This window comes from Dipteris shenzhenensis, chromosome 5 (assembly GCF_047967505.1).
Source record: "Dipteris shenzhenensis isolate YYH24624 ecotype China chromosome 5, Dip_SZ_1.0, whole genome shotgun sequence".
In the NCBI taxonomy this organism is placed as follows: domain Eukaryota; kingdom Viridiplantae; phylum Streptophyta; class Polypodiopsida; order Gleicheniales; family Dipteridaceae; genus Dipteris; species Dipteris shenzhenensis.
The window spans coordinates 35,519,930-35,592,018 of NC_141600.1; the positions used below are offsets into that span (position 1 = coordinate 35,519,930).

Sequence of the window (72,089 nt, forward strand, 5' to 3'; positions counted from 1 at the left end):
GAAGACATTGTCTTCCGGTCTGCATCATACATAAGGTTATCACATGCAAGAAAGTGAGAAACTAGGGGAAATCTATTCCCAACTTTGAGAATGTCCAACCCATAATTCATCGACATATTCGAGTAGTCTCTTAAAAGTAACCCCATTTCACCATTCTCAATCATGTTATTGTAGATATCAGCAAGGTACACATGGTGTTGGGTTTGTATACTCTACACCTTCCTTAAATATCTACATCATGAAGTTTGTACCTTCCCATGAGTTGATGTCTGAGTCAAAATTTGAAGAATTTATAATCATTATATTTCTATCATAGCAACCCTTTTGTCTATACAATGCGCAAAAAATCATTTTTGATATTTTTTCTTTGATAATGACAAGTGCTCCCCGTAGACTAGCTTCAAGGGACTCCTCAGCCATCCTCATGGATTGGACTTAAGGAACTGATTATAGGCTAAGGAGGAATCTTGTCAACTAAATGGGATTATTCTCCCATATTTGCAGTCCTAGAGGTCATGTGCATCATTTGGGACTAGGAAGATGAAGCTTTCTCTATTCATTAGTTTGAACAAATTGGACGTTGACCAGACTTGCAACAAGAAACAACCAATCAAGGAGGCAAAGCTTCACACCGTCAAAAACATTAGATTTAGAGAGGATAGTTGGTATATAAATCTTCATCTATGCTTAATTACCTATGGTTGTATGGAAGCTCTAGTTAGATGGTGGCTCTATTTGTCTGATTGGACAGTTACCTTGAGCAAGCATGGACAGATGTAGAATTCCCCTTGAGGACCCTTTTGTTATTTGATTACAATTTAGGAATACTAGAAGATCACAATTCAATAGAATTAAAGTGGATTACTACTAGGAGAGCACATTGGGAGCATTTTGCTTCATCTTTCCCCTATATACTCATTTTTGGTGATAGTTATGGGATAAGAAGAGATAGATCTTTATGTTATTATGGCTCTTTTAGAATGGAGGAATCTTAATCAGCCTTTGGAGGGAGGTACTTGTGATTTCATATTATAGAGTGATTTTAACATTCTCTTACATTCATTGATTTTGGTTATTGTATAATTTATTTCATCGGACTTTTGATGGGTTCCAGACCGACGGAGGAGCAAGGTATAGATGGAGATTGAGGATGGCGATGGGATGGAGAGAGTGGAGCCTATGAGGGTGACGGTCACACAAGTCACGCTCACTTCCCATCATCTCCACATCATGACTCCACTACTTTTTGTATGCATGCTTCGAGTGATCTCTGGACTGTGACAGGGGGTTTTATTACCACACGAGCAAATACGGATCATTTTCCTCTATATTCCTTTGATGAGGTTGATACTCTAGACAAGAGTCTCTTCCCTTCACTAACCTGAACTCCATTGGATATTCGTTTTCTTGCCCCCCTATGAAATGGATCCTTTGCTAGCACCTGAGGAGGAAGAGGAGGAGGAGGGGTTTGACCCTTCTCGGCTCAGAATCCACAGGGGGGGCTTCTTTAACCTCCCCCCAAGAAATGCATTCTACTCGAGGAGAAGGCATTTGAGTAGCTCGGTTATCCAGTAGGTCCTGGTTTGGACACCAGATGGGGGCCATGTGTGGCCTGATGGGGGTGTGATTTTTTTGTGAGCTTTTTGTCATGAGCTTTTTTTCAATTTTCATGAATATTGCGAGCTTTTCATTCACCTGAGAGAGAGAGAGGGGGGGGGGTCATGGAGTGGGGTGGGTTGAAAGTTTGGGTTGTGGTTGCAGTTCAGAGGAGAGAGGGGGGGGAGGGGAGATAAAGGAAAGGGGGAGGGACGGGCGCATGGGTAAGGTGGCATGGAGAAGGGAGGGGAGGGGAGTTGGAACATATATTCATTATCATAGTGGAGAACGTAGAGGGGGAACTTATAAGGTATGCAAAGAGGAGTGCAAGGAGGAGAGAGAGGATGAGGAATGTGAAAGTTATGTTCATCTACTTAATGTAAAGGGGAAGGGAGAGCATGTGGGAAATTTGTTTATTTTCAAAGTGTATAATTTGACAGATTTGACCTCATATTTGGATTCCTCGTCGAATTCCAGTCATTTTGAGTACCAACATGACCATATTCTGATAAAAATTGGAAAAATGGTGTTTTTGTCATTTTGGCCTGTTTGGGGCCTGTTTTGAGTCTGCGCTAGGTCATATAGAAAGGTAGGCAAACAAAAGTGCTGAAAAGTCTTGCAATCCCCTTCCAAAGCCTCAGTGCATCTGGCTCTCCAAATGTGCCATACGATACACACTCTGACTCCATCAGAGTGTGTATCGTATCTGTCCAAGTACTGGCCAAGATCTGAAAAGGCTCTTCACATCCGACGACACCTTGTGGAGTCGTGCTCTCTAGAGGATGTTCGAGCCACTCTTTCAGGGCTGCTCACTCCTCGGTCGACTCTCCATGGGAGATCCTATCTAGCATTGCAGCATGGCACATTTGGAGAGCCAGATGCACTGAGGCTTTGGAAGGGGATTGCAAGACTTTTCAGCACTTTTGTTTGCCTACCTTTCTATATGACCTGGCGCAGACTCAAAACAGGCCCCAAACAGGCCAAAATGACAAAAACACCATTTTTCCAATTTTTATCAGAATATGGTCATGTTGGTACTCAAAATGACCGGAATTCGACGAGGAATCCAAATATGAGGTCAAAAGTTTCAAATTATACACTTTTAAAATGTACATATATCCCATAGTTCCTCCCTTCTACTTTGAATATGGACATATCTTCCATAATTTTTTGCCTCCTACTGCCACTCATATCCTCCTCCCCCTTGTGCATAGTATACACTCTTCCACCCCTCCCACATGCTATGAAAATGAACATATCCTATATTCTCTCCCCCTCTTTCTAACCTCCCCATCTTTCTTATAACAAAAACATATATGGATTTCTAAAAAAAGCTCGCAAAAACAAAGGAAATGGTAAAAAAGCTCACATTAAAAAGCTCGCCAAAAGATTTTCCCCGCCTGATGGCTAGACGGCTTCAGATAGAGTTGGCACACTGCCAACTAGGCTACATACAAGTGCGGGAAGGCATCCCTTGACCGACTGCACTGAGGGTAGACGGAGCATTTCCTGGGGCAGCCAACTCTCAGGTTGCAGGTCCCGTTTGGAGCCTCAGATGATCCCGGATGGCTGTGGGCCGAACGGAAACCGTAGGTGAGTTGCTCTGTTTTGGGCACCGGTTCTATCATATGGTCGGTGGCCTATTTTGGGACCGACCCCCAATCGACCATTTTGGGCGGACTGGGTCGGCCACCCAATTGAGCCTAACTGACTACGACTGGTGGCTATATAAGAGCAAGCCCGTGAAGCCCATTTCATCACTAGCTACAGCAACCTTGATTCCTTAGCATTCAACCTCCGTCTTCTACTGTTTCTAGCATGCCATGGAAGCTTCTTTCACAGGAGCGCACGGCTAGGAGGCAGTGCCATCTATTGTATCAGTTCTACAGTAATCAAATTTTTGATTCTCTATACTATCTTGTTTTCTCTCTTGCGTATGCGATCCTGTTATCTGTTGAGCACAGACGTTGTATTATTTTCTTACATGGTATCAGAGCCTAGACTCTAGCAAGAAGATTTGGTAGTGTGTTTCTGTTTGCGAGTAGATTGTGAGAGATGGCCCAGATTTGGTAGTGTGTTTCTGTTTGTGAGCAGATTTTGAGAGATGGCCCAGCCCGCAAGACTGCAAATCCCACTGTTCGGCGAAAGCGGAAAGTTGGACGGCTCTAACTATCCTCTCTGGAAGTTCAAGATGAAGACTATCCTAAGCACATATGAGCTTTGGGACACTGCTACTGGGGTGGACGTGAGGCCGGTTTCGAGACTGGATCCAACCAATGCAAGACAACAGATAGTACCAATTGCGGATGAGATTCTCGTGTGGACAAGAAGAAATGCAGATGCATTGTGTTCTATTGTCTGCAGTGTTAGTGATTCCGTCATGGCGTTGAATTGTCACCCAGTGAAGGAGGCATGGACGGTCTTGAAAAATCAGTACGAGACCACGAATCAGACACAGATTCAGAATCTGGAGACTCAACTCACAAATGAGAAGTTGTCTGAGTCTGAAGCAGCAGAGAAGTTCATCACCAGGGTGAAGAATCTATGCGATCAGATGATTGTGATTGGCATCACCATCAACAATGAGAATCTAGCACGAAGGTGCATATGAATTCTCCCACCAAAGTACGACAGTCTTGTTACGGCGCTGAATACGCAAAACAGAAATCCGCCCCTCAACTTTGAGGATTTCAGCACGATGCTTCTGGAGGAGGAGATGCGTCAAAAGATGAGGACTGGAGAAGATTCGGCTTTCTAGACCAGATCAAAGAAAGGTAAGGGTAAGGACTCTGGTTACCCATCTTCTTCTGATGATAAAAAGAGAAAGAAGAAGATCAAGTGCTTCTATTGTAACAAGGCAGGGCATAAGCAGAATGAGTGCCACAAGAAGATTGCAGATGAGAAGAACGGAGTGAAGAAAGAGTCCAGCAACAGCACGCAGACAGTATCAATAGAGCTGCTCATCGCAATCGAGGAGATTTGCACGGAGGCAGTTCATGTACCTGTGGATGAACCTTGGACCATTGACAGTGGTGCATCGTGCCACGTGACTAGTCAGAAGGATTGGTATACCTCTCTATAGCCGGTAGGGAATGACATCATGGTAGTAGTCGGCAATGATGTAAAATGTCCAACAAAAGGAAAAGGTATGATTGCTCTCAAGTCAGATGGAGTTGTAAAACAGTTGTCCGATGTTCTTTATGTGCCAGATATCAAGAGGAACTTGTTGTCCGTTTCTACGATCATGGATCAGGACCTCAAAGTTCAATTCCGATAAGAATGGTGCATAGATCCTGGATCTTCAAGGAAAGGTCGTTGGTAAAGGTACATGGCACAACAACATTTACGAACTCTCAGCTTTCAGTGCTCGAGCGGATGTGAAGAACACTAAGCTATGGCATGAGGTTTGGTCATCTAAACCTTAGTTCTTAGAAGGAGATGCATAAAAGTGGAATGATTGTAGACCTACTAGAAATTTCAGATTTGCCCGATGTATGTGAAGCTTGCATGATGTGGGCAAGCAGCATCGACAGCCCTTTCCTAAAGAGGCCAATAGAGCAAAGGCTCCTCTAGAGCTCGTTCACACGGACCTCTGTAGAAAGATGGAGATGGAAGCTTTGGGTGGTTCCTTCTACTTCATGATGCTGATCGACGACTACAATAGAAGGATATGGATATACTTCCTGAAGACGAAAGATGAGGCTTACAATAGGTTCAAGGAATGGCATGTAATGGTCAAGAAAGAATCAAGGAGGAAGGTGAAGAAGCTGAGATCAGACAGAGGTGGAGAGTTCACATCGATTGAATTCGAAAGTTACTGCAAAAGTCACAGAATCAAGAGGCAAAAACCCGCGCCACATACATCACAGCAAAATGGAGTAGCAAAACGCACGATGCGCATCATCTGCGAAATGGGCCGGAGTATGATGAAAGGGAAAGATTTGCCAAAGACTTAAGCATGTAACATTGTAGTTTACATCCTCAATCGTAGCTACATGAAGCCTGTGAACGGGATGACTCCACTACAAGCCTTTTCTGGTAAGAAACCTTCAGCTGCACATTTCAGAGTTTTTGGATGTGACTGTTTTGTGCATGTTCCTGAAGAGCCGGAAGTGTATTTTCTTGGGCTACAGTGAAGAGGCGAAGGGTTACCGTGTCTATAACCTGTTACCAAGAAGGTAATTGTAAGTCGTGATGTGGTCTTCTCAAAACAGCCGCATCAATTGGAGGAGGATGCTTCCTTCCCAAACAATCAGGACGAGGATATCCATCTAGTACCACTACCAATAGCAGACCGAACTCCCCCAACGGTGCTTGGGAGGATTCAAGACAAAGAAGATGAAGAAGAGCCTGCAGAACAACAATGGCAACGGCCATTCCCGAAGTGGGTAAAGCAGCTTTTGGACGACAGAGAACCTCTAGCCATTGAGGAGGAACCATCCAAACACCGCCGGTCCAAGAGATTAGAGGAGCAAAGAAGGGCGCAGGAACACTTGGTCAACTATGCTTTGATGACAAAAGTGATTCGTGCTGATGAACCCAAGTGTCTTGAAGAGGCACAGGGCGATGATAGGTGGATGGAGGCTATGCAGTTGAAGTATGGTTCCATAATGAAGAACAACACTTGGGACCTTATGGATCGACCACCAAAACGCAAGGTAATCAGAACCAAGTGGGTGTACAAGATCAAGTACAAGTTCAACGGCATGTTGGATAAGTACAAGGCTCAGCTCGTGGCAAAAGGATTTGCACAGGTACATGGTTTTGATTATCAAGATACTTTTGCTCCCACAGCTCGACTAACCACAATTCGCAGTGTTTTGGCTTTAGCTGCCCACGGAAGTTGGCCCATGTTTCAGATGGGTGTGAAATCCACCTTTCTGAATGGAGATCTCAAGGAGGAGGTATATGTGGAACAACCACAAGGTTTTAAGATCCCCGGTTCAAAAGGTAAAGTTTGCAAATTGAAGAAGGCACTTTACAGGCTAAAACAGGCCCCACGAGCATGGTACCAGTGAATTGATGCCTACTTTCTGCAAAACGGGTTTAGGAGGAGCCCATCTGATGCAAATTTGTATATCTTCAAAGAAGGAGGCAGGTGTATGGTCATAGTCCTTTATGTGGATGACCTTGTCATAACAGGGAACCATGAAGAGAAGATCTCGCAGACGAAGCATTTGCTAAGAAGAGAGTTTGAAATGACAGACCTCGGACTGATGCATTTTTGTTTTGGGATTGAAGTTTGGCAAGAGCCAAAACAGATCTTCATTTCACAGCTGAAGTATGCTGGAGAGATACTGAAGGCATTTGGCATGGATGAGTGCAAAATAGTTGGTACCCCTATGGAGGTTGAGGCGAAGCTCTCAAACGAGGATTCATCACCACTGGTGGATGAAGCGAAGTTTAGAAGGCTTGTGGGCAGCTTGATCTACCTGTGCAACACACGGCCGAACATCAGTTTTGCGACTGGTGTACTAAGCAGGTTTTCCAATAAGCCCTAGGAGAACCATTGGAGGGCAAGGATGCAGGTGCTGAAATACATCAAAGGCACACTTGATTATGGCATCACCTATACCAAGGGCAACATCTTGACCGGATTCTGTGACTCGGATTGGGCACGAGACGTGGACAACAGGAGATCAGTGACAGGGTATTGTTTCTCACTTGGATTTGGATTTGTGTCATGGGTTAGCACGAAGCAACCCACAGTTGCTCTTTCTTCTACCGAGGCCAAGTACAAATCTGCATGCTTTGCTTCTTGCGAAGCAGTGTGGTTGAGGAGGATTTTGGGGGACATGGGTGCAATGCAAAACAAGCCTATGCAATTATCATGTGACAATCAGAGTTGCATGGCGATTGCAAAGAACCCGGTGTTCCATGCTCGCACAAAACACATTGAGATTCACTTTGTATGCAAGCTCATCATGGATGGAGAGGTCGACTTGGTGTACTGTTTGACTACAGAGAATCCTGCGGACATCTTCACGAAGGCTCTTGGAAGAGACTTGCTGGAGAGGCACCTTCATCGACTTGGCATTGGGTCGAAAAAGTAAGTTCACTTGCGGGAGGGGGGGTGTTAGATATCAATGCTCCACTCTCGTGTAACTATGCGGAAACCAGCTAACTCTACTTGTAAGCCCCCCATATGAGGAGAAGGCATTTGAGTAGCTCGGTTATCCGGTAGGTCCTGGTTTGGACACCAAATGGGGGCCATGTGTGGCCTAATGGCTGGACGGCTTCAGATAGAGTTGGCACATCGCCAACTAGGCTACATGCAAGTGCGGGAAGGCATCCCTTGACTGACTGCACTGAGGGTAGATGAAGCATTTCCCGAGGCAGTCCACTCTCGGGTTGCGGGGCCCGTTTGGAGCCTCAGATGATCCCGGACTGTGGGCCGAACGGTGACCATAGGTTAGTTGCTCTATTTTGCGCAATGGTTCTATCGTATGGTCGGTGGCCTATTTTGGGACCGACCCCCAGTCGACCGTTTTGGGCAGACTGGGTCGGCCACCCAATTGAGCCCTACCGACTATGACTTATGGCTATATAAGAGCAAGCCCGTGAAGCCCATTTCATCACTGGCTACAGCAACCTTGATTCCTTTTAGCATTCAGCCTCCGTCTTCTACTGTTTCTAGCACGCCATTGAAGCTTCTTTCATAGGAGCGCACGGCTGGGAGGCAGCGCCATCTATTGTATCAGTTCTACAGTAATCAAATTTTTGATTCTCCATACTATCTTGTTTTCTCTCTTGCGTACGAGATCCTGTTATCTGTTGAGCACAGACGTTGTATTATTTTCTTACAGTTTGAAGAGGATATTAATAGAGAGGATGCCATTGATGGGGTGGAGGAAATTGAAGAAGAATCAAAAGAAGATCAAACCAAGGGTACTCCAGTTAACCAAGGGGACTCTAGTCAAGGCAAAGCTTTCACTGTGGTATAACATAAAAGAAAACAATCTAAAGCTACTACTGTGTAGGTAAATAGCTCCAACCCCAAGGCTAAGAAGGGGGAGAAAAAGAATGCCAGATAAACTAGTCTCTTTCTTTACTCTTAATGTTAGAGGGTTAATGGGCCAGAGGTGAAGAGATAGCTTATTGGTTGAGGGCCAATTCTCTATCCCATCTTTTTCTAGAATTACAAGAGGTCAAGGCCTATGGAGACATGTTAGAGGCTAGAGTTGAAGACTATAGACAAAAGGAGAGTCTGGTATAATGCTAAATTGCAGCTATAAGATCTTTGCAAAGGCTTTAGCCTTTAGAATCCAAAGTAAGATGAAAGACTGGATACTTCTTAAACAGAAGGGTTTTATGAAAATAGTGAGAGGACACGTGAGGCATTGAAGAAGAAGAAAGGAAGGAGGGTGATGAAAAGATGGACTTTTGAGCGTACAATATAGGTGAAGGAGCTCTCATGGAGATGCGAGGGCTATATTATGCACAGATGATGAATCAAGGAAGATATAAATCCATACTCAGTCAACATTTAATTGATAATATATTATTGTAATAAGGAAAAAAAAGCACAAATTTGAAAATAATAAGACATAGTATTACAACATTCATTTCAATGCAATCAACGAGAGTGGTGCCTCACAAAGGTAAAAAGAAAATAGAGTAATGTGTGTAGAGAGGCATCTGGAGGAGAAATACACATTAACACCAACCTTCTCCTAACATAGATGTAGATAAATGTCAACGTTAGGGATGACAAATAGCTATAGATGACAACTTGCACATTTCAAAACATAAGCAAAGTTGGTGTAGAGAAATTATGACTTGTGCACATAATCCTTAACAATGGTGACCTACAAACAAGTTCCTACCTACAAATATGAAAGCAACAAATTTGTGCAACAATCAATTAAAGATAACGCATAAATCTAATGAGTACACAAAAAATGCATCAAATAAGTAGTAGTAAGGCACTTATCTTACTACCTCTGGACCCCAAATAGGGAGAATTGGAAAGAACCATCATTGACAAGGCTCTTCTTTTGCTACTAGTGAACAAGTATAGCATGTCTCTTCTCTTGCTACCTTACACTCCAAGATAAGAGAATAAGAAAGCAAGGCGCATTAAAAGACTTAAAATGGAAAAGAAAAACTCAATCTTACACCACAATCCAATCCTAAGGATCAGATAGGGTGTAAGATTAGGAACCTAATTTGGTCCCTTACTTAAATCCTATCTATAAGCACGATGAGATCTTCATGCAAGTTTCCTTGTCTATTACCTTGCATCATGTAAAAGCGTTTAAAATTATGCATCAGTGGGATTTTATGATATGTGTGTGTCCAGTAGCTGTGACTTAATTCATGCTCACTTTGACTCAACGTCCATAGAGGCACATCAAGAAGATCCACATGAGGATGAGGTAGTAGTTGATGAGCCCCTACATATCGTAGGATTTGAGGGTGGATGTACATTGAAGGGGTTATGGGCATTAGTAACCCACAAGTTGAGATGAATCTCTTTGTGAGAAGCATAAAGACCACACTCCACCCAAGTAGTACCCAAATGGGACCAGCCAAATGCATGGAATGCATACTAACCTAGCCACTATTAAAGAGAATGTCACAATAGCCTTGGGTCTCCCTTGTGTGTGGGCTTGTGAACATGAAAAAGCCAAAGAGATACAAGACAAGCTGATAAACTAATAGGCTTAATACTTTATGTGAGAAGGGCAACCAAACTCAAACCAACCCTAGACTAGCCCTTTGAATAAAGCTAAGTAGTAGAAACCTAAGAGCAAAGACAAAGTAAAATCAAAGTAATATTGATCACCCAAACTAAATTTTACATAGGCAAATATAGAGTGGTTATGATATGGCCAAAGAGGAGACATTATGAGAAAGGCAACCAAAATGCTCTTCAAAGTGGCTGATCATGTATTGCAACCATTCTATTGATTCTAAATTTGTAAATTATTTATGGAGGGTTCGATACGAGTGTGATAGTCTAAGTATTTTGATTAGATTCTCTTTGCTTGTGGTTTTGAGTATCCTCTTTCTTATTCAAATCTTCTTATCAAATTTGTTTCATAGGCTAATTTAGACATTGCTTCCAAAAGGCCCATCAAGAAACAAGGGGTTGAAAAAAAAAGTGCAATGGGGATCGAGTCCAACTTAATTCATGCATGTCCTAACAATTATATCAGTTTTTTGGGTACACATGGGCATGCTAGAGTTTGTCCAAATGATGGTGAATCATGATATAGGAAAGATGTTCAAGGTTTCGAGGTACCTAAGAAGGTTTTATGACACATGTCCATCCTATAACTCATAAAACTTATGTTTTTATGTGCCCATAACCTTTCAATGTAAGGATGCCAGCAACTAAGAAAAAGGCATGGACATGTGGAGAAGAAGTGTCCAAAATTCAAGGATGAGCCTCATCATATATGGTTTAGATTGACAATGGATGCCATAAATCCATTCAATTGTCAATCCACATTTTAGTTTACTTGGCCAATGGTAGTGGTGAACCATACTATTCCTCCATGGTTTTGCTATAAAGAAGGGACATCTAATGTTAGCATTTATGATCCAAAGAATCTTAACACGAATGTGTATCTTGTTCCTTGTGTGTAGAAGTTGCAAATTTTATGGGATGGCTTTCAAATCTATGGTATGTTGAGGAATGTGATCCATGGTATCTTGAGACCAATTAACAAATAGCTAAGAGAAATTGTAACATGGACTATGTGGAATTATCTTTGATTGCATGATTGCTCAACTACATATTACAACACATGATCACTTTTTCCGACTCATGGTCATAGATGTTGAACAAAGTCTCAGGAGTGTCATTTTCAAGACTCACTATCTCAAGATATTATGTTTGCCCTTCATGTGAAGATAGTTTACATAGCTACAATTCAAAAAGCTAGGCAAGGTTGTATATGAAAACTACATGAGATCTCTTCCCATGGTCACCCATATTGTGTGCATACAAGATTTTGTATTCTTGAGGAGTCCAAATATTCCTCAGTCATGAAATGCAACAATTGGCTAAGAATTTGGATGGATCCTGGCATCCTAACGCCTCTACCTAGCATGAAAAGACTCCATAATGCTTAGGGATGCGTACCACCTCATCTCTGACAATCTATTTGGGAAACACGACAATTGTTCAATTAACAAATTCCACAAGTTGGAAGCCAAGCACCTAAATATAGCTTATTTGGTGGTTTTAGACCTCATATAATGCTCACAGAACATTGTGAATCAACACTTACCTATTTCCAATCGTTTTTTTGGTAAGGGAGGTTGGAGAGTCTACCTAAGTTGAAAGCTGCACTGAGTTTCGCATTGATGCAAAACTCTATTGCTATTATGAGCTCACAGATTATGGCTATTATGAGCTCACAAGATTATGGCCTAATGAAGACAAAATTTGGCCTCTGGTTGTTAATAGCCATTATGTGTCTAGCCCATTAAGCTTCACAATGCACGATTATGCAAAGTTTGATGTAGGATCATAAGCATCGCAGATAGAGTTTGTCTCTGGACAACTACAACATAATATTAAACAACTTGAAAATTGAAAATATCATAAAACTTAAGAGAACCTTGTTAGTGCGCATGAATTGAATCATCACATTTGAGAAGACATTGATCATGTTTGTCTATTGTGAGGAGTAAGAAACCCCTAGAGGGGGATAATCGACGGAATAAAGTAAAGGAGTAATTAGTGAGGTGAATAGACGTAAAGGAGTAATTAGTGAGGTGGTGGTCTATTGAGTTGCTGACCGAATTGGAGGGGTAAATGATTGAGGTGGGCATCTAATCACAAGTTGGGAAAAGGCCTTAAAAAAAAAAAAAAGCGTTAATGCGAGATATGATACTTTGCGTAAAATCTAGGGGATTTTTTTTTTTTTGGGGGGCGATTATTTTCTTATATTTTCTAGAAATTTGTGATTTACATTATTTGGTAATGTTCCTCATTCTTGTTGACGATCATCGTCTTCTTCTTCACCCGTTGTGAAGTTGCGGCCATTTTTTGCAATGGATGCAGAAGCTCAGTTCGCCAATGGCGATTCCAGTGATCCCCATGACTTCCCGCCTCCCAAGGATGATCCCCCGATCAAGGAAACCCGAGCTCACCTCCTCTCCCGCCATCAGTATGCCTCCTTTTCCCCTTAATCTTTTCGTATTTGCCTTGCATTGCACGCATTTTGTCTCTTAGACATGCCTGTCGATCACACGCCTTTGCTTCCTTGATCCTCGTCTCAGTGCTTCTTAGTATCCTGTGCTTGTTGAACCAGTTCTATGGTAGGTTGCTTCTCGACGGTTTCACGGTTTTGAGTACCCGGCCCACTAGTTGTGATACTCCTGATTCTCTGTGTGTGCTCTCCAATGGCTGCTGTTGGAGCTTCCTGCGTTGAGTAACTCCGCTTCCTGCCTTGAGTAACTGCATGTGCGGTGCCATTGGCTAAGTTCTCATGTGCAATACCATTTCTTGATTGCACACCTTCAGTTTTCTGCTATAGAGACATAATTTCATCTTGTTCTTACGGAGTTTCCTTAGGAAATGTGGAAGCTAGGGGTTTAATGTTCACTATTTGGGACGGAAGAGAGAAACAATGCAACTCTGCTTCGTCTTCTCAAAATGAGGAAAAAGTTTCACACTATTCAACCAAAGTATTACCAAATTCAAGCAGGAAGCTAGCTTTAGACGCTTCATTTCAATTTCAGTGCTGCATTTTACCTCACTCACGAAAAAGAAATCAGCAAGAGGATGGTTTGTACAACTGCCTCACCTCTGTTTGCTGATTACACAGAAAATGCGCCTCCTCTCAAACCTTCATAGCTATTTCTGATTCCTATTACAGTGAATGTCGTGCTTAAAAGATTTGGGGTGTATGTTGGACTAATCCCATGTGTCAGATCTATGTATGCATCGCTTTTTCTGTTGTTTCTTATCAGTGGTAACTGTGGCTCAAAATATACAATAACTTTTTTCAGTTGGGGAAATAAAAAGATCACAATTCTTTGTGAGGGGTCCCAAATTGAAGCAGCAAGGGGATCTAAACCAAATTTTCTCTAGAGCAAAAGTCTCCAAGCTCAAGGAACGTATGAGTCTTAAGTCTTATAGAGGCTGACTTTTGGACTATCAATTCGATCTGGGTAGACTTCTGATTATTATCGTCACCTGGAACTTTTAGGCTCAATCATGCACTTGATGTGACACGTTTTAGCTCCAAAGAGCATGCCGCTTGTGTTAAAAAAGATAGAGTGGTGAAGGTTGCTTGCTACAGCCAATGCTCCCTGCTGCAGAAGACAGATGACAAAAGATAGTGCCCAGGAATTGCAGTGTTAATTTCAAATCCAACTTCTTTCCATCATGTGTACTAGTGGAGAGAGAGAGAGAGAGAGAGAGAGAGAGAGAGACTGTAATATATTCTTGTCCAAGGATGGACCAAATCATATACAAAATATGTGCACTGTGTACGAACCTCTATCCAAATACGCCAACCCAGTCTGTAGACTGGCCAACCAGTCTACAGATTGGCCCGACCTGATCTGCGACCCAAACTGCTCCAAATGGTACGCAATCTGGCAATGTGTCATCACCTCAGACCTGTGTCTGTCTGCTGGGTATTCCTGCACTGCCCCGTAGTCCTGGATGCTGCAGTCTGCTGCGCATTTCTGCAGACCTGCTTGCAGCCTTCTGAACTGACCTGACAGCTCCGTTTTGCTGTTCTTACACTGATTCTCCTGCTCCAGGATGACCTTGCTGCCCATATGGCAGCTAACATGCTGCCCATGTGGCAGCCCTGCCAGTGCATTCAGATTTACCCTCACGGATGACCACGTGGCATCTCTGACAATTTTTTTGGTGCACATCCCCCATGCTCTCCTCATTGAGGGGTTCACAGCTGGAGAGGTGACCTACAAATCTCCACAACTTGCTATATTGACGTCATCTTGCAGAATCATTCAGAAACCTGGTGACAACGGATAGAAATGCCTTCCAAACTGATACCTTTTCTGTTATTCAACAGGAAATGAAAGGATCGCAATTCTGGTGCAAGGGGATCTAAATGAACTTTTTGCAAGGTTGAGGAAAAGTACCCAAGGTTGAGGGACGTATCAGTCGTATCAGTCTTGGAGTCTTATAGAGATTGACTTTTGGACTATCAATTTGATCTGATTTGACTTTTGATTCATATCTTCATCTGGAACTTTAAGGCTTAATCATGCACTCTATATGACACTTTGGCTTAGCTGTATGACTTGGTTTGACTCAAAGGCAAATTAGTTTCTCTGTAATAGTCCATGCCTCAAATCACCACGATAAAATTTTAAACCTAGCTCCAAAGGGTATATTACTTGCTTCGTCCAGTTTTGGGTAACAAGGCTATAAGACAAATGAATTCAGTTGATGAGCACATTGATCGAGGCCATGGAACCTTGGTCTTGTGATGACGCAAAAGGCCATGCAGAATGGCAGCAGGCTATGAACCATAAAATTCATTGCTGACCCACTTGCATGCGAAAGCAATTTGGGCATCAATCGGGTTCTATATACTTAGGTATCGTGCACACATTAACCATCCTGTTCCTGTAACTAGGATGACCAATACCTGCACTCTCATTACGCTTGCAGTTCATTATGGTTGGAGAGAGTATCAGATGAATGTTAAGACAGCTATTGCAAATGGTGATTGTCCAGAAGAGATGTTTAGCCCAGGTTTATCTGAGGCTACCCCAAGGTTTGCAAGTATCTTTACAGGAGCACAAAATGTGCAAACTCTAAGCAAACTCTTTATGGGTTGAAGGTTGTTATCCTTCACCATAGCTTAGCTGCTCACCTTTAAGGCCCCCATATAAGGAGATCCAGCCTAGCCTTTTCCTAGGGCTATATAAGTGGAGCTTCCACCTCCACTCTACATCACTCATTCTCAAGTGACTCTTCACTCTTCATGATTGAAGACAGCAAGATTGTTCAGGCACTGTGCAGTGTGGCACATTGTGCCTTCAACCCCTGTCTCGAGTTGTGCAAGGAAGGCTTCAGAAATCCAATAGAGGAGAGCGTGGTTTCTAGATATTGTATCTGTGGTGGAGCTTCAGTTTTTAGCCTGACTGGGCAATGTATATTCAGATTTGCATTCTCTCTTCTATTTCTCTCTCATGCATGAACTATACTTGGTTATATATTGCTTCCACTGTTGTGCAATGCATGCATTGTGAAATCTCCCACATGGTATCAGAGCCAGTTGGGTTCTTTTGAGAAGACGACAGATCAGTCTGCCCATATTTCTTGCCTCCCACGCATTGAACTCCTCTGTCAACTTGGCTGAGGATTCAGCCAAGGAGAACCTCTAGCTCAAGGAGGCCCATCTGGTGAAGTAGACCTGCATCAGACATGGCAGCATACCACTCGAGATCTAGTTGACAGTCCAGGAGAAGGATTTGCAGCAAAGCGGGGCACCAATTCCAGTCGGCCATTTGAAGAAGAAAGATATCTCATTTTGCTGTAACTTTTAGAGATCAAGCTTCTAGACTTTTGTTTCTTTGTGTTCAGCAAGTATAAGACAGGAAGGGCTTCAACCAAGTACCTTCCCATCCCAAACTTTGGGGAGGGCAAACATGATGGACCTAACTATCCAAGTACTTTTTGCCATCAAAAGTCTGTATATTCATAGGCCCAACAAGGTCTGTGTGTATAAGATCGAGGGGAACCCCATGGTTCTTTGTTTTTATACCCTGGAAATGGCAGTCTATGTATTTTCTCATATATACAGCCTTGACAAAATGAGAGAATAGTCATTGCATATCAAACATGTAGTCTTTTCAAGAGACTGAGGCTCTTTGAGTTGATGTGACCCAACCTTTTATGCTAGAGATCTGGTGTGAGCTATTCTTTGAATTGCATGCATTTTTCATTTTTCCATCAACAATGTCAAGGTCTCCATGGCTAGTGCCAGAAGCAAGAGATTGGCTCGACCATAGATCTCCAATGGTGCATCCATCCTTTGTAAAGAAAACATCCTGTCCCTCATCACAAATTCCTCCCATAGATTGAAAATTTTGAGTACTAGTACATAGCTCACATTTTTCAGACACTTCACATCCTAACCATTTAACTCTTTGGCATTGGCTGCTTCACCACAACATTTATTGATTTGTTAAAGACTAAAACCAATGCAATTTCCTTTTCGTGGGCTTGTTGGCACCTGAATCAATCGACCATGTACCTGGAGAAGTAGAGTTTGAGAGCAAGCAGCTTTTCATCTGCAATATATAGATGCTTTTCTCCCACTAGGCTGTATTCAAAGGCATGAAGTAAAGCATCTCTATAATCTCCGCTTTGCTGTCTACTGTAACACGCCTAGACCTTTCTCCACTACACTTATGTATTATTATTGGATATCCTATTTTCATTTATTTTCATATGTTTATTGACCACAGGTGTGAGTCTTCTTTGTGTTAGCTCTTGTGACATCCCCGCTGGTTTCATTTGGACTTTTACAATCCTGCGCACATGCTTAGTCATGGTTCGGAACTCTTACCTGTTAGAAATCACCCAACAGAGGGTACGCACAGTGAAAGACTGATAGAATTGCTCAGGAGCTCACACAGTGTGCTGTGGGGTATGGAATCACAAACTTCTTAACTTATGTGCATAGAATAGATGTGCAGAGAAGTAGAGTCTGCCCCAAACATGGACCTCCAATGGCTCGATACGATTACTCCATGAATCTCAAAATTCAAATTTCTTTTTAGGCGCTGCTGCTGCTCCCCGCTGCTCCTGCTGCCCTCCTTCCTGCTCCCCTCCTTGCTGCCCCCTCCCTCCCCTCCTTGCTTCTCCTCCCTCCCCTCCCCTCCCCTCCTTGCTGCCCCCTCCCTCCCCTCCCCCCCCGACTCCCCTCCCTCGCTGCTGCAGCCCCCCCCTGCGCGCTGCCTCTTCCCTCCCCTCCCTCCTACATGCTGCTCCCCCCGCCTCCTCCCTCCCCTCCTTGCTTCTCCTCCCTCCCCTCCCCCCGCCTCCCCCCTCGACTCCCCTCCCTCGCTGCTGCAGCCTCCCCCGCACGCTGCCTCCTCCCCCGCGCGCTGCCTCCTCCCTCCCCTCCCCCCTACCTGCTGCTCCCCCCGCCTCCCCCCCCCCCCCCCCCCCCCCCCCCCGGCTCTTTCTTTGCTCCCCCCCCCCCCTCTCTCCTCCATTCCTCCTCTCCTCCATTCCCCCCTCCTCTCCTCTTGCTGCCCGCCCTATTTGCTGACTCCTCCGCTCATCTCTCTCCCTCCTTCCTTTCACCCTCTTCCCTCATTTGGATTACCCTTTTATCCTTTAGGGGTCTCCTGGGCTACAGGAAAGCGGACGGAGTTCTTCCTTGTGTTTGAATCGGCCTTTTCCACCTTGATTGACGAATGGGTTCCCACTCAGTCAATCCGTTACCGCCTACACCGGCCGCGAGAACCGTCACTTTCTCAAAAGACGAGCTACAGCAGTTGCAAAAGGATTTGGAGCATGAGTGTTTCACGACTCTCTTCGCACACATCCATGGCTCCCACCCCTTCAGGTCACAAGCTAGAGATTGGATGCTTGCGGCGCTTCCTCAGGAGCTCGCCCCCCACCTTAAGGATGTTCGTTTGTTGGGACGAGGTTTCTTTTAGGTGTGCCTAGATTCCCTGGACGTCACGAGAGACCTGGGTTTCTATTTCTAGGCTACAAGAGGATTTTTTTGTTTCCCTTTCAACTGGGCTTTAACCCAGTTGAAGAGGACAACCAAGTAGTTTCTGTTTTCATCAGGTTCCTTGGTCTCTCCTCAATTTATCACCGGCTTCTTTCAGTTATTGGCGAGAGGTTTGGTGTGGTAGCAGAGATTCCCCCTCTTCCTGGCGAGCCCTCTTCGGCTACTGAGGTGGTCAGGATGGATGGGGTACCCAGGGTTAGGGTCATTGTCCAGGATCCTAATATTTCAGATGACCACATCATGCTACAGCGACCCGATGGGTCCTTCCGTCAGAGATTTGAGGTTGCAGGTCAGCAGGACTAGTGCAGGATTTGCAGATCCTCGGGGCACTTCGCCAGAGATTGCCCAAAGAAGAAAAAGAGGCCCAGAAAGCAACCAGATCGTACTAGCTTATGACAGAGAGTAGGAGCAGGACCTACCGCTCCATAGGCACCGCCTCAGACACGGGCTCCCTCCCTCCTAGGGCTACACGAGTCCCTCCTGCACGCACCACCTCTGGCTCATGGTGGGTTCGGATCGCGATTAGGCCCTCTACTTCAGATCACACATCCACCGCTTGGGAGGCTACCCCCTTGGAGCCTCGAGAGGAGACTAGTGTTCATGAGCCTTGTTCGACTCCACCCCAGGATCAGGCTGTACCTTCCTCAGCAGCCCAGGTTGTTGGCACCTCATCCGCAGCACTTCTTGATCAAGACTCAGTACAGGTGCCTCCTTTTGTGGATAGAGGGAAGGGGGTCTTACATTCTCTCCCTGCTTCGGCAGGAATCCTTCGTACCCTCTCTCCAGGACTGGCTCAGCAGAACTTCTTTTTCGCTCTGGAGGACCCCTTTGACCTCCCAGATGATGATTTTGTACCTTCCACTTTCAGAGAGCCAGTTATCGGCATCCCTTTTGAGAGATCTTTCTCTCTCTCATGTGTGGACTTTCCTCCCCTTGGACCTCGTGTGTATGATAGGAGGTCAGCTCCGGTGGAGGTTGCCAGTAGCAGCGACTTTTATCACTCTGTTGCTAGTGCTCGGCGAGGTGAGGTACTCAGGCGGGAGATTGGTATCCCCGGTAGTTGGCAGCCTTGCAGAGGGAGGAGCAGAAACGACCATCAGATGCTTGGGTACAGGAGCGCCTTGCTACAGCAAGGGCACACTTGCAGACATTGCTTGATCAGAGAGCAGAGTATGCCTTCCATGCACGGGAGTCCTTTTGGATACAGATGGGAGGGAGAGTCAATAAACACTTTTTCTCTACACTTGGTCCTCGACATAGTAGAGAGAGTGTCAGGCAGCTTATTGACTCTGACGACGTTTTGCAGTCTCATCGGGATACCGTCATGCACTTAGCGACAGCCTTCTATGTCTCCCTTCTTTCCGCAGATCTTGACACATAGGCCAGAGATGTGGCTAGAGATGAGATTTGGCAGAGTTTACCTGTGTTGGTCACACTAGAGATGATATGCTCACTTGATGCACGCTTTACCAACACGGAGTTTAAGAGTGCTCTCTCCGTCCTTTATAAGGGCAAATGCCCTGGTTCCGATGGTCTTACTGCTCCTTTTTTTACAACCTTTTGGGATATGATAGGTGATCATATTACTTCAGCGTTGCGGGGCATTTGGGACTCGGGTGAGATGCCTGACTCACTGACCAAGGGACTCATACACCTTATCCCGAAAGGTGGCAACATGAAATTTGTATCCCATTGGAGACCCATCACTCTTTTGGGCACTTTGTATAAGCCTGGCCAAGGTGATAGCATCCGGTGGCAACCCCTTCTTCGAGACCTCATCCATGATACTCAGATAGGTTTTGTGCATGGTAGGAGCATATTTGATAATATATTTTCCTTTTGGCAAGCCACAGAGTGGGCTATGCAGAGTGGGTAGAGGCTGGTAGTTCTACTTCTGGACTTTGAGAAAGCCTATGATAGAGTAGATTGGGGTTTTCATGAGGGCACTCTTCTACGGTTTGGATTTTCAAATGCATGGATTAGAGGGGTGGCCTCCCTTTATAGATCAGCCCACAACCAGGTTTTGATTGGAGGGGTAAGGAGTGACAGGTTTCAGATTTCCAGATCAGTTCGTCAGGGATGCCCTTTAGCCCCCTTCCTCTTTCTCTTTGTGGCAGAAGCTATGAGTATCTTCCTTAGATCTCAGGCTGAGCTTTATGGATTGAGATTGCCCTTGAGATAGGAGCAGAAGCTTCTTGACTATGAGTTGGTTGATGACACTGCTATTTTTATTGAGGCCTCTTCGCAGTCACTTGATTCTTTCCAGACAGCCTTGGATATTTTTTGCTTAGTTGCAGGGGAACACATTAATTGGCATAAATCCTTTGGCTTTTGGATCAGTGATGAGGACACTCCAGGATGGGGAGTTGACATTGGCTTTTCTTGGATTCAGAGGGGTGTTCCTGTCAGGTATTTGGGATGCCAGGTAGGATTGGGCATCTCTCCAGCACAACAGTTTGCCCCAGTACTAGAAAGTATAAGGAAAAAGCTTCTTTTTTGGAGCTCAGCCAAAGTTTACCTTGCGCTCTAGAGTTGTGGTAGTGAACTAGGTTCTCTTGGTCACTGCCTGGTTTGTGTGTTCTTGTTGGTGCCGGTCTAGGGATTGCATCACTCAGCTCATTAGACTAGTCAGGAATTTTTTATGGAGTGGACTTGATGGCAGGGCAAATGTTGCAGCGAGGGTGGCCTGGGAGACCATTATTCTCCCTACTTAGGAAGGGGGCCTTAATATCATTGACCCGGACTTGCAGTGTAGGGCATTGCTTTGTAAGGTGGTGGTAAGGGGACTCATGCCTGGGTAGGAACCTTGGAAGGATTTCTTTTTTGGACGCATTCAGGCTTGCATACCTATCTTAGGAGATGATTGGGTGGACAGCCCTCGCTGGATTTTTACTTTCGCCTCTCTCAAGTCTCTTGCCTCTCCTCTCATGACTGCCATTCTCAAAGCTTGGGGGAGCTTCAAGAACACTCTTCGAAGGGTTTCGCCCTCTACCCTTGAAGAGATTGATAGGTAGCCGATCATTTGGAATGATAGTATACTTGATGAGCATGGCAGACCTCTGGGCACTTCCCATTATATGCAGTGGTCTGGATGGGAGAGAGGCCCCGCCTACACACTAGGCACTTGGAAGGCTTTTATCAGGCTACCTGAGGTTCAGAGGCTACAATCCGTGAGTCACCTCAGAGGGGTAGCACGCAGGATTCAACAGATAGATGCAGCCATCCCCGTGGATTGGATAGTTGAGATACAGCAGTTCCTCTACAGGTGATCGCTCTTCGAGGTCTTGGGGAAGATGCTCTAGTCTTTGACGTTGGGGATGGAGGTATACTCTTTAGATCCACGGATGATATTCTTCTAGAGGTTGCCTTTCAGCCTGTCAGGATTGTTGGTTTTGTGGACCATGGAGCGGGCTTGCAGTGGTACTTAGACCCCGACCCTTTGCTCTTGGCCCTGGGATCCTGGAGGTTGTGGTTATATGGAGGTGCGCCTATCAGGTGCTTGCAGTGGGACCCAGGAGAGTGGGAGTGGATAGATCATGGGCACCAAGAGAGGGGGATTCCCTTCTTTCGTTTCACAGTTGGTAATGCCAGGAGATTTCAGCTGAGCAGTAGAGGTTGGATTTTCTCCAGAGCCTCCCATTGGGATAGCTTCTTCATCACCGCAGATTTGCGTAGGAATTTCTGAAGGAGGCTCTGGAAATAGAAAGATCACTCTTTTCTTTTGGCTTTCTATTCATGGAGGGATTGCAGTGAAGCTGTGGAGATCACGATTTGGGGCTGATCCCACTTGCCCTCGCTATCATTTTGCAGAGGAGTCAGTGCGACATTGCCTTTGGGACTGCAATCAAGCGTGAATTGTTTGGAAAGGAGTTGCTCGGATACTCAGCATTTTTCATACTTCCCCTTTCTTCATGACTTGGGGCTCGGTCGCATGGTTATCCCTTACTGGGCCCCAGGTGTTTTATGAGGGTGAGCCTTCCTCTTGGGCACTCTCGATCTGCCGACATGTGATAGAGCCATGCTCTCTTCAGGATGTACCACATATTCCTTTCAGAGTTTCAGATGTTTCAGTGGACACCTCTTGGGAGATTTTGGCTAGCATTTCCTCTCGACACATTTGGAGAGCCAGATGCACAGAGGTCTTGGATGACACCCAGATGCACCCATCACAGGTGTTCATGGGTATTTGGAGTCACACGGTTCACACTTTGATAGCCATATGGGCTAGCATGTAGGGCCCTTCACAGGCAGCCTCTTCTAGGAGGATTGTATTTCTTCGAGTTTGGAGGGGTTCTCCCTTTTTCTCGCACTATCAGCCCCAATCCTTTCTTTTTGGCTCTTGAGCTTTTCATGCATTGCATGGTGTATCCCGTATTCCCGTATGGAGCTTGCTCTAACGGTTTTCTTTAATACTTAATAGAAGTCTCTTTTTTGCAAAAAAAAAAGAATAGATGTGCAGACTCATCAATAGACAATGAACCAACCAGATAGAGAAACCACCAAAATAATATATTTCCATCCAAAGCTATGGACACAATACAAAAGGGATAGATCCAGAGTCCCACCAATGGTGTGGTCCTTTGATCTTACCGCAAGGTATTCCTCCTATCTGCTGGCTATCTCTAGACTTGAGCCCGCGTGCTCCACCTCGAGCGTAAGTAGACTTTCCGTCCAAATCCCTTCCACCTTGCTGTCTTTGCACCAGCCTAGGTGGGCAGCACCCTGAGCTAAGTCTGCAGCTACTGTTAGCTCTCTTCTTCAATGATGAGGCCCAAGACAAGCTCCCTGCTGCTCCTTTCTGATGGGGCTTTTCTGCTGCTCCAAGTGATGAATGTATGAGGCACAATGGCCTCCTTTTATAGGCCCAAGGCCTTCCTCGAAAAACCGACCAGCAGCCTCAATCTGGCTGACCCAAACAGGCCAACCAGGCTGCTGCAAAACCGCCCTAAAAAGGGCTCTCATAACAAGGGCCGCTGGCCCACAAAACTAGGGTTTTGGCCCTCACTTCAAGGCAGGGTCCCGGCCCCTTCTGTCTTCCTATATAAGGCTTGGTTGGATGTCTCCAACCAGCCCAACCAGCCCCTCCAAGATGGCTGACCCCCTGCTGGTACACCCACCTCTGCTGCTCCCCTTTCTGGCACCCTGTCCTACCCACACGTGTTCGCCTTTGCTGTGGCACATGCCGCCTCAGTCCGGCCTCCTGTGTGCCTCTGTTAGGGGCCTGTTCCAGCCGGTACACACAGTCCTTAAAGTGCCTCTGCCAGGCTGCTGTGCTGCCCACATGGCAGCTCATATGCTGCCCATGTGGCAGCCCCTTTTTGGCTGTCCTTTCCCTGTGAGGTACTGCCCATGTGGCAGCCCCTTCCTTTTCTTTTGGGCACATGCCCTAGGTCTTGCTCTCCCATGCTCTCCTCATATGGGGGCTATAGATGGGGAGGTGACCTTTCCAACATTACCATGGCTGAATACCATGTGTGGTATCTTGAGTATAGCTCTTGTCACCTTCATCGTGACGACACTATTTACAGTGCTAGCGTTTGGCACCTTCATTGTGACCGTGTCACCTTCAGTGTGACCATGTCACCTGTAGTGTGACTCTAGCACCTTCAGTATAATTTGTCATCTTCGGTATGACTTTACCATGCTTAGTATGGTTTACTTTTTTCGTCCTTAGTACAGCCTTGTTTACACCATCTACAGTATTGTGATGGATTTTCAATATCCATGATAGTCACATCTAGTGACAAGATGTTGGAGGGTAGTGCATGAGGTGGACTTCACATTAGTGTAAGTTATGAGTTGTTTGACTATTTCCTACTGGATTACCCTCCACCTAATATTAGATTATCAACATGCCGTACGAGACTGATGATGCTTCACATCTACAAGGGCTTTCTAACACTTATTGTTCTCTAGTACCCATTGTTTATTTAGATTGGCTGCCTTTATGTGTTGGGCAATGATGGTTAGCTTAATGAGGGTAGATCAAGATTGATGGACATGGGGAGCAATGGAAGGAAGTTGGAATGCAAGGAGGAGAAGGAACTGAAGTGTACTTGCAAATGAAAGTACAAATGGTGGCCTATATACAGCCTAAACTCAACTTAGGACTAGCTGTCCTAAGTGAACTAGGACTAAGTGTCCCAATAGGATTGAGTGTCTAAAGTAGTCCTAACGAGCCTACAAGGGTTGATTGGCAACAAACTCCCCTCATGTAATGGATGAAGTATCTGGATACATCTCATGTATACTTGAAGCTAAATCATGGTTGCAAGTGCTCATTGGTGATGGACATAGCAACCTATTATAGTACAAGGAGATCAAAATCACATGACGAAAGAAGCTTGCTAAAAAGCTTCAAACTTTGGTCCTGGTAGGGAACATAGGACAACTGTATGGCTCTTGAACATTGTGATAGTGCACCTCAATGCGCTTCATACACACATGGAAGGCTGGATTACGCGCAACTGCGAAAAGCGCTCTGGGTATTAGTGTAGATCGTGGTAGAAGTGGCTTGGCTGACACCAAGATCTGCAAGTATTTTGCGGAGCCAATCAAACGCTACTGTATCTTTGAAGGCTGCCTTGTACTCAGATTTTCACAACTAGAAGTAGCAACTGTAGGCTGCTTCTTGCTGAACCTAGATATTCATGAAGAGCAATTGCCATTGTGAGACCCACGGGTGTCCAAATAACCAGCCCAGTCACTGTTCGTGAAAGCATGCATAATCAGTGAAGACTTTTCATCATATAACAGTCCCAAATGGTGCCTGCCTTTCAAGTATTGGAAGGCACGTTTCACTGCTTACCAATGCTGTGTACTGATTGAACTTGCTTAATAGAGACACTCCATACTGCAAATCAGGCCTGGTGTGACACAAATAGATAAGGTAGCATCGCGCTTGACATATTGGGCATGGAGAGATTGGTACATCTTGCTAAGATTGCAAAATTGCAAGAAAGCTGGTCACCACAGGTGGCATGGAGCACTAAAAACGAGCAAAATCATTTCCTTCAGCTACATGGAGGACATCAGGAAATGAGTTCATAGATCCACCTAAGGACTCATGAGTGGTAAAGGCCTTCTTATAGCATTGCTTATTGTTCTTATGGAGCATGGAATTTGATGAAGGGCAATGTCTCGTGTCAGAGTCCCTGCAGCACACGAGACTCACTGACTGCTTGTGGTAGATCTGCTCCTTGTTCAAAGTGACCTTCTTTGTACCCATAACCCAGCCCTACCTCTTGGAGCCTTTCCCTTGCCCAGCACAGCATATAGCATTTCCCCTTTAGACTGGTTATGCATGACTTGCCGGTATGGAATAGCGGAGAGAACAACACACTCTTATGGAGTGTCAAAGGGAGATTTTTCAGCTCTTCGTTGGTCTCAGGTCATAATATCTTTGTCACTAGAAAGCGCGTTTTGGGCAGTAGAAACGTTTCTAAGAAACGTGCGAAACGTGAAAGTTTTTTTGAATTTTTTTAAATAAAAAATATACTATTTTTATTATTTATATAAAATAATTTATATAAAATACACTAATTTTACGAAATGTTTGTCAAAATCTCGAAACGCGTTTCTGAAACGTTTCTTGTGACACACCATCATATTCTCATTCCTTGCATAGAGCGGACACACAGTCATGGGAGCTTATTTTGCTGAGATCATGGGGACTTGACATCATCTTTTTCACCAAGTGTGGTTGACCCACAGTGAGCCATTGTCATTCCTTGCATAGAGCGGACACACGGTCATGGGAGCTTATTTTGCTGAGATCATGGAGACTTGACATCATCTTTCACACCAAGTGTGTTGGACCTAAGCATCTTTGTCTTGTACTATCTGCACGAGGTTCTCTACTTAACCTTTTGTACAAGGCCTTTTGGCCATGCTTGCACAGGTGTGCACACATGTACACAAACACATACACTAAGTCTTGAGACGCGAGAAAGTAGACCTGGGTCTCCTTTGATATTATACTGTATTGTGTGCTTGCCCCATGAGCCCCTATTTGGCCTCGATTTTAATACAATCGTCATCATCGTTGTCGTTGTCATCATCTCTCTCCCCCCCCCCGCCTCTCTCTATGGAGACTGCTAGAGATGAGGTGTCACTCTTGACATAGCCCATTGCATACAGAGGTCAAGGAGACCCCGCCCCCCTCCCCCTCTCCACAGCGAGAGACAGCTCAACAGACGCAGAGCAGCCCACCTGAGAGCCACCACGATGCCAGGTTTGGGATTTTGAGTCCTAGATTTCAGTTTTCTGCTTTGTTTGAGTTTTGTTTTGAGCTCTTTAGGTCTTTAGCTTAGCATAGCACTCAGCAAGGGCCCTAGCGTGCCCTTTGCTTCAGCCCTCCGAGACTTTTATGAGTTTCCTTTTTGGTGTACTTTGTCCCATAGGCCCGTGAGGCCTCCTGAGGACGTTAATCTCTCTCTCTCTCTCTCTCTCTCTCTCTCTGTCTCTCTGTGTCTCTCTCTCTCTCTGTGGTTGGCTCCTAAAAATCCCCGTCCCCACTGTGTATTGTCACATCACAGCCAACATTTCCGCTGCTCACTGAGAGCAGGCTTGTTGATTTGTGCTGTGATCTCGTGGTTGTGTGTGTTGCGTGATCGAACCCCAAGATCAAATTCGGATGAGTCATATTTGGCTCCTTGGCATTGTTGCTATGAATTAAAAATCCCTGTCCGTCCATCTCTCTGGTTGTTGTAAGAGTAAGTGTACACCCACACAATTATGTCTGTGTGTGTGTGCTTGCGCACTTGCACATAGGCACGTGTCCATGCGTTCAGATACAAACAGATAAAAAGAGGTTCACACACTGACAGATAAAAAGGGAAGGGGGGGAGGGTTTTATGCTAGTAAATAGGCTGAGCAGATAGATTATGGGGGGTCTGAGCATTCAACAATTTCAAAAGGCTTCCTTTTTTTTGTAATATACAGAATTGAATAAAATATCTGCTCATATGTGGTAGGAGAGAGATCAAAGAACTTCAAAACAAGGAGATGGCTCTAAGGAAAGCAGCTGCAAAAGGGAGCAAGGCAGAACAGAAAGCAAAGAAGAAACAGGTGGAAGAGGAGGTGTCCAAGCTTGATTCGAAGATGCGTGCCCGGCATTCGAAGGAATTGGCTAGTGTAGGGGATGAGACTAAGGAAATTAATGGTTTGGATGGAGTAGTGAGAGCTTTGACTGGATTGTCAACATCAGGAGACCTTCACTTGCAAAAGCCAACGAAAGCCCAAAAACGGCGGGAGAAGAGGGCACTGCAAGAAGTTGAACGGGAGCAAAGAATCCAGGAAGAGCAGAACAATGTAGTAAGCGATCGTGCACGTGAATATCAGCAACTTGAAGGGAAACTTCGTCCACTTGGATTAGCCTTGAAGGAGATAAAGCCAGATGGGCACTGTCTGTATCGTGCAGTGGAGGATCAGTTAGCTTTGTATCCAGGCCTCTGCTCTCAGGCTTCATATCAGCAGCTTAGAGAGATGGCAGCTACATATATGCGATCTCATGCGGGTGACTTTGTTCCATTCATTGGAACAGAAAACAGTGATGCAGAGCTTTCTGTGAATCTGAAAGAGAGCGTTGAAGAAAAATTTGAGCAATACTGCCAGGAGGTAGAATCGACTGCAGCCTGGGGAGGCCAGCTTGAGCTTGGTGCTATTGCACACTCATTGAGGAAACACATTATTGTTTTTTCAGGGGAGCTTCCAGAGGTGGAGATGGGTAAGGAATATGAGAGGAAAGCAGCAGATGATGGTGAATCAGGAAATCCAAGCCTCAGGCTCTCTTATCATCGGTATGCCTTTGGTCTTGGGGAACACTATAACTCAGTCGTACCATTAATGTCTATCTCATTGCAAGGCACATGATGGTTAGTTTTTCTGCAACCTTAGCTGGTTCCACTGTTCTGCAAACCGATGCACTTCATCTATTCAGTCCCTGACGATTATAGCAAGCTAACACTACTGAAGATTTACAGTCTTGAATATCAGCTAGTGCTAGGTTAGGCTTGTTGATGTACCAGTGGACTATGTGTAAAATTGGAATCTCTCTCTCTCAAGAGTTGGTTATCTGACAATTTGTATGGTAAAAAAAGAAAAAAGAAAAAAGAAAAAAAAAAGAGTTGGTTATCTGACAATTTGTATGGTGGAAATTTTATTTTCATATCTCACCGTTTGATTTTCCTGCCATGAGCACTAACATGAAATGAGAACTTGTAATTGTAGCTCCTGTGTACAAGCTGGATTGATCCTGGCAAATTGAAAGCATCATGGACACCCTTTTTTATGACTGAAAGAGGAGATTTGTGAGTGTTAGCTATGAAAAAGAAAGGAGAGTGAAAAAGAAAGGAGAGATTGGTGGTTATGTTGATGATGGGTGGAATGTGCTAGTGAACATATTAAAAAAAGTTTTGTGAAATTATTTTTGAGTTAGTCTCCAAGTAAGAAAGTATTGGTTTCTTATGTTTTAAGGGTCTTGTTCTTCCACCTAAGAAGCAGATAAGGGAATAGTTTGTCAGGTTTGTGTGTGGCCGCTCAAGATCCTCATTGAAGCTGTTTTCATGTTGTTTTAGAAGACCTTGGGTAAGAAATTGTTAGTAATAAGTATGTGTGGAGGGTCAGTAATGAATATGTGTATAGAGGGTATGTGTTAATTTTTAACACCTTCAGTGTCTATATGTGGAAAGCTTGTGTGTGTTTGTGCACCTAACCGATGTGTCTAGCTGTGTAGTATGTGTTAATTTTTAACATCTTCTGTGTCTATATGTGGAAAGCTTGTGTGTGTTTGTGCACCTAACCGATGTGTCTAGCTGTGTAGACTTCTAGAGGTTGCAGGATCTATTCCTAGTTTTATTATTTGGCTTCGTGTTTGTGGCACCATGTTATTTGTGGTTTGCCCTCCAAATGGAGTTATATCAAGTATCACTATTTTATTATCTTTTCCATTCATTCTTTCAAAGACTGGGACGATCGTTTGGGATTTGATCCTAATGGCATTATTTTTAATTGCCTGATTTGACTTTTTTGGAGCACTTCTACTAGACTTGTGCTAATAATATAGGTGAGTTGGACTAACTTTGAGAGTTGATACTTGAGTATGTATGTGGGCATGCCTTTTTTTGAGTTGCAATTCCATCATTATTGATGTCGAGATGGAGATAGATTCTAGTGTCTCGTGGTACAAGAGTTCCACTTTTTAAATCCTTCCTTTGATTATCTATGTCCCTATTGAAGCACGTGTCTCTATGTCAATTATACTTTTAGATTCTTAGGGTTGATTTTTGTCATGTGTCAAAAGTATTTCATTGGTGAGTAGGATTGCTTAAACCCATTATTATTGATGACTATTTGTAACTAATGACTTAATGCTTTGTATTTGTTTCATCTTTATGGATGTAGGGTTGTCCTTTATGGATGCGGGGTTAAACTTTGTGTGCTTTACATGTATGTCCTTTAGCATTTTTGTTAAGAAAATAATACGTCTGTGCTCAACAGATAACAGGATCTCGTACACAAGAGAGAAAACCAGGTAGTATGGAGAATAAAAAATTTGATTACTGTAGAATTGATACAATAGATGGCGTTGCCTCCTAACCGTGCTCTCCTGTGAAAGAAGCTTCGATGGCAAGCTGGAAATAGTAGAGGACGTAGGCTGGATGCTAAGGAATTAGGATTGCTGTAGCCAGTGATGAAATGGGCTTCACGGGCTTGCTCTTATATAGCCACCAGTCGTAGTTGGTTAGGTCCAATATGGTGACCGACCCAGTCCGTCCAAAACGGTCGACTGGGGGTCGGTCTTGAAATAGGCCACCGATCACACGATAGAACTGGTGCGCAAAATAGAGTAACTACCCTACGGTCTCCGTTCAGTCCACAGCCATCCGAGATCATCTGAGGCTTCAAACGGGTCCCGCGATTCGAGAGTGGGTTGCTCCGGGAAAAGCTCTGCCTACCCTCAGTGCGGTCAGTCATGGGATGTCTTCTCGCACTTGCATGTAGTCTATGCATGTAGCCTAGTTGGTAGTCTGCCAACTCCGTCCAGCCATCAGGCCACACATGGCTTCCATCTGGTGTCCAAATCAGGACCTACCGGATAACCGAGCTACTCAAATGCCTTCTCCTCATATGGGGGTCTTACAAGTAGAGTTAGTTGGTTCCCGCATAGTTACACGAGAGTGGAGCATTGATATCTAACATTTTTGAGGTATCCATATTTCCTTCAGCATTATTTGGGGTCTATTCATAGTTTGCAACCTTTGTCAGGATTGGTACGATTTCCATGATGCATCTTTTTGGGCTTTATGCCAAATTTAAGCTTCTATCTAAGATTGGATACTTATCTTTTTAATATCAAATAATTTTGTTCGCGGTTGTACTATTGTATCACATCATATCAATTGAAGTAATGTTTATTGATGAGTGAGTGTTGCTTTTTCCTTTGGTAGGTTCATCTTTGTATGAGTGAAGGGTTTTCTTTGACCTTCATTGTTGATTGATCCTTGACTTCTAAGTTGCTTGTGGTCAGCATGGTGTTGTTGACACTTCATTGTTGATTCCTTTAGATGGTGTTGATCTTTTATGGCCTTTGGTGTCATTTGCTAGCAGTTGATTGAGTGTGATGTCTCTTTTCAAATCTTGTATCTAAGTTTTTTGTTTTGCCCTACATGAAGGAAGTTTATTATTTTGATCCTGATGGTATGGAAAGAGAGAAGTGAGAGGAAAGGAGGGGACATGGGTTGGAAGTTGAGAGGAGAGGGGGTGGGAGTGGAATTGATTAGGGTACAATGAAAGGGAAGGGTGGGCTTGTGGGATGGTGGCAATTGAGAGGAGAGGTGGAGGGAGTGAAATGAGGGGTGTGGGAAAGACGAGAGGAGGAAAAGAGGTGTGGAAGAGGGCCATAGGTAGGCTAAGAGGAGGGTGAAAGGGATTGAAGGGAAACTTGGGGATGGCAAGGATTTACCATTAGAGCTTGGACCCCTCAAGGGTCTCCCCCTCGTAACTGCCCCACTTTACAAGGCTACTAAATACCTTGTCACTTGAATTTTGACTCCATCAATTTGTAGCCTTGGTAGTCAACATAGAAAGATAAAGTAAATATGTTAGAAATCCGAAATATGTTATTTATGCCATTATTTGATTGGTTGTGCTCATTTTCAATATAATAATATAGCTATCAAATTTTTCTTGTAGATGTTTTATAAATTATAGAATTGAACTTTTAATCGATTCTCTTTAGTAGGTCATTGATATCTCATGTTTTGATATGATAGTGATATTGCTCATGAAGGTATAAACTAAAAATGACGAATGTTGGTAATATTTTTTTAATGTTTCCTTTCTTGTGATACTTTTAACAATCTTCATTGCATATATGGTTTCAATGATTGCTTTCATGATGATGATAAATGTTAAATTATTCCTTCCTACTCATATTTCTAATGTTAAATTATTCCTTGCTACTCATATTTCTAATGATTCCATTGTACTCATATTTTTTAATGATTCTATTGTACTCATATTTTATATAACATTGTTTAATGTATATATTTTTTATAAGATTGTTTCATGTAGATGTTGCATAGCTCATCATTGTATGGCTAAGGTGATGTCTCTCTTCAGTGGTCTTTTCCTTTAGATCATGATAGCTCATACGGACTATATTTCACTGGATCTCACCTTTGTGGTGCAAGGCTAGGAGAGATACTACATAGGAATAATGGAGATGATAGGGGTTTTTTGGGGTTTGAATTGAAAGTAATTCGTTGGACATGTAACTTGTTCTTCTCATTGTTGTTCCTATTTCATTTTTTCACTTTTCTCATCAGTACTTCTACTCCATTACATATTCCTTACTCATCTTGCTACTATTGCAAGCCATGTATTGGTTTACCTACATGACATCTCTCGTACTTCATCCCATCTCTCCTATTATTTCTCTTTGCGTTGCACTTAAATTGACTATTGCTATTGGTATTGTAATACACCTCTCATTCTTTTTATCGAAGGATCAGGATAGATTTTTGTGTTGTTCCTCTCCTTTACAAAGTTGTAAGACAACAGGAGACGTGTGGGAGCAATAGAAAATAGTAGAGTTTGCAAGAGTGGGAGTGGAAATGGAAGTGGGAGTGGGGAAAATAGTAAGAGAAGAGGTGCACTAAGATGTAGTGAAGGAGTGGGAGTAGAAGCAGATGGGATTGGGATTGTTATGGGATTGGGATTGTTCTAGCATGTAGGGCTTTGCACCTTAAATTCTACCTGGCTATTTTGTAGATAGCAAGCTAAATTGTGGGCCTACTTAGGGGGTCCCAACTCCCTTGGACGTTACTAAGAGAGCATCATTACTCAACTAATCAACCTAATTAGAGGCCCTAATCCATTCCTTACAAGGCCCCTTTGAGATCGTATTCTGAGCTTGTGAAGAGAGCCGATGGGGGAGATAATGACTCACTTGAATGATCAACTAAAGCACCCTTTGTGGCTATACCAAATCCAAATCAAAGCTTGCATTGAAAGGGGAAAGGAATGGGAGCATGGACCTTGGGAAGGGATAGGAGTACAAAGGGAGACAATGTTTTTTGAAAAGAAACAATATGGTTGGAAAAGGAATATGGTTAAAAAGAAGTGATATCATTGGAAAACAGATAACTGAATAGATGGGAAGAGGATTAGAAATGAGTGTGTACTATATTCAAGATTATCAAAGAACAAGCTATTAATTTTTGAAAGTGGACGTGCCACCTTTAGAAAATCATGACATCCATTGTTTGCGTCCTTCTGCCCCCTAAAGTAGTTCAAAGAAATTAGCAATGAGCACATGCATGAGAGGTAGGAGGAAGAGAACATGATGTGTTAGAGGGAGGAGATGACTCCTATAGTGAGAGTAGAGAGCCCTTGGTCACTTGGAAGTAATTTTGGGGGATGAGTAACTTGTAATGCAATTGCAGATTCTTTGTTGGGTTTAGCTTCATTACACACACATGCGCTATGCGCACACACACACACACACACACACACACACGTGTATACTTCCCCAACTATGGATTATTCTTTTAAGTAACCCCTCGTGAAATCTCTCCTTTACACTATCTTTTTAATCAACCCATGCACCAAGATACTAATCCTTCCATACCTTCACTAATCGCTTCTCAACCCATGCACTCATTCGCTCCTTAGTTCACTTGTGACTTAAACTTTATATATATATATATATATATATATAAAATCTAAGAATCCATATGGTCGTCTATATTCCTAGGTAAAGCGACAACAAACCAGGGAAAACATGCATTACCTGTCTACACAATCATAAGTATGATGTTCTAACATCTAGTTTGCTTGGATGGTGGTAGGTAAGTGGACCGTGACCTCGGAACGTGGACTGCTTCAGGATTCAACATCTTTTTTCAATATCGTGTTTGTCAAACTCAATATTATTGAAAAAATTTACCATCCCCAACCATTCGGTCACACACACACGCTCACACTTACACACAGCTTCTCTAAACCGGTAGCCACATCTTACCCCCACATCTTCCAAACCTCCAAAGTTCCAAACCTTTAATGCACCTCCTACCTAACTCTCCCTCTTACGTGACCCTCTCCCAACTACTCGTTTGTTTATTGCCACCACTACCAATGTTATCACACTGTCCTTACTTTTCTTGGTAATATGTTATGTACTTCTTTGTTTATATTTGCCCCGTGAGGCATGCACTCTTAGTGTTCATTAGCTCTTATACTGCCTCCTCGCTATCTGTAGCTTTGTTTTTGCAGCTCCTTTATCTACTCTTCTTTGTCGCTGCCTTCTCTTCAAACTATGCAAGCTTAACTATCTTCTTCCTCCAAATTTTCTTAAGGTACATCTCGTGACCTTTTGGCCATGTACTCCCCAACCTCTGTGTTCACTGCGCTTTCTTTGGCTTGCATGGTAACCTTCGGGTGGACCTTCTTCCTTATCTCAGACAACTCACAAGCTCGGGCTACACAATTGCACAACGTGTCTCTTGTCTCTTGTCTTGCTACTTACTGGCCCTAAGCACTTGATTACTAGTGTTGCTCCTACTCTTGGTAGATGACCAACTTGTTGGCAAAATAACTTACAACAACTAGATCCACTACTCTTTTTTGGATTCTTACAGTTCTAACGATTGTTTAGTTCTCCGATAGTTTTGTACGCTTATTACGTACCCCTTTTATGGTCGTCTTATGTTATTTAGTTTGGACTCACACTTGCAATAGTGTAGTTGTTCTATTGTACTTTGCACTGATGCATTGCACTTGTTCTTACGTGCTTCATCTCCTTCGCCTCTGCATGCACATCTCCTTCCTCTCTTACGGTGATAAGCCTCTCTTATTGCTTGTCTGCACAGCTCCTTCTTGGTGCTAATTTCCTCTCTATTGTAATGCCTTGGGCTCCTTTCATTTGACTTCTGCTCCAACTGTTCTTCTCCTACTCCTACGGACTTGTTGTAGTTTGTAGCTCCCCTGTAACTCTTCCAAGTTCCTTTTTTTCTTTTTGCATTCACTAATGGCTTGGTTCTTGTCCTCTCCCACAGTTGCTTTGTCTTTCAGATTGGTTTGGAACAAAGATACTAATCAATAGCTAGCTCAATGTACTAACGATGCTCCTCTACTTGGCTGCAAAACCCTTTTGATGATTCTCCCGTATCACGGTCCTTAGTTTCTCTCTTGCTAACCACAGTTCTTAGCTCTCCTCTTTACCTTCTTGCTCCTCCCTTTCTCTCCACTTGGCTTCGTGTTCTCTTGTCTTGATCTTCCCTCTTCTCTCTTGTCGCATTCACCTCTTTTAGTTCTGGCTAGCCTTTTGTCTCATGGAGCACCTTAGACAGCTTCTCATTTCTCTTCCCTTGCTCCACGATTGTCTTCTGTTATTGCATGTCTCATGGTTACGTAGTTGCATGCCTTCTAGACTTGATTCCCGTGTATTTGTTATCTAAATCCTTTACCTTCAACCTAGTCAACCGTATGCAGGTTGACTGCCTAGTCAACCTTATGGTTGACTGTCTTAGTTGCTTCGACTGGCCCCCCTCTTTCTTTAGTTTCCTTTTTTTCAAAAATTTACTCTTTCATTTGCACTCTACTAGTTTTTTAATTTGTGTGGAGTAGTCTCTTTTAGTCATTTGTTTTCTGTTCGATGCTTTGAGAATTATCATAGACGCCTTCCTTTTCCATATATATAGGTACTTTTTTATGGTGATACACCAATTTTGCTTTATAGTACTTTTTCTCTTAATTGTTTCTTTATGCTCTTTTACTTTTGTTTAAGTATAAATAAATTTACTTCATGTATCTTTTAAATACATACAATAAGTAAATGACTTTATTTCCTTTATGGAAAATTTGTAACATAAAATGTTCTATGCAAAGATTTGTTGCTTATTTATTTACAAAATAAAAAGAAGAAAACATTAAATAGGCCTAAATGTAAAGTCTTTTCGCATTACTAGTAATTTTAATAAAGTCTAAGATTTCCTTTTTGGGTTGTATGTCTAACCTTTTTTTCTATTTAGTTACATATAGATAATTGAGATAAACTCTACTTAAACATACAGTATGCTTATTTAGTTATTTTGAGCTAAGTTGTTTTTTCACTTTCTTAAAAGAATGTTGGTTCCTTGAAAGAAGGGTGTACCCCCCAATTTGACTCTTTTAATTCAGTTAGCTCATGATGGTGAGGACTACACCCTCATTGCTTCTCATTATGGGTGTGGAATACCACCCAGGCACAATTTGTCCCATTAATATTTGATAATTCTCTTTCTTTTACAAGGGTGTGGAATACCCCCCTTGTTTGTTTTTATAAAGAAAGAGAGAGAATTTAATTTTTTTACTAAATTTAAGGATATGCACTAACCCTAACCCCCTCAATAATATTTTTTGTGGTGGTTCCCGTAGCTGGTTTCAATTTTTCTCTTTTATCTCTAGTAATTCTGGTAAAATTTCCTTTAGGAGGTTAATTATTTATTTATTTATGAGATTTTGAAAGGTTTATCAATTATGGATATGGAATACCCCTCATGTCACATATGATGCTACTTTTACATTACTCTCTTGTGGTATTTTCAAAAATTTACTTGTGAATCTAGACATTTGTCTATGTTCCTTGGTAAAGCAATAACTTGCCAGGGGATACAGGGATTACCTATCTACCCATTTGAAATGATGATATTCTAATACCTCATTTTTCTTGGATGGTAGCAGGTAAGTAGACCCTGACCTTGAAGCTTGGACTACCTGATGGATTTATCACGTTTGTACTATTTCTTTGATTAAATTTGCAACTTCAATATAAATAAAAAATTATATTGACAATCTTGTTACTCAGGTCAAAGTTATGTCAATTTTGTTAAAAAAGACTTTTTAGTATTATCCAAATGATTGAATTAATTGTATGGTGCATTTTTTGATGGGATTATTACATCTAAACACACACACACACACACACACACATTCTCTCATCCTAATCACATCTTTGATCTTGCTCCAAGGCCATCCTGTGGAGGTTAAAGGTCACTGTGCCTTACCCCGGTTATGTACAATACTCAAACACATATATAAATGAATGAAAAATAAGATTAGGGTGTTTTGCACCCACCAAAACTTGTGTGGCTCTCTGTTTCTCTCTCTCTCCCTCTTGCGAAGCTCAAGGGCAGGAAAGGAAGGTGCACAAAAGCTTAAGGAGAATAAGATAGGCGTATAGTTATAGTACAAGTAAAAATGGCCAAGCAAGGAGACCCGTAAGCTAGAAAAAAACATAAGGGTCAGTAGTTCTTTTGGTTGCAAGGGTTAAGTTAGAGTGGGAGGTTGGGTTTAGTTAGGAACTTTGCAAGCTTAATTTGGGAGAATTGGTTGGGAGGTTAGGTTAGGAGGACATGGGTAAGGATGTAGTGTGTGTGAGAGAGAGAGTGTGTGTGTGTGTGTGTGTAAGGAAAAGTAAGTGTGTTTACTATACGGGGGGCATTGTCAAAAAAGAGTATGGATAGATTACAACTTCTAAGTAGGTGTGAGTTGGGGTTTTTTTATATTTTTATAACTCTATCTATATAATGTTACGACATTGACAAGCATAAAGAGAGGTTTAACAGATCATAGGATACTTATACATATAGTCTAGATAAGAAAATAGGTTCTTGTGCCTAGAGTGCCATAAGATAATTAGGGTGTTGTTTATATAAATATCAATAAAGCACCAATAATTAGGAAGAGAGGTCATAATGCTTAAATGTTCAATACAGAAGGAGAAGAATTAGAGTAGATCCTAATACAGTAGTCAGAAAAAGATTAGTCTATATTAAGAAAGAGGAAAGGAACTGTTAAAGTGGATTCCAAGAGGGTCAACCTAAGAGAATCCTAAAATGGCCAAAACCAATAAACAAAATGAAAATAATGCCCACACATAAGAAAAAACATGCCAATAACGTCTTTAGACATATTATAATTCCTAATCAAAAAAAGGGGGGGAGGGGAAAAGAAAAACTATGTGTGAGTGTGTACTTAAAGTAAGAGAAGGTAAGTAAAGGGGTTAGGGGGGGTTGTTAAGTAAAGGTGAGGAAGTGTGTGCACACATCATGAGTGCTACAATAAATGTGTGTGTGTGTGTGCGCGCGCGCGTGCACGTCCAATCAAACAACTATCCTTCTACACTACTGGACCAGTTTCCAATGTTAAAATAAATCAATTGCAAACATCCGCTACTGCCTTTTTCAAACACCTAGTGAGAGTAATCCATTAGTTACCAATCTTTTAATACTGCATAAGTGAGAATAATTCATATCATACCATTCCCTTTGACAAAGTATCAAAGTGAGAGTCAATGTCACACTTATGTCAGTACATTGCAAAAAGTACAACAATACTGATGGCTAGTCTCCAATAGAATGTCCAAACTTATTTAACAGTACTTGGAGATAATCCGCTGTATAGTATGCCTTGAAGTTGCCAACACCGTATCTTCATGCCTTAGAATTTTCAATGCAAATCTGATGGAGAGGTATGTCGACTCACCTGGCACCATCACAACTAAATGAAAGATAGAACAATTCATTGTGGTAGCTAGGCTTCAATGCCGGCACACACTTCTTATCCATGTCACTCTATCCAGATAGCATAATCAAATCATGGCATTCTATTCGAAAATAATCAGAGGAAAAATAATCAGAGGTTGGCATGTAGATAGTTAATGAAATGCATGTAGAGAGCTAAAGTCCTTTGCTCACTTGGGTAGAGAGTTCTGAGTCATAGGAGAGCATCTAGTTATAGTATGGTCTATAGTATGCTCCCAAGAGAGTAGGACATAATACGAGTGAGAATCAACAGGGCCATGAGGTCAAACTTGCCTCCAGGGTGAACCCAAAGTCACTATGAGGTGTGTAGTGAGCCAAACCCACTCAACACGATGTCTAATAGTCACTTGCCAATGCAAACTGATTTTTCAAAGCACTAAGGAGATAGAGCTACAACATTAAGACTTGCAAACAATGTCATAGAGTATGGAGGATCTTGGTGTTTCTTAGAGTGTGAAGGCTCTCAGAGTGCAAATCCTTCTTAACCTACATGGGATCTGCGCGAATTAGTATTGAACATGGCATAATGTATGCTAAGGAGAAGCAAAGCATAGAACTAGATACTCATGTGGGGAGGACTCATCTGAACAATTATCGAAACTATGTAGTACACATTCTATGTAGAAGATGAGCAGACAAGCACACAGTCTCTGGACCAACATTTTCCACCGTATGATTTGAAGTAAGAAAAAGTTTATTCATGAATAGCAACATTCTAGCATTCCTATACTAGAGAGCTGTAATGAAGGATGTATGCATGACTAAAAGATATGAGCAGCTTTGAGAATGATCTAGAGGGTCCACGTAAACCAAGAGATGGAGTTGAGAGCATCCCCAACTATGAGCCATATCATCTGCCTTGGTGGGCAGCAGAGCTATAGAGCTCGTCTCATGCTCTCTCTATGGTTTTGTTGGCCCCATATCTAAAGTTCATATAGATATAATGTTTGTGGAGTCCTATGGGAAGCTCTAGCAAGTGTAGCTCTATTACCAAGGTGCTAGCCTAGCTCCTAATTTCTGGCGAATAGAGGATTGTAGTTCAACTGTCAATTTTGTTGTAGTTGAGCTCAAGGTTTTTGGCTTTGAGTATTTCCATAAGCATGCTCCAACGTTGAGTTGTGGAGAAATTGAACCACACGAGCCCTTGCTTATCTTAAGTAATTGACCACATATCTCAACAAAGTCTCAACACCATGCCATGACATATGAAAATTAGTAGAAAAGAGTATACAAATGAAAGTCTCGGAGTATCCACGAGACTTTGTTATCTTGTAGCACTAGCATCGTCCTCACTTTGCGACAAAGACCTGCGATCGGAGGACTCCCAAGAACTAATGAGCTCCCTCCATTGGCCAGATATCTATTCTACATGGCTAGAAGACTGCCATAAATACTCGGTAGGTAAGCCACTGGCTATTCCCATGGTGTGGGTGTAGTATTAGACGGCTCCAAGAAATGCGCACACCATTCTTTTGACAATCCTATGCCATTGAAGTTGCTGTGACTCCAAGCATAGTTATGGCCCCATTTTCTACTGGAAATCAAGAGAAGTCTCCTTGTGCACAGAGCCGAATGGAGAACAGCTAGTTGTAAATATAGAGCTAGTCCCTCACATAGAGATGAACCATCACCCCATACTAAGTGCGAGAGGACACATGTAGTCATATACTTCACCTAGTTCTTCGACTCAAAAATGTATCTTTGATTGATGTGTTGTAGCACCAGGTTCACTCTAGCTTCTCCATTTGAACTGAAAGTTTAGTTTATGTAGTATGGATAATGGGCAAGGTTCCCTGAGGCAAAAGAAGGGGGGGAAATGGGCATGTGGATAGAATATAATGTTGTAGTGCAAATCACTCTCGAGGTGAAGGATAGTAGATGTCCTTGATCCTCACAGCTCCTTCTTCACTACACCTACTTCACCATTATCAATGTAGTGGTCCCAACAATGGAACTTTGTAGTTTGTCACATTTCAAATTATAATGCATGTACATCCATATGTACATGCTCCATCTCCCAATAGTCAGAAATGATATAGAGGGTCTATGAGAGGATCCAAAGTATAGATTACTCCCTAAAAGATCTGATGGGTTTATCTAGTCCATATAGAATGTCCATAAGGTCCCAAGGGATTGCAATGGTCCCCAAGGGTAGTTGGCTATTAAAGTACGTCTGATAAATGTCATATTCTACTTAATGACTTCCTACTGTCTATTGTCACATGGGGTGTTTCAAGTGGATTATAACTTGGAGTGGCCCTTGAGTACAACATGTCCTTCCATAACAAGTAAATAAGTATCCACACGTGATCTTCACATATAGGATTCCCTCCCAATTAATTCATTCTATTGTGGAAAAATAAATATTTTCCAAGCCATGAGGACAATTGCTATATAAATGCGGTCATCCATATATTGTCCAAGCAATATATGTGTGGTCATCCATCTCATTAACTACTATAGATGTTCTGGTATCAAAATATTTTTTCTTTTGGGGTCGATACCAAAGAGGAGGCAAGAGGAAGACCAATTATGTCTTATACATTGTCCCCATACAAGGAAACTATAAAGATCCCCAAGGTATAATAAATCTATAGGGTCTAAGGATACACCATTTATATCTAACCCATTTTGATTCCGAGGCAAAATCTCTTTTCATTGTCAAACATGTAGAGAACTTCTCCTAAGTGCATGCCAATAATTTTAATTCATGGTAGATATTCAATCATTGCCAAAAGCAAAATTCTCATATTGAGTATAAATGCATCCAATGTTCAAGCATATACATCATCACCCAACATGAAAGACTCCAATATGATTACCTATTTTCATGGTCCTTCAATATGTTGAAAAGCCTGAATCACACAAGGGTCCCCGAAGGGATGAGTGTATGTGTGTGTGTGTGTGTGTGTGTGTGTGACTAAAAAAAAAGTGTGTGTGTGTGTGTGTGTGTGTGTGCGTGCACGTGCGTGCATGTACATGCACGTTGCATATGTGAGGAGATGATCAATTAAGTACTTTCACTCACACAATAAAATGTTGAAATATAAAAAGAGAGAGAATGGCAATGGCAATATGATCCCTATATATCCATCAAAAAGTGTTGTACTAGTAAATTAATAATAATTGACAAGGAAAAGCACCAACCATCATAACAAATTACATTTGCAACTCTATATTATTGGAAAGATCCACAACATTTTCATCACTATTTTGTAAGCTATCTTTAAGACTTGTTGAAGGGGAAAGACACTAACCTACATGCATCTAGTAAAACACAACCATTCAACTATAATTTCATTAAGAATTGTGGGACTATAGGAATTGAATCCTACCATGATTTTTAACGATGTTGCTACAAAACAAGAAGAAGGCTTTAAATATCAAACATAGAAGTTACGCAAATATCACTAGATCTAAACTATTAGACAAAAAGATCTAGAGTATTCTCTCAGAAAATAGAAAATATTTCTAGATCTAGACTACTACAATAGAATATCCTAATTAGGTCATATTGAATTTCATGAAACAACTCATTAATCATATAGATTCAGTTTGTAGAACTTGTCCATCAAACTACCACAACATGTTAGGCCCCTATGAGCATGTGGCATATGATATTGTGCTTAGATCCAGAGGCTACGAATTATCCACATGATTTCCTTCCAAAAGACAACATGCAAATGAGATGTGAATATCTAAAGAGAAGCCTATATTGCATAATCTACAAATCTATTGCACATGAAGTCGTGCCGAATGATGAAAGCATCCATAAAGGCAAGCGTGCTTGTCCTTGGTCATTAGTGTGCTATAGGATCTTACCCCACTAACAAATTGAGTCATGGCTATCGATGATCTACGCCCTTAGCCATAATAAAAAGATCAATGAAAACTAATGCAAGTAAAAAGGCTCAACTGCCTCTAAGCCAAATCACATTAGTAAGCAGGCCACCAGTAAATGACCATTGGCCAAACTAGAAAACCAATGTAGAGTTTGGCGGCCAATATATATTCAAGAGCTTACCATGACATGAATCACTAATGTAGGGATGGCTGATATATACCATCATGAATTGAGACCCCATACCTCAACACTTATTGATTGCTTCTTCATCACATCTGTTAAACATGAAGGTGATTCTTGCATAATAATTCTCTATTGATACTATGTAACCTCTAATAAAAGCATAATATTATTGAGTACGACACCATCTATATGTTACATTAAGGTTTTTTGCAAAAGGCAAGCTGAGTTGGTGGGCTGCTTCTTATAGTTTGGTACACAATTTATTTTGTGTCACAAAGGACCCTAATGATTTGCCAATTACATAGATAAAATACCAAAACCAATCAACTGGCCACTACATAAGAAAGAATCAGTGAATAAATACATAACAAGGTCATGCATTGTTTATCAGCATCGTAGCATTCTTATGAAAATAAGTGTTACTGCACAGTGGATTATATATGAGGTATTGAAGTCTTCAAGAAGAAGATGATGATAGACAATAGAAATCTATATTGTAGGCCATGCCACATAAACCAAAATGTAAGAAGGCCAACTTACAAACAATGTTGAATGAAAAAAAGAAAGTTGTGTTCTTACAAAAAGGGGTTTATGTAGCAACCAGTTTAAATTCAATAGCCTGCATCCACTAATCTAGATCCATTATCTAACATCTATATTGTTCGGTTTGGAGGAGTGCTTAACTCCTCTCTTGCCCCTTGGTGCTGGCCATTAGCGATTCTTTTGTAAGTGAATGGAAGCTATTATGCTTTCCATCTGAATCTATGTACCCAAGTACACGCACGTCTCCTCTACCAAAGCAAATGCACATCTCCTTGGTACCCTTCATGTACCTCATCATGGTGCACTTAACTGCCTCCCAATGCCTCTTTCCTGGATTAGCCCTATCCTGGCTAACAACTCACACTGCAAATGCAATGTCTAGTCTAGTAGCTATCATAGCATACATAAGACTCCCAACCGCTGATGCATAAGGAACCTTGGCCATCATGGCCCTCTCCTCATCTGATTTGGGGCTATGTGTATGACTCAGTTTCACATATGGAGGCAATGGAGTACTCACTACCTTCCCCCCCTCCATATTGAAACGTTGCAATACTTTTGTAACATACTCCTTCTGTGAAAGCCAAAGGAGTTTCCTACTCCGATCACGTATGATGTGCATACCAAGAATATGACCTGCAAGTCCCAAATCCTTCATATCAAAGGCCTCATGCAACTTGGCCTTTAATGCATCTAGCTCATATGTATTCTTGCTAGCCAATAGCATATCATCCACATATTATTCTTAGCCCTTTTAGTGTAGAGGCAGTGATCAATTTCACTCCTTCTAAAACCCTAGGATCGAATGAAAGCATCAAACTTTTGATACCATTCTCTAGGCACTTGCTTAAGACCATAAAGACTCTTTTTCAACTTGCAAACTAAATGCTCTTTGCCCTTTTCTTCAAAGCCTTCCGGCTGCACCATGTAAATTTCCTCATGCAATTCCCCATGCAAGAAAGCTGTCTTGACATCCATCTGCATAAGCTCCATATCCTCTGCTGCCACTAGTCCAAGCATGCATCTAAGTGTGGTCATCTTAACAATCAGAGAGAATATCTCATCAAAGTCCACACCCTTTTCTTGCTTGAACCCTTTAGCGACCAAAGGGCCTTGTACCTAGGCACATCATCACCTGTGACCATCTTGTAGACCCATTTGCATAGCAATGCCTTCTTTCCATGTGGCAAAGAAACCAAGTCCCAAGTCTTATTCTTCATAAGTGAACTCATCTCTGATTGCATAGCATACTCCCACTTGCATTGGTCCTTGCACATCATAGCCTCTCTGTAGCAAGAAGGCTCCCCGCAATCAGTAAGCATCACATAGTCTACCACTGGAACAAACCTATCAGGTGGTCTAGACACTCTAGATGATCTTCTCAAGGGCATTTTAGCTTGCTGTCCCACCTGCATATCAGCCACATTTGGCTCATCATTTCCACTAATAGATGATTCATCATCTACCCTTGATTGTATACCTGTGGGAGTACTTGGTGGTACCATTTCTTGCACATTTGGTGCATGGACAGCTTGCTGTCTATCAACATATGCAGGTGGATTCACATCCTGGAAAGTGATTCTCCTCATTTCAACATCCCTCATGAGTGCCTTATGCATCTTCTTCTCATTGAAGACTACATCATGGCTGCGTATGATATTCTTTGCTTCTGGATCCCAGAGACGATAGCCCATCTCTCCACTTTCACCATAACCGAGAAAGATGCATTTCCTAGACTTAGCATCTAGCTTCTTTCGAAGCTTTTTTGGCACATGTGCATATGACTCACACGCAAATATACGCAAATGAGAGTAAGAGGGCTTCTTGCCACTTCATGCCTCTTCAGGAATACCACCATCCAAACTCTTACTAGGTGATCTATTGATCACATGCACTGCAGACTTCATTGCCTCAGCCCAAAAACCACCAGAAAGACTTGCATTAGAAAGCATGGATTGCAACCTTTCTTGAATGGTATGGTTCATCTTTTCTGCAACTGAATTTTACTCTGGAGTACGAGGGGATGTGAACTCCCTCTTAATCCCACGTGTATCACAGAAATGCTGAAAGTCATGAGAGAGATACTCTCCACCATTGTCAGTCCGTAGGCATTTAAGTGTTCTAACTGACTGATTCTTAACCAAGGCCAGCCATTTCTGAAATACCTGGAACACATCACTCTTCCGAGCTATAGCATAAACCCACACTTTTCTAGTTGCATCATCAATGAATGTCACATAGTATTCAGCCCCACCTAATGACCATGTAGCCATGGGACCACATACGTCTGAATGCACCAAATCAAGCTCTTCAAACTATTTCTTTCCCTTTCTTTTATGGGCTGATTTCGTCTGTTTCCCATAGAGACACTGCTCACAAATTTTAAAATCAGAGAAACTCAAATGCGGTACATAACCCAAATGGCGTAAGAGTTTCATTCCATTCTGGCTCATGTGCCCCAACCTACAATGCCATAAAGAAGTGCTTGGTTGCTCGGTTATTGCAACAACATGATCAAATACCCCTGATACATGTAAGGGATACAAAGTCCCACACTTGGCTCCCTTGGCCAAAAGCATAGAGCCCTTTTGAATTTTCCAACTTTGAAAGCCAAAAGTGGTGTGAAAACCAGCATCATCTAGCTAATCCATTGAAATAAGACTCTTGGTCAACTTAGGCACATGTCTCACATGTTTCAAAATAAATGCAGACCCATATGCAAAAGAAAACTTTATGTTACCTACTCCCACTATGTCACATGCATAGTCATTTCCAAGATGCACACAACCTGTCTTTCCACTGTCATAAGTGGAGAACCATTCCCTATGGGGAGTAACATGGAATGAAGCACCAGAATCCAAAATCCAATCATGGGAATATGCATCATCTTAAATGGTAAGCAACTCTATAGATAAACTAGACATGAAGAGAACGTCATTGTCACTATCATGTGTGACTGCATTGATCTCCTCGATCTTCACTTTTCCTTTGTCCTCCCTTGGACTCTCTTCCTTTTGATTTGCACCCCAATTTGCATTCTTTTTCTTATCCTTTTGCTCTCTTTTCAGCTTGTAGTAATCCTTTTTTATATGGCCCTTCTTGCCACAGTGGTAACAATCAATGTTCCATGCCCTAGATTTGCTACGAGACTTCCCTCTTTCTTGGGACTTCCCCCTGAACTGTGATCTGCCCCTTTGCACATTTAAGGCTACATCCTGCTTGTTGCCATCCATAGACTTCTAATCTCCTTGGCCAGCAAGCTACCCACAACATCATCGAATTTTAGTACTCCACCAGGTGCAGAGTTACTAATAGCTGTACAGAAGGTATGCCATGAGGATGGCAATGAACATAAGAGAAATATTGCCTTAGTCTCCGCATCAAAATTCATCTTCTGAGCCTGAAGCTGGCTGAAAATAATATTGAATTCATTCAAGTGAGAAGCAATGGAGACCCCTTCCTTCATCTGCAGCTTAAACAACCTCTTTATGAGGTAAACTTTATTAGAGGTAGTTTCCTTCTCATAAGTGGCACACAATTTATTCCACAAATCTTTTGTAGTCTGCTCATTTACTACTGTGAAATAAACAGACTCTGCAAGATGAAGTCTAATAGTAGACTTTGCTAATGCATCCAACTCATTCTAATCATCCTCACACATATTTGCAGGCTTAGCTTCAATCCCTGCCAAGGGATTAATCTACTTCTTTTGAATAAGCACATCCCTTATCTGTTCTTTCCACAAAGAAAAGTTTGTCCCATCAAACTTTTTAATGTTAAAAAACTCCTTTTTAGACATGGAAGAGGATGCCATGATGCAAATAAAGCAAAATCCCAAATGCTAGTGCCTATAAGAGAGAATCACACCAAATACCAGGTGCCCAAATGTGTATGCCACAATAGAGTGAAATATCACCAAAACTCAAAGCTCAAAGCATCAAAAGATATAGCTGACTCATGTGCATGTACTATGCATCCATATGAGCAAATCTGGCCCAAAAGAAAATGCCAACTGTAATGGCAATCCAAAATGCCAATAAGTGCCAAATGCCTCAAGCATCAACACCATCCATGGGATAAGCATCAATAATATCTCATCCAAGAGAGCATAACACTATCAGTACATCAACTGCAATGTGTCAAAGCTGTGCCTCAGCATAAAATAGCATCCATGTGCAAAGCGCCCATAAAAATAGCATCCCACAAGGCAATCTGGACCTATCAGCGCATCCAAATGGCTTATAAATCATCCACTGCAACCCAATGCACACCACAAATGAGCACACATGGCTCAAACTGCAACCAGAGTGATCTGCATAAGGTATGCTCAAGAAATCATGGTCCTACGAAAAAGACCACTACTGAAAATAGAACCTGAGATGCCTCAAAACATGGGCACCATTGCATAATCGGACTCAGCAAGAAAATCTACAAATATCTCTCTTTTGCTGGAACTCCAAAATCCTAACCGATGAGTGAGAAATGGAAGTCAACACTTATCCACTACCATGTGGCATAAATCTAAGTTTCAAAACCTTAGAATGAGAAATGCATAACAGAGAGACAAAATCGAATACACAGAGATCTATAACTCTAAAAATACTCCACCGAATCGTGCAAGAACTGACAGGTAGGGTTTTTGGGCGACAGAGTTGTTTGTAAACTCCACCGGAGTGTGAATGATGAGCAACATAGAAGTTTTAGGACCTCCTGAGTCCACCGGAACTGACAGATCTGCAAATGGTTGTCCAAACTTGAGTTCCAACACCCAGGCAGAAAAACACAGAAACTGACACAGTGAGTCAGAAATCCAATGAAATGATCCTAGATTCAAGAATAAAGGTGTTTCCAAGCTCCTGAAGTAAAATGGACACCAAAAGCAAGCAATAGTTGCCTCTACAAGTCAATACAGAGTCTCTATCATCGAAAGGAACAAGGAAAAGCTCAAAAAATTACTTTTTCTTTGAAAACACTTAATAGGCTCTCAAAACCACTTCGCAAAGCCAAAGTGACTTTTCTAAAGGTTCCTCCAAGGTCTCTGCACACTTGAATGCAAGTAAAGTCACCCACAAAGCTTCCCACAGAGCTTTTCCTTCCTCCCACAGACCTGCTAAGCTTCCAGGCATTCACGCACGCTTAGCTAGATCACCCGGGCTCTGATACCAGTTGAGAGTGCTCTCAACGGAAGCAAGAATGAAGTTTCCATGTGGGTGGAGGCTATGCCTTCAACATATCCACATGAAGATAGTCCTACATATATGCATGGACACACAGGTCATTAAACAGGCATAGATCACACCAAATAGAATCATAAAGGTATCAATAGGCATGCAAAATCATGTACCTGTGCACTCCCCAAATCCTAGATAGTCATGCATGGTCCACATCAAAATTCCCCTGATGCATATGTTTGCGGTTCCACCTCGAGGCTCTAGAAATATCAAAGACACGTATACCCCTCCATAGGATCTGCAACTTCTTGATAAAGGGTGCCATGTACATGTCCATATTTTTGGCCTTATGCTACCCCCACACAAGTAGTGCAAGCATGAGGTGTCCCTTCTTTATTGTTATCCATGATGGGATATTATACTTCACCAAGACTATGGGCCATGTCGACCAAGATGTGGAGTGTAACTCGAAAGGGTTCATGCCATCCATTGTGAGCCCAAGATGTAAATTGTGTGGCTCCCTTGCAAAGTCCCCGACCACATGTTGTCTATATTCTTCCAAGTAGCACAATCTACTACAGTTGCATTTGAACATTTGTTGTATTTTGGGGATGATGGGAAAATGTCTTAGGATGTTCATTGGGATCATCTCTCCCAACAAGTCTCCACACTCTAAGAAATTAGCCAAATCGCCTTACTCGTGATGAAACAAAATACAATCTTGCTTAGGGCAAGCATGGATGGGAGTCATAATCCATCCCAACCATCATCAACATCTTCTTTGCTTTGTCTCTAGAATTGGGCATGGTTTTTGGGATAGGCAACATCTTCTAGAGCAACCTATTACAATTTGCATATCGAAGAAAATTGTGAATGAGATACTAACTAATTAGAACAATTAGGAATGAGATACTAAGTTCAAGGCTCCAAACCTCATGAAGGCTGAGACACTTGTGTCTAACCATCCATACTTTGCTTGCAAGGGGCAATCTCGTAGTTTTGACATCCTCACACCATCATACAATAGTGTTGATGCCAAATCTCGCATCACGATCTCATGCTCAGATATCTAACCCCCATCTCCCATGGTGCCTCCAAAAAAAGAATCCATCATGTTCACCATACCCTCATCCTCCTCTAGAGGATCATCCTCAAGATCATCCCGATCAACTGTGGTGGTGGTGAACATGCTCCCTTGCTGTTCTCCTCATCTTGTATAATATAATGATGCAAGGTTAGTGTATGCAACAAGGACAAGCAATATAAATATCCATGAATCATTTAAATGTCATTGGTTTACTAATGATGTCCTAGCATGTCGACCAATATCCTCTTCTAGTGGCGCCTCTCCATACATCTGCAAGTGGCGCATGACAATATGGTGCTGATGACAAACCCCTCACCTGCAATGCATGCAAGGACAAGGAAATCTCTCATGAAGCCACTCCAAACTCTCAGGAGGTGGCCCCCTATTCGATGAGCTATCAATACTCATCCTCTCCACCTGCACACATCCACAACCATCCCCCCAAGTCAAGTTAGATACCCAAACACCAAATTCCACAAACCCCCTAATCCCTTCTCTTTCACCGAACACCCCAGGGCCTAAATCCCTTCAAACACCCACTCACCCCCTGAAATCTGCCAAGACCCCCCAAAAACCCTAAGCCCTAAATCCCTAGAAAGGCCCTATTTTGTCAATATGGGCATTGGTATATACTAACAACCATACCGACACTCTGCTTTTATATACCCATAGTCATACAGATGATTTTTGGAAATCCAAAACCCGTGTTCGTCCTGCAATGCCATTCTTTTTTTCATGTGTTCTTTTCCCTTGCTTTTGCTTTTGGCTCGCGAATACCCACAACCCTTGCCTCCTCAGTCGTGCCTCCTCCCTCCCCCTCCCACCTCTCCATCCTCTCCTACATTGTCCCCTGCACCTACAAGACTTGCTGCAGCTCCCTCTTCATCTCAAGGCAAGAATTCCTCTCTTCCCTTTCTATTTCAATTTTGTTTGGTTTCTTTGTCTTTCTTTCTACCTCTCATCTTGTTTCCCTTCCTTTACTTTCACTTTCCCTTCCTTTCTCTAAAGTTTCTCTCCTCCTTTCCTTTCCTTTTCTTTCTCTAAAGTTTCTCTCCTTTCCTTTCCTTTCCTTTCCTTTCTCTTATGTTTCTCTCCTCCTTTCCTTTCCTTTTCTTTCTCTAAAGGAAGGAACAATACATGAAAAACAATCATGAAAGAGAAGAGTATGAAAGCTCTACCTATCGTTTTCATGCTTTCTCCTTGACAATGTTTGTAGGCTTCCTTTTGTTTACTCAATCCGTACCCTTTGGAATGTTGCTTCTCCAAACTCATCCTTTCACTAATTAATTTTCTTAAAATGGTATGTCCTCTCTTTTATAGGGTCAAGACATAAAACACCTCCTCTTTCGAGCGGGATCATCCGATGCCATGAAACATCATTTCTAGGTAAGAACGTGCTTCGAGCGGAAATAATGCCCAATCATCTCAATCTGAGTAGTCTATGTGCTTCAATATAACGCAAGAAAGGAGAGATAGCTTAAGTGTGTGGAATTCATTGCAATAGTGGTGACATTTCGGCACAGAAATATGAGAGTTTCTCCAAATAATAAGGACATCCATAGAAAGCAGATGGGACGTAAGATGTTTGACAAGCGCATCATATAGATGCTTGATACAATGCAAGTCACTGGTTTCCTAAACCATCCCAGTTTGTGATTGAACTTTGGGAATAATTTACTTGTTTCATTTCTTGAGACAACGCAAGCCAGTGGTTGCCTAAACTAGCTCGGTGGTTGTTTGTGATGATTCAGCTTTGGGATAGTTTATTAGGCTAGCTTGGACTTAATGTGATTGTCCTAAACCAACTTGGTGGTTAGAATATCATGCCACCGTGGCTGGTTTAGCTCAAACACTAGAACCAGGCTAGCTTGAACTTAATGTGATTGTCTTAAGCCAGCCTAGTGGTTGGAACATCATGCAACCGTGGTTGGTGGTTTAGCTAAAAGTAACAACATATATTTTACAACAGGATAACAATATATTGTTATTTTATTAAACTATCTCGGTGGTTGGAACTGTAAGAAAACAATACAACGTCTGTGCTCAACAGATAATAGGATCTCGTATGCAAGAGAGAAAATCAGATAGTATGGAGAATAAAAAATTTGATTACTGTAGAACTGATACAATAGATGGTGCTGCCTCCCAGCCGTGCGCTCCTATGAAAGAAGCTTCGATGGTGAGCTAGAAACAGTAGAGGATGGAGGCTGGATGCTAAGGAATTAGGGTTGCTGTAGCTAGTGATGAAATGGGCTTCACGAGCTTGCTCTTATATAGCCACTAGCCGTAGTCGGTTAAACCCAATGTGGTGATCGACCTAGTCTGCCCAAAAATGGTCGACTAGGGATTAGGCCACCGACCACACGATAGAACCGGTGCACAAAATAAAGCAATTGACCTATAGTCACCTTTCGGCCTACAGCCATCCGAGATCATCTGGGATTCCAAACAGGCCCTGCAATCTGAGAGTGGGCTGCCCTAAGAAATGCTCTGTCTACCCTTAGTGCGGTCAGTCAAGGGATGCCTTCTTGCACTTGCATGTAGCCTAGTTGGCAGTGTGCCAACTCCGTCCAGCCATCAGGCCATACATGGCCCCCATCTGGTGTTTAAACTAGGACCTACTGGATAACCGAGCTACTCAAATGCCTTCTCCTCATATGGGGGGCTTACAAGTAGAGTTAGCTGGTTCCCGCGTAGTTACACGAGAGTGGAGCATTGATATCTAATAGGAACCTCATGCAACCGTGGCTGGTTCAGCTCAAACATCAGTGTGGTTAAATAGACATTAGTTGTTGACCAGCTCGGTGGTTGAAGTTACTGTGTTTCTTAGTACTTAAATTAGTTAAATTTAATTCCCTTAGGTCATATACAACTTAATTTCTGGACCGGGATGGTTTAGAATTAATGTGATTCAGCCCGGTGCTGTTTCAAGTCAAACAACATACCTAATTCAAATTGTGTTGAACATAATTAAAGAAATGAAAAGCAATATATTGGGATAAAAATGAAAGGAAATATATTGTTATTTTCTAATTGTGAAATTCAAAAATGAAAAGCAATATACTTGTTATTGTCTAATTGTGACTGTCAAGCTAAACCAGTCCGATAGTTAAAATAGTGACTGTCCTAAATGAGCTCGGTGGTTGAAATTGTGACCATGTCCTAAACTAGCCTGGTGGTTGAAATTGTGACTATCCTAAACCAACACGGTGGTTGAAATTGTTTTGTTTTGCTAGTACCTTATCATATATGACTATATAAAACTAGCCTAGGGGGTTGAAATTGTTTTGTTTTCCTGAAGGTTGATTAGTTTAATTAGACCATGTTTTCGCACATACTGTATTTTGCTTTGTTTTCCTCATAGCAGTGCGAAAAGAGGACCTACATCTTGAGTCAGCAAACGGATTGTATCTCAATTTTATGGATCAAAATCCTGACATTTCAATTTGCTAGAGGAAGTTTGAGCATTGGAAGCCTTGATACATTTGGAAACTCAAAGACATGAATTTTTGTTGTTGCCAATTTGCCAAACACACATAGGCTTTGACCTGTGCAGGCAAGTTGTGAATGACTTAAGATCTCGTTATATTGGAGCATTGCTTCATGGCGATGGATGCCCATTTCACCCCAATGAATGTGCAGCCTATAGGCCACTTGGATCTTGATCATGTGTCATAAGAAAAGCCACTTGGATCCTCATCATGTGTCCCAAACAACCACCATGCTTGTTTTGGTAAATCCCAAATGATAGATTCACCCCACAATTGTTTTTAGTATATCCCAAACAACCATCATGCTTGCTTTTAGTCATCTAATCGCACGTCATGGGATCCAATTGCATTTTCCTTGGTTGCACACAAGGAAAATAGCTCCCACAAACAAGCTAGTTCTCTTTAACTATTGTTAGATTTCAACCACTGGGCTGATGAAATATTAGAAAATGCATTTGTTTGTGGCATCCCCTTTAGGCTAGTTCTCTTTAACTATTGTCAAATTTCAACCACCGAGCTATGACCACAAATCCACGAGTGACCATAAATCCTAAACGAATGAATTACAGGCCATTCATTTTGTAATAATAGAAGCAAACCACTGTACTGGTGGCAGTTAATATGCTACTATGCAACCAACCAATTCATCTCATAATAATAGAAGCAAACCACCATGGTGATGGCAGTTAATATCCTAGTGTGCAGCCAACCAATTCATGTAAAATTATAGAAGCAAGCCACCATGATAGTGGTAATTAACATCCTAGTGCGCAACCAACCACTATGTTGGCGACCACTTATCTTGTAGTACTGCCTTGCTATCCTAAAACGAATCATATTATTGCAAAGTACTATACTAAAATAGTCCCCTTTAGGCTGGTTCTCTTTATCTATTGTCAGATTTCAGCCACCGAGCTGGTGAGCACAAATCCTAAATGAATTGCAAGCTATAGAATCATACAGTATTATTGGAAAATGTCCATCAAATTATAAAATCCAACTCAGGGAAACATTTTGAAATTATGAAGTCCAATAGAGTGAAATAGTCATAAGAAAATAGAACCTTTGAATCCAACTAAATGCACCATTTTCAAATTATAAAGTCTAGCTGAGTGAAGCAGTCATAAAAGAGGTATCCAAGGATGGATAAATGGAAAATTATTACTTTAAACATAAAGTTATATAGAAAAGCCAAATGTATAGTCAACCCTTAAAGTTATATACATGGATAGTATACAACCAAGTTTTTCTCTTCTACATTTTGAAAAGAGACCACCATTGTATCTAAGGATGGATAAATACAAAGACAATTTACTACTTAGCTCAAGTTCTATTGACTCAGCTGACTATATTAGTGGGGTGGTCAGCCCCTAAAAAAATCGTGGTTAATTTATATCCAAGATTCCAAGAGATCAAGTACGAGATCTTTGAAGGACTTTATATTTATGCAAGGATTCCAAGACAAGGGCCCGACACTTCACATAGTGGGAGATTTTGGCAGCATACTTTGCAAACTGTGGGTTCTTATAATATTAAAGGCCTTCCCACAGTTCCTCTTGCAATATGACCTTGTGAATGACACTCTTGGGAACTCTATGTTCCTCCTCCAAGTGATCAATCTCATCTATTATAATCTTGGGTCGCCAAGGGACCCCTTGCAAAATGGCTTCATCAAGCTCAAGACAAGCGGTAGAAAAAATGTCATTATTGCTGTGGATTTCCATCTCTGTTCCTTTACTCGAGACTTGTCAAGTTTTTAAACTTAGTTTTATCTCCTGCTATCCAAGATGTAATTGTTCACATATTCTAATCTATCAAATCAAGCCACCTTGACATGCTCAATAGTGTAATCCAATGAGATCTTTTTCATCTTTGAAGACTCATGTACCAATAGATTCCTCACACCTTACATTCATGAATATGATAGGTTAGTTGTATGATAGTTAAGGCTAGAGGAGGCAGGCACTAGCTAGAGGAGGCAGGCACTGGCTAGAGGAGGTAGGCACTGGCAAGGAAATGCATTTTCCTTGGTTTATAAGTAACTGCAACCCCCAAAAAAATATAACTTTTAGCAATTCTTCTTCCATATGGTTTCACTTGTGAATACATTATTATCCAATAGTAGGTGGAGAGTAGGTGTGATTTATCAGGATTTAGACAAAGACACTCAGCCACCATTTCTTTCATGGCTTTGCTAGTTGGACATTATCTACCTCTTTGATATATGCCCCCAGGGGGGCCACTACACAAAAGCCCCATATAGCACGTGTGATCAAAGAGTATTAAAAAACCCCCCTACCTATATATTTTTGTAGCTTATATACACCCCTTTTGTAAATTTTGAGATGATTAAAGTATCCCTTATGTCTGAAAATTTCTACTTTTTGAATTAAAAAACCCCTTATGTATGTATGTTTTCTATAAGTTCATAAAATATAAAACCCCTTCTATTGATTGTACATGTTGTCTTACATATTTCTTAGATCTTTTTAAGTGAACCCTTGGGGATATGCCCTATAGACCATGGATGGAAAATATGATTTCAAAATAGTTGGATTTTCTTTGGGAGGGAGGGATTTAAATAGATATGTCATTAGTGATACCTTTGCAGTCAAAGGGTCCCTTGGGCATCCTATCTCTACCAGAATCATGATTGCCTAACAATTTTTGCTTCTTTGAAAAGTAGAGGAAAGAATCTCAATGTAGTCTTGAAGCTGTATGTGAATTTAGATAGAAGGAGAGCTTGCACACATGGATGATAGAGAGAGAAACTAGAAGGAATTGTGAATCAATTGGATCTAAAGTAAACTAAATCATACATATAGTCAGCCATTATATGATCAGTTATTTAGTGAGGCAGATGAGTCCAATAATCATTACTCATTCCTCATAATATCTACCACTATATCTTGGGTTACCTGCTAGTAAATGAACTAGACTAGAGTCAGATAGTGCTAACACCTCTTTAGCTCTAGACCTTAACTCTAAGTGAGTCATCTACTATAGAGGTCACTGGCTCGATAAGTCCAAGACTATCACATCTTCATCACATCAAGTTTTAGTCGGAAGAGATTTTGTGAGCATGTTTACGATCATGTCTTGACTAACAACATAACAAAGTGTGAGCAACTTTTAGGCGATGTGTGCTTGATAAAGTGGTATTTAAGGTTGATGTGCTTTGTTTGATCATTCTATGTGACATTCTTGGCAATGGAGATGGAAGATTTAGTATTGCAATTAATGCAAATGTTTCTTGAAAGGGAAAACCCATTTCAATCAAAATGTTGTGAAACTAGATACCATTGGTGAGAGCTATGTTGGTAGATATGTGGGCCGCTTTTCAACACTAATACCGATGCTAAATATGAATAATTTCTTAAAAAAAACAAGTGGAAAGTGTCAAAGTCCATTGGTGTGGACGTTGCAAAGAAACCGTCAGTGCAAGAGTCAGTGCCACAGTCGGTAAAATATGCCTGCAGTGTCGATATAGGAATCGGTATATACCAACACTATAGTGTCGATACAGGCGTCAGCATATACCGACGTTTTTATAGAAGCTAAAAAAATTTATGTGGGGCAGGATGGGGCTTGTTTCATTCCTATCTTGCCCTGCATAATTTTTTTTCTCATTAAAACCACGATTAAATGTTACAAATGCGGAGATATACATTACAAATTTGCAAACAAAGTCTACAAAGTAATGGCAATATGATACAAAATGGCAAATCCGCCAAAGTAATGTGCTAGTGCACTACAAAATGGCAAAAGTGCCGAACTCCAAAATGGCAAATCCACCAAGGCAATCTACTACAAAAGGGTAGAAGTGCCAAAATATTGAGATTTGTTTCAAACTCAAACCCTTTAGGACTCAAAAATTGTCTCTTGAGGGCTTCTATGAAGGCTTCCTTGGATTTTTTGTCTTGTTGGTTCCAAGGTCTGAATATATCATTGGGGAAGTGGGTGTCCACCAACCTCCTCATGTATCTTGTGACCGCCTTCCAATCCTCATCCTATGTAACCTCCCCAACATTGTTCACTCTGTAGGAAAGGTCCTTGAGCAAAACAAAGTTTGAAGGATTCATGGTGGATGGAGTAACAAAGCCAAAGCGAGGGGTGCAGCGAGTGATTAAGGAGCGAGAGTAAGGGAGCAAGTGGTCTCTGGGGTGCTACAGCTTATGAGTGGAGAGGGCAAGGGACCTGATCAGTAGTGCATCTCATGAGGAAGGGGAGACCTGTAGGGATGTGAGTGTGCAGACTCCTCTACATACCTCGAGCCACCACAGCAGCCTTAACCCTTACTACTCTTTCTAGACCTACAATGGGTATGCCTAGGTGATAACCCCTCGGAAGGGGCTATAAGGATGACTGTCAAATAGATAAAGCTATCCATGTCCCTGATATACCCTCAAGGGGTGTAAGAGAGGAAATAGTAGCTGAGGTCCTCTGGGACAAGAGAGAGAAGAATCTCGCTGCCTCCATGTCACTCATGGATGTGACAAACTCATCGAGACTCCCGGTGAAGCTATGGGCTTCTAGCAAAGGAGTTCAGTGAGGGGTAGTTGCAGGGGTAGGCTCGAGAGCAGTTGGCCCATGGGGAAAGATAGTACTTACACTTTACTTAAAAGACAATTTACTACTTAAAACTCAAGTTCAATTTACTAAAACTATGAAAAGACAATTTACTTAAGACCATCGTATATTATCATACATCTCCATAAGTTACATTACCATATGTATCCAAAAGAGTATTTATATACCAAATTTGGGTCCAAAAGAGTGTTCAAGCACAAAATTTATATCCAAAAGAGTTTTCATATACCAAAATTCTCACAATTTTAGTATTCTTAAACAAAATTTGTCTCCAAAAGAGACATTCTCCAAAATTTCCAAAAGAGGTCTATTGCTTTGCATTACTATCCAAGGTACTTTCCTCCTCCTCACCACCACTAGACAGGACACTCGAGACCTCATCTTCCACTTCTTCTAATACGTAATTTTACTCTTCTTGGACCATGTACTTGCAGTTCAAGAAGATGTCTACACAAATCGTTATGTCTTTGATATAGTGTCCTCCTTACTATTACAAGTAGTCACTCAAAGTGGTCTCTCTAAAGCTTATGGAGATCCCATAGGTTGTTTTGTGCCTCCCGCCGCTCCATGCGCGATCGATCTGGACCCCACCCATGCATATGCACGTCGACATTAAACTTCACCTAATCTACATCATGCGCAATCTTTTTTGCTACATGTGAGCAGAGTTTGGATGTCCCGAATAACAGCAACATGGGGAACTGGGTTGGGGTTTTCAAAAGACTATCATGGAGGAGGGTGTTCCATTTTTTATTTGTTTGAAAAAAAGAACCATATACAGGCATAAAAAACACATTACAAATCATATCAAGGCACTCATTCAAGATGTGTAAAAGAATTCAGGGTACAAACAAGCTACATTCACATTCACCTCTATTCAAAAAATTATATATATTGCACAAGCCAATATATTCCTAAAAGATAATTCTAGGAAAGTTTATTACATCCACTCTCCTTTATTCCACAATCTACACCAATCATGTCCCTTATCACCCTATTTGCTTTATCCTCCTTAGATTTTGTACGTTTGATTCTTTGCCTATCACTTCTCTACTTCATCCTCCCTTAATGTTTAAAGTCTCCCCTCCCCTCTTCTTTGTCTCAAACCACTCCCCTGCTATATCCCTTCTCACACTACTCCCTTCTCGTGGCTCCCTTCTCTTTGCTCTCTCTCTCTGCTACTCCCCATGGCCCCAAGCAAAAAAGCTATGGTATCATACTTGAAGGAGTTGTACAATTAATATTATGATATGAAGGATCGGGAGGTAGATGTACCATCTCTCCTTGGTGTACATCTGTGTCCAAACACACATGCCCAAGGGCGAGGATCATTCCGACCAGGACAAGACCGATAGGGAGATCCTAGAGTATTCTATTGAGGAGATGCAGAGCTTCATCTAGGAGGAAGGCCACACGCCCGAGGAAGCTCCTTGGGCTAAGGAGCAAAAGAAAAAAGAGGTGAAGGATAAGAATAACAAGAGAGATGACAAAAGAAAGGGTAGCACTTCATCGAAGAAACGATGAAGAATGTCTTTATAGTTTATAAAGTACTCCGTTTGAGAGGTAATTACAGTTTCTAGTATATGAGAGGTAGCCCTCTCTTGGATATTTATTTCTAGTATATGAGAGGTAATTACAGTTTCTAGTATATGAGAGGTAGCCCTCTCTTGGATATTTGTTGTAACCCCTCTTCGCTATTTGTTATGCTCTATGCATGATGAGATTATGTTGTATCCCTCTCTTTGTTATTTGTTATTTGGAAAGAGAGTGGAGAAACAAGAGAAAAAGAGAGGGAAGAAAGAGGGAAAAAAGAGAAGAGAGGAAATAAGAGAAGAGAGGAGAAGAGAGGGGAGAAGAGAGGAAATAAGAGAGGGGAGAAGAGAGGAGAAAAGAGAGGGGGAAAGAGAGGAGGGAATATGAAAAGAGAGGGGAGAAGAGAGGGGAGAAGAGAGAGAAAGAGAGAAGAAAAGAGAGGGGAAAGGAGAGGATGGAACAGGAAAAGAGAGTGGAAAAAGAGGGTAGGAAAAGAGAGAAAAGAGAGGAAAAAGAGAGGGAAAAGATGGGGGAGAAAGAGAGGGAAAAGAGGGGGAAGAAAGAGGATGTGAAATAAGAGAAAGGGGAAACAGAGAACTAAAGGAAAAGAGAGGATGGAAGAGAAGGAAAGTAAGAGAGGGGAGAAGAGAGGGAAAGAGAGAAGAAAGGAGAGCCTGGGAAAAGAGAGGATGGAAGAGGAAAAGAGAGGGGAAAAAGAGGGACAGAAAAGAGAGGGGAGAATGAGGAAAAGAGAGGGGAGAAAGAGGAAAAGAGATTAAAGAGGAAAAGAGAGGGGAGAAAAAGAGAGGATGGAAAAGAGAAGAGAAAGGAGAAGAGAAGAAATAAGAGAAGAGAGGAGAAGAGAGGAAATAAGAGAGGGAAGAAGAGAGGAAAAGAGAGAAGAAAAGAGAGGGGAAAAGAGGAGATGGAAGAGGAAATGAAAAAAAAAAAAAGAGCAGTGAAGGAAAAGAGAGGATGGAAGAGGTAAAGAGAGGGGAGAAAGAGGGGAAAAAAGAGAAGAGAGGGGATAAGAGAGGAAATAAGAGAAGAGAGGGGAGAAGAGAGGAAATAATAGAGGGGAGAAGAGAGGAAAAGAGAGAAAAAAAGAGGGAAAAAGAGAGGATGAAAGAGGAAAATAGAGGGAAAAAAGAGGAAGGGAAAAGAGAGAAAAGAGAGGAAAAAGAAAGGGAAAAGAGGGGGGAGAAAGAGGATGCGAAAATAAGAGAAAGGGAAAAAAGAGGAGTGAAGGAAAAGAGAGGATGGAAGAGGAAAAGAGAGGGGTGAAGAGAGGAGAAGAAAGGAGAAGAGTTCCACCGCCCATCATTGCAGCTATCGCTTAAGGTGCTATCTATAGGCTAATGCATTTACAAAAAGAAAAATAGCTTGGTGTTGGTAGGGTTGTCACTCTATGAGCTTTAGGGTGCAAGCTAAATCTTATGAAGACTCGAGACTGGTATTCACCTAAATGGCTTGATGTTGCTTTCTACCACCAAATTCTTTGCTCTGATGGCAATGATCAAATGCATGCATCTGTAGCTACTTCTTGCTGGGGCTGTTGCTCTCCAAGGAGTCTTCTTTGTTCTCATTGTTTCTCCCTTCATAAATTTTGCAAAAGTGTCTTCCATTTCCGTTTTGATATCGTGCCGTTTCTTTCCTCGACCTGCAATCTCTTCCTTGTGCCTTGACCAAGCTTTTTAGCTTTCCTATCTCACATCCTCCGTCTACTTCTCTTGCAAGCCATGCCGAGTTGCATGTTGACATGGTGATGATAAGTGAAAGACAACAATGCCAAAACGAAACAGAGAGAAGCTAGCTTGTGAGGCGAGCAAAGAATAGAAAAGAACTTACCCGAAAGACGACAATGCCAAACCAAAGACGATACAAGGTCATGTGAAGGTGTTGCAAGGCAGAGACAGGTTGAAGGTACTTACTCCTCCAAGATTTGATGGGTGAGAGGTGTGGAAATCCAAGATTCATGGGAGTAGCAAAATTTTCAGCCACCAGTCTTCCCCCCTCCAACGATACACGCCAAACAATTGCAATGTGGCCTGAAATGCTTCAAAATACAAATAGGCCAAAGGGCATGCTATCGGGTTTGATGCCATGTATTATGAAATGCAATAACCTTTGTCATGCTTATGAGCCATATAGCAAGCGAGTGCATGGAAAAAGAAACAATTCAAAATTGTAAATAGTGTTGGATTTATTAAAAGATCTTTGCACATGCACAAATTGCAAAATTTCAACTTCTTTCATTTTAGGGTGAATCTAGATATCAATACCAACAAGTATCAATCTTTTAAGACCACCATGTAGTAGTCCCACTAGTTTGGATTCCAAATTTTCAATTCGTCTTGGTTTTCAACAAATAAAAAAAAAGTTATGGAGCGTGCCCTCAAATGGGCAAGCATCACTTTAGCACAACATTGGAGGCCCGCTAATCCATGCCTAATGTTCTCATTTAGGTGTTTCCTTGGGTTGAGGAGAAGCTCACATAGTGTATTTTTGAATGATTACTTGGGTGCATGTATGTACTAACAAAATTTTGATGTTGTTGAATAAATTGCTCTATCCTATAGTCTTCAGGATGCATGCTTCACATGTAACATAGCACTTGTAATGCATTAATGGTATCATTCCAAATGCTTATTCCATCATTTTTTGGTCTCATGTTCAAGTTTGTAATGTATACTAAGACTTGAAGACAAAGTTTGCTGAATTTCATTGAGCAATGAAATAGTTATGGGTCCTGCAAGATACCTATATACAGAAAATTCTCTAAACCTCACCAAAAATGCCTACACCAAGCAAACAATGACCCAGTACACATGGGACACGGTGGCCCTCATGCAACTTTTCTTGCAACTCCTGAAGAGTATAAGAAATTGATGCTAGGGTGAATAATTGATGCAAGTGTGAAATTGATGCCTACATGAGATAAACATATGAAGAACAATGCAATGGGAGACTCTATCTTCGTAATGCACCAACGCTATGAGAGGTATCATTGCCTCATTCTACATTTTTTCACTCTCATACGCAATGCTGCTAGCCACACAAGAGGCTCAAGGGGAACTCAGTATGCATGCTATGCATATATGCACTCAAGAGGACATCTCTGTGTGCAAGTCTCTGAAATAGTTTGTTTGGGTCGCAATAGTGTACTAAACTCCAAAATCCAAGACTAAGTCCTTCCCAACTTGGGTTGGTAGTTAAAGCTTCAAGTGAAATCATTGTAGGTGCCTTTTCCTAAGGTTGCAGAGCCTCTCTAGGAGAAGGGCGATCGGGTTTGAGTTTCTATATGAGGCTCGATCTTCATGTGGTTGGCATTTATTTCTGTTGGTCCCCATCATTTAGCAACGCTATTGATGCACAATAAATCCCTCTGAGTCAATTTCCACATCCACGAATTGCAAATCAAACTCAGATCCTAAAGGATATCGTAAACACAAAGGCCCACAAAGGAGAAGGCTTGGAGGATCTCGGCCTAGTAGCTACATAGGATGGAAGAAAATGTTTACCGATGGAAGAAAATCTGCAATGCAAGAATTTTGATCATTGACAATCCATGTGCATGGAGTCTCCAAACAAACTCATAGAACCATTAACTTTTAAGACCGTGCGCTCTACGAAGAAGTAAAAAGACAGAGCATGTGCTTAAAAGAGCCCCTCCTTGGTAGATTATTCAAAGCCAATTCAATGAATAAACATCCACAGACATCGAGTTTTGACAAGGCTATCGAGTCTCATTTTGCAAGGAGGCTAACCGATAGTAATCTCAAGGGCAAAGGTGAAATATGAGCAAGTTTTTCAGAACAGGCTAGTTGATCAAGGCTTTTCCCATGAACCTGAAGCTAAGCACAGGTGCTAACCAAAACAAAAGTTTCAGGATCTCTCTCATGGTAGGTCTCCAACATGACATGTACCCCTTTATAGGCAGAAACTAATCATCCCATGAGACTGAGCATTTCATAAGAAGGAACTAAGAGCCCGCTATGCATCGATCTAAGACAACAGTGTTGCATCTCCAAGCTTCCCTCCATAGTTCTACAACCCAATATTGCAACTACTTGGATTGCGGGTGGGTATAATTTGTGTGCCAAAAATTATGAAATTGCCACCTTTCTAGGGACAACCACTATGCAAATGACTAGAGTTTTGAATGCTAGCACCATATCCATCCATTCTCGAGAAAAAACATATACACACAAAAAAATCCAACTAAAAAAATTGTGGAAAAGGAATACAAAGGGCAGCGACCTGAGTACACGTCCTCGAGTTGTGTGGGCAATCCTCTTGAGCAGTGTGGCTTGGACCTCGATTAGTATGACAAGTATAGAGGGTCTTGTACCTTTTAATTCACCCTTTGATTCTAACTTAATGATCACTCTGGTTGCAGTTTGAGCCATGTGTGCTTATTCGTGGTGTGCATTGGGTTGCAATGGATGATTCATAGGCCATTTGTATGCATTGCGATCCTTATTGGATGCGTTGATAGGCCCAAATTGCCTTGTGGGATGCTATTTTATGCTCAGGGCCAGATTTGACACATTGCAGGTGATGCACTGATAGTGTTATGCTCTCTTGGATGAGATATTGTTGATACATATGCCCATGGACGCTGTTTATGCTTGAGCCATTTGGCACTTATTGGCATTTTGGATTGCCATTGTAGTTGGCATTTTCTTTTAGGCTAGATTTGCTCATATGGATGCATAGTACATGCACATGAGTCAACTGTATCTTTTGATGCTTTGAGCTTTGAGTTTTGGTGATATTTCACTCTATTGTGGTATACATATTTGGGTGCACCTGGTATTTGGTGTGATTCTCTCTTGCAAGCACTAGCATTTGGGATTTTTCTTTATTTGCATCATGGCATCCTCTTCCATGTCTGAAAAGGAGTTGTTCAGCATTAAAAAATTTGATGGGACAAACTTTTCTTTGTGGAAAGAATAGATAAGGGATGTGCTTATTCAAAAGAAGTAGATAAAACCCTTGCAAGGGATTGTAGCTAAGCCTACAGCTATGTCCATAGATGAATGGAACAAATTGGATGCATTGGCAAAGTCTACCATTAGACTTCATCTTGGGGAGACAGTTTATTTCATAGTAGTCACTGAAAAGACTACGGAAGCTTTATGGAAAAAGCTGTGTACTACATATGAGAAAGAGACTGCCTCTAACAAAGTCTATCTCATGAAGAGATTGTTTGAGCTGCACATGAAGGAGGAAGTATCCATAGCTTTGCACTTGAATGAATTTAATATCATTTTCAATCAGCTTTAAGCTCAAAAGCTAAATTTTGATGTGGAAATGAGGGCAATATTTCTCTTATGCTCATTACCGTCCTCATGAGATACTTTTTGTATTGCTATCAGTAACTCTACACCTGGTGGAGTATTGAACTTTGATGATGTGGTTGGTAGCTTGTTGGCCGTGGAGATTAGATAGAAGTCAATGGAAGGCAACAAGCAGCAGGATGCAGCCTTAAATGTGCAAAGGGGTAGATCACAGTCTAGGGGGAAGTTTTAAGAAAGAGGAAAGTCCCATAGCAAGTCCAGGGCACGGAAGATTGATTGTTACCACTGTGGCAAGAAGGGCCATATGAAAAAGGATTACTACAAGCTGAAAAGAGAAGCTGAAAAGAGAGCAAAAGGATAAGAAAAAGAATGCAAATTGGGGTGCAAATCAAAAGGAAGAGAGTCCAAGGGAGGACAAAGGAAAAGTGAAGATCGAGGAGATCAATGCAGTCACACATGATAGTGACAATGACGTTCTCTTCATGTCTAGTTTATCTGCAGAGTTGCTTACCACTTTAGATGATGGATATTCCCAGGATTGGATTTTGGATTCTGGTGCTTCATTCCATCTTACTCCCCATAGGGAATAGTTCTCCACTTATGACACTGGAAAGACAGGTTGTGTGCATCTTGGAAATGACTATGCATGTGACATAGTGGGAGTAGGTGATAAAGTTTTCTTTTGCGAATGGGTCTGCATTTACTTTGAAACATGTGAGACATGTGCCTAAGTTGACCAAGAGTCTTATTTCAGTGGGTCAGCCAAATGATGCTGGTTTTCACACCACTTTTGGCTTTTAGAGTTGGAAAATTCAGAAGGGCTCTAAGCTTTTGGCCAGGGGTGCCAAGTGTGGGACTTTATATCCCTTACATGTATCAGGGGTGTTTGATCATGTTGTTGCAATAACTGAGCAGCCAAGCACTTCTTTATGGCATGGCTGGTTGGGCCATATGAGCCAAAATGGGATGAAACTCTTATGCCATTTGGGTTATGTACCACATTTAAGTTACTCTGATTCTGAATTTTGTGAGCACTGTCTCTATGGGAAGCATACTAAATCAGCCCATAAAAGAAGGGGAAAGAAAGAGTTTGAAAAGCTTGATCTGGTGCATTCAAACGTATGTGGTCCCATGCCTATACGGTCATTAGGCGGGGCTGAATACTATGTGACATTCATTGATGATGCAACTAGGAAAGTGTCTGCTTATGCTATAGCTCAGACGAGTGATGTGTTCCAGGTATTTCAGAAATGGCTGGCCTTGGTTGAGAATCAGTCAGGTAGAATGCTTAAATGTTTATGGACTGACAATGGTGGAGAGTATCTCTCTCTTGACTTTTAGCATTTCTATGATACACGTGGGATTAAGAGGGAGCTTCACATCCCCTCGTACTCTAGAGCAAAATCCAGTTGCAGAAAAGATGAACTGTACCATTCAAGAAAGGTTGCAATGAATGCTTTCCAATGCAAGTCTTTCTTGTGGTTTTTGGGCTGAGGCAATGAAGACTGCAGTGCATGTGATCAATAGATCACCTAGTAAGAGTTTGGATGGTGGTATTCCTAAAGAGGCATGGAGTGGCAAGAAGCCCTCTTACTCTCATTTGTGTATATTTGGGTGTGAGGCATATGCACATGTGCCAAAAGAGCTTGGAAAGAAGCTAGATCCTAAGTCTAGGAAATGCATCTTTCTGGGTTATGGTGAAAGTGGAGAGATGGGCTATTGTCTCTGGGATCCAAAAGCAAAGAAGATCATATGCAGCCATGATGTAGTCTTCAATGAGAAGAAGATGCATAAGGCACCCATGAGGGATGTGGAAATGAGGAGAATCACTTTCCAGGATGTGAATCCACCTGCATATGTTGATAGATAGCAAGTTGTCCATGCACCAAATGTGCAAGAAATGGTACGACCAAGTACTCCCACAGGTATACAATCAAGGGTAGATGATGGATCATCTATCAGTGGAAACGATGAGCCAAATGTGCTGATATGCAAGTGGGACAGCAAGCTGAAATGCCCTTGAGAAGATCATCTAGAGTGTCCAAACCGCCTGATAGGTTTGTTCCAGGGGTAGACTATGTGATGCTTACTGATTGCAGGGAGCCTTCTTACTACAAAGAGGCTATGATGCACGAGGATCAACGCAAGTGGGAGTATGCTATGCAATCAGAGATGAGTTCACTTATGAAGAATAAGACTTGGGACTTGGTTTCTTTGCCACATGGAAAGAAAGCATTGCCATGTAAATGGGTCTACAAGATGAAGGTCACATGTGATGGTGTGCCTAGGTACAAGGACCGTTTGGTTGCTAAAGGGTTCAAGCAAGAGAAGGGTGTGGACTTTGATTAGATATTCTCTTCGGTTGTGAAGATGACCACACTTAGATGCATGCTTGGCCTAGTGGTGATAGAGGATATGGAGCTTATGCAGATGAATGTCAAGACTTTCTTGCATGGGGATCTGCATGAGGAAATTTACATGGTGCAGTCGGAAGGCTTTGAAGAAAAGGGCAAAGAGCATTTAGCTTTGCAAGCTGAAGAAGAGACTCTATGGTCTTAAGCAAGCACCTAGAGAATGGTATCATAATTTTGATGCTTTCATTCAGTCCCAGGGCTTTAGAAGGAGTGAAATTGATCACAACCTCTACACTAAAAGGGCTAAGGATAATAGCCTGATACTCTTGGCACTATATGTGGATGATATGCTATTGGCTAGCAAGAATGTTTATGAGCTAGATGCATTAAAGGCCAAGTTGCATGAGGCCTTTGATATGAAGGATTTGGGACTTGCAGGTCATATTCTTGGTATGCACATCACACGTGATCGGAGTAGGAAACTCCTTTGTCTTTCACAGAAGGAGTATGTTACAAAAGTATTGGAGCATTTCAATATGGAGGGGGGGAAGGCAATGAGTACTCCATTGCCTCCATATGTGAAACTGAGTCATACAGATAGTCCCAAATCAGATGAGGAGAGGGCCATGATGGCCAAGGTTCCTTATGCATCAGTGGTTGGGAGTCTTATGTATGCTATGATAGCTACTAGACCAAACATTGCATTTGCAGTGGGAGTTGTTAGCCGGTATATGGCTAATCCAGGAAAGAGGCATTGGGAGGCAGTTAAGTGCATCACGAGGTACGTGAAGGGTACTAAGGAGATGTGCATCTGCTTTGGTAGAGAAGACATGCATGTACTTTGGTACACAGATTTAGACTATGCAGGGCATGTGGATAGTAGGAGATCCACTTTTGGTTATGTGTTCACCTTTGCAGGTGGTGCAATGTCGTGGATGTCTTGCACACAGAAGTGTGTTGCTTTGTCTACCATAGAGGCTGAGTATGTTGTAGCCACAGAGGGTTGCAAGGAGGCTATATGGCTTGATCGGCTAGTGGGAAAGTTTGGGGATTCATACAAGTGTACTGACATTGCATAGTGATTCCATGAGTGCTATTCAGCCAGGCACGGAATCTGGTCTTTCATGCAAAGACCAAACACATTGAGGTTAGGTACCATTGCATCAAGAGAGGTACTTGAGGACAAGTGCATAGAGCTCTTGTCAAGGTTCATACAGATGATAACCCTACAGATATGCTGACAAAGAGTCTACCCAGTCAGCAGTTTGAGTATTGTCGTGTATTGATGGGCATTGGATAGTATGCTCACTGGTTGTTCTCCCTTAAAGGCACATTGTCCTTTAAGTGGGAGGTTGTGGGGATTAAAGGTCACTGTGCCTTTACCTCGGTTATGTACAATACTCAAACACATATAAATGAATGAAAAGTTATTCTACACCCACCAAAAACTTGTGTGGCTCTCTGTTTCTCTCTCTCCCTCTTCTGTTGCGCTTCCGTTGAGAGCACTCTCAATTCCATTCATCCCACAATTTCTCCTAGATACCCAATGGAGGGATCCATCAAGAGCATACAGTTTAAAGCATAGTTAGCTCCAATCTAGTACATCAAAGACACATCCCCTCAAGTAAAAGATCGAGGGTTTTCCATAGCAACAACTATTATCTTGATCTATCTCATGATTCCATACATAAAATCTCAATTATAAGGACCTCATATGAAACTCAAGAGAACATACTTTCTTCAAAACAAATACTCCATATTGTCCCTTGTAACTCCAATGGTGTGTGGACATGGTGGTCCAATATGCACCCCCTTGCATAATAGCCCCCACCATTAGATGAACCTAGTGGTCCATGTATAGTCCTATAACTCCTAGTAGTCCATTAGATAGACCTAGTGGTTCTTGCACACCCTACGATCACAGGGGTCCTTAAGGGGAGCGGGGTGTGTGTGTGTGTGAAAGATAGAGAGAGAGAGATATAGAGAGAGTATATTGAGTGTAATAGTGTGTGTGTGTGTGTTCACATGCGTGTATGCATGCATGCACGCACATGCGCGTGTGTGTGTGTGTGTGAGTGGATTAATGTGTGTATAAGTGAACAAATGTGTGTGTGTGTGTGTGTGGTGTGTAATACATAAATGTGTGTGTGTGTGTGTGCCCGTCCTCACCCAGGGGATAGCACATGATGGGGGCAAGACACCCATCAAGTGGTGTTGTGCCCCGCACTAGAAAAGCCCAAAGAGGAAGTCGCTTATAAGTATTTGCAAAAGGGATTATATCATAAGTGTTTCCAAGTGGATATTTCTTTTATGATCTTTAGGTTGTTCAATGGAATTAGACACATACTAGAATTTCCATAACTATCTTAAAACAATCACGCACAAGGCACAATGATTGTGTAGTTATGAAAATTCCAACACAAAGTAAAACTTGGAAGGGATAGGTCATTCCTGAAGTAGAGATGTACAAGAACCTCATTCTCGCATTCCTACACACCCTGATAAGAGTTTAGCAAGCAATCTGGCAAGTGGCAAGTGCCATGTGGCTAACCTAGCCAAGGGTTACCAATGTGACACATGGCAAGTGCCATGTGGCTAACGCAACCAAGGGTTACCAACGTGACACATGGTTAACTTGGCCAAGGGTTAACAAGGTTTGGGTGTGTTTGTGTTAAAAAAAATAAAACCATTTAACAACATAGCACACAATGCTCAAATAAAGGTAGATAAGAAAATTTTCATTAATTGGGTGTACATGAAATATGTACAAAATTGGTACAAAAAATGTCAAATCCGTCAGGTAGTCTAGGCTCCAAGGTCAAGGTCCACTTACCTGCCACCATCCAAATAAACCATATGTTAGAGAACAATATAGCTTGATTTGGGTAGATAGGTAGTTCTTGTGTTCCCTAGCTTGTTATTGCTTTACTAGGAATAAGCACAACCATCCAGATTCTAGAGTAAAGAAAATCACGATTACAAAGTTGCAAAAAGTTAATACGAGAGTATGCACTTCCAAAGATTTTGAGAAAGTGCTCAAACTTGAGTATCCAATGGCTAATGGTGTATAAGTTAGAGTATTTTATTGTATATACTCAAGGCATTAAACATGGGGGGTAGTCCACACCCATTAACAAACCATCTTTATTTGAAAAAATCATTCAAGGGAGTTATCCACACCCTTAAATGAAAATGTAATCAAAAAATTAATTTGTAAAAATAACTTAATTTACTAAGAGGAAATAAATGTAATTAAACAATTTAAATAAAGCAAATGATTGCTTATAATGGATAAAGCTCAAAGGGGGTACATGGGTGGGGACATTCATTTACGAGAAAATGTTAGTATAATCTAAACATAAATTGCTTGAATTTAAGACTTAAACATATACAAAAGTCAAAGATATAAAAATGGAATGTAAATATGTTTATGACCACCTTCAAAATAAAGAAACGATTAACTTATGAAATAAAAGAAAATAAATACATTTTATGAGAAATAATCAAAGAAAACATAAAATCAATAAAAAAGTGAAAATATTTAACTGCGTATATAAGTGAATGTATGAACAAAGGTTACATAAAAGCTATAGGCACACTACAAAAATATATAAACATAGAGTTGTAATTAATTAAGAACTAAAAGAGAAATAATGGCACACACACACACATGCACACATATATATGTATATGTGTGTGTGTGTGTGTGTGTGTGTATACACACACGCACACATACATATATATATGTATGTATGTATGTATGTATGTATACATACATATATATATGAAGATACTATTTAATGAAAAGAAAGGGGGCATTTAGGGGTGGTTTGAGAAGAAAGGGAGTAATTTGGAGGGGGGATTAGAAATATATATATATATATATATGTATATATATATATATGGAGATAGCCAAGTGTGTGTGTGTGTGTAAATCCATGTAGTTAGGCTAATGAATTCATTTTCATCATTTCAATTTAGAATGACAGTATTAAAAAATTTATTGAAATGAAATAAATTGATTTAGAATGAGAGTGATACATACATACATATATATATATATATATATATATATATATAAACAAATAAGAGGTGATAGGTTTGTGGCTTTACTTAGCTGCCTATTAGTAGGTAATAAAATCACCAAGACAGTTAGCTAATGCTTAACAAGAAGGAGACCTGATCTAAAGGTGTGACATCTAACAAGGAGTAGTCACCTGAGCAAGGAATACATTAAGGTGATGAAGTAGAATGGGGAAGCAACAAGTGAGACAATAACCAAGAAGGATGAGAGTAAGCAATAGCCTCAATATATCAGCAGCAGCAATAGAGAAAGGAGAAGAGGTAGGGGAGTGGAAACTTAACACGTCATATATAAATCACCACAATGCTACATAAAATGCTACTTGTTAGTTTGATAGGATTCAAAATAAGTGTAAACATTTTTGGCCTTGGCAAATAAGTGTTGATATAAATGTTGAAATAAACATCAAAATAAACGTAAAAGTCTTGTTGAAAGAAACCTCAAAGCATCAAAAATCACATTGATAAAAGCAACAATACAAGGGCTAGAATTTACAAACATTATTTTTGGAAGATAAATTGTGGCTCTTGGTGTATAATATGGGTCATGTGGAAATATGTGGATGTAGTTGACCATTTAGTCCAAAGAAATGTTAGATGATTCTCTATCATTCATAGCCAAGTTTGTGCATTTTGTGAATTCAAATGTACATCTCACAAGTCATAATTGTTGGAGAAATTCTTAGATGGGATCAAAGTATCCTCATTCTCACAAACACATGCAAGAGATGTATTAGAAGTACGAGCTTCCATGTCCTCTATTTCCCCTTCTTGCATGGAATGCTATGACTTCCACATCTTCGAGTACATGGCATTTTCAAAGTGCAACTTGAAAAACATACCACCACTTATTGTCAATGTGATTGGGTTGAAAAACAACCTAAGAGTTGAAGAGAATAATCCATGATAAGTTCATGGGTCACATGGTCACAATCACGTTGTGGTTTTGCATATGCGCTCTCGTTCAAATATGCCAGGCTATTAATGGTTGTCCCACTAAGGTACCTAAAAGTCCTCTCACTCCCTTCCAATGGTGGACACATAGCTTTGCCATGAGCTATGTCACTAACCCTACTACATACCAAGTATCAAGCCATGTATAATGTAGGATTTGAGAATGTTGCACTAAAACTTGAAAATTTTCTTAGTTTTGAAAATGCACATGGTGTGGCAACCATATATAACTTTCTTGTAATATCAAATTGAACAAAAAAAGGGATCCCAAGATAGCCAAGTGTGTGTGTGTGTGTGTGTGTGTAAATCCATGTAGTTAGGCTAATGTATTTCATTTTCATCATTTCGATTTAGAATGACAGTATTACAAAATTTATTGAAATGAAATAAATTAATTTAGAATGAGAGTGATATATATATATATATATATATAAACAAATAAGAGGTGATAGGTTTGCGGCTTTACTTACGTGCCTATTAGTAGGTGATAAAATCACCAAGACAGTTAACTAATGCCTAACAAGAAGGAGACCTGATCTAAAGGTGTGACATCTAACAAGAAGGAGT

The 72,089-nt window shown here is 41.6% G+C and overlaps 1 protein-coding gene across 1 annotated transcript; it reads left to right on the top strand.

The window, feature by feature from the left end:
* Positions 1-12,514: 12,514 nt before the first annotated feature.
* On the top strand, positions 12,515-28,635 carry LOC147901949 (Cysteine proteinases superfamily protein). Its single transcript, XM_087375301.1, has 2 exons — positions 12,515-12,722; positions 27,275-28,635. The coding sequence occupies exons 1-2, from the start codon at positions 12,607-12,609 to the stop codon at positions 28,170-28,172; spliced, it is 1,014 nt and encodes a 337-aa protein (XP_087231427.1). The 5' UTR covers positions 12,515-12,606; the 3' UTR covers positions 28,173-28,635.
* The last annotated feature ends 43,454 nt before the right edge of the window (positions 28,636-72,089 follow it).

What these genes read in the sequence shown, in the direction of transcription:
- LOC147901949 (XM_087375301.1), top strand. Translation starts at nt 12,607, where the DNA reads ATGGATGCAGAAGCTCAGTTCGCCAATGGCGATTCCAGTGATCCCCAT. An exon ending in CACCTCCTCTCCCGCCATCA is followed by an intron (nt 12,723 to 27,274) that starts GTATGCCTCCTT and finishes CATATGTGGTAG; the next exon opens with GAGAGAGATCAAAGAACTTC.